The 72089-nt window shown below is 44.0% G+C and overlaps 1 protein-coding gene and 1 long non-coding RNA gene across 9 annotated transcripts; one reads left to right on the forward strand and one right to left on the reverse strand.

Moving 5' to 3' along the window:
• Nucleotides 1–29897: 29897 nt before the first annotated feature.
• Nucleotides 29898–36278, reverse strand: LOC143273456 (uncharacterized). 2 transcript variants are annotated; one of them, XR_013051557.1, is made up of 3 exons: nucleotides 36100–36278; nucleotides 32914–33046; nucleotides 29898–30595 (listed from the first exon to the last, which is right to left on the reverse strand). It is a non-coding gene; the product is annotated as an uncharacterized LOC143273456 (long non-coding RNA). The 2 variants fall into 2 exon arrangements; XR_013051556.1 differs by having other exon boundaries at nucleotides 36086–36278.
• Nucleotides 31550–45457, forward strand: Fam50b (family with sequence similarity 50 member B). 7 transcript variants are annotated; one of them, XM_076573162.1, is made up of 4 exons: nucleotides 31642–31698; nucleotides 32833–33025; nucleotides 43661–43776; nucleotides 44298–45457. In XM_076573162.1, the coding sequence occupies exon 4, from the start codon at nucleotides 44379–44381 to the stop codon at nucleotides 45384–45386; it is 1008 nt and encodes a 335-aa protein (XP_076429277.1). In that variant the 5' UTR covers nucleotides 31642–31698; nucleotides 32833–33025; nucleotides 43661–43776; nucleotides 44298–44378; the 3' UTR covers nucleotides 45387–45457. The 7 variants fall into 7 exon arrangements, with proteins under 7 accessions (XP_006983579.1, XP_042134265.1, XP_042134264.1 ...); XM_042278331.2 differs by lacking the exons at nucleotides 32833–33025; nucleotides 43661–43776 and adding an exon at nucleotides 33141–33269 and having other exon boundaries at nucleotides 31625–31698; XM_042278330.2 differs by lacking the exons at nucleotides 32833–33025; nucleotides 43661–43776 and adding an exon at nucleotides 33141–33218 and having other exon boundaries at nucleotides 31632–31698.
• Nucleotides 45458–72089: the final 26632 nt, after the last annotated feature.

Below are 72089 nucleotides of genomic sequence, written 5' to 3' on the forward strand. Positions count from 1 at the left end.
AGTGGGACTTTGGAGTCCTGAGTAAGAATGACAGATGGTGAGGTCACTGTACATGAATGAGTAAATTCGCAGCTACTGCAGGTCAGATCACAGTGACATCATCTTCCTGTGTTAAAAAAGCATGATCTGTAGCCTGGTATAGAAGAGTAATCCACCTGTAATCCCAGTACTTGGGAGCCTAAGGCAGGGATATTGCAAGTTCCAGGCCATCCAGGGCCGCATGGCAAGACCCTGCCTTAAAATAAACACACAAATGAAAGAGCATGGCTATTTATTCAAAGACATTATCAGAATGGGCCATCATTTTGTGTCCTTGGGACCTGGTGTTTGTGTATGGCAAGGAGGACTTAGACTCTGTGGGACCTTTCAAGCTAAGACTGGGAGTCAAAGGGGTTTGCCAATGAGCAGAGACCCAGAACAGTGCCACAGATGAATTTTAAAAGTGTTTGGAGAATGCATTATTTGTGTGTTATGGCTACAGAGTCAAAACATAGCTCTGGACGAAGAATGGAATGAACAAACAGCTGACTCACTTCGAGGCTGGCTGTGCTAAGGGCCATCTCTGGCAGGAAGAACAGCTCCTGGGCCAGGGAGGCAGGGCTGGTCAGCGTGGTGCTGAACGGGAGTGCATCTGGGTACATGTATACACACACATGATTCATGAGCGTGCTTGCTGCGAATATGTCCTTGGGTCCTGGGGACACTTGTGGAGCCAGAGTAGACAGCAGATGGGTTCTCCTGATCTGAGCTCCCAGGGGCTCCAGAAGCACCCAAGAGGACATAGCTGTGGGGACCAAGTTATCAAGTGGGACCTGCTTCTCCGGGTCACTGCAGAGAGAAATGCAGTCCATCCTCTGTGTGGACAATTTCTACATCTGTGGAGTTAACTGATGACAGATGGAAAATACAGGGAAGCCTGCGATGATCAAATCTATACTGGATGATAGAGCAGAGAGTTATTCATAGAGCACTTACATGGCATTATAAATGATCAAGACATGATTAATGTACTGGAAAGGATATGCATAGGTTAGATATAGACATTACACCATTCTCCACAGGAGACTTGAACATCTGTGGATTTGTATTTGGGGGTTCAAAGAACTATGTTTCCATGGATACCACAGGATGACTGTGGACATCATCAACCCATCAAAAGAAAGTAGGAACTATACATATAGAAAGGTGGCAAGAACACACGTTTGTATTTTCTTAGACTTAGATGGAAGGATGTGTAAGAAGCTGATAAGAATCTCTACCACTTGTGTTTTTTTTTTTTTTTTAAAGAACTAAGTTATACTAGATAAATGGGCAAGAGTCTGTTTCCCTCAGTATCCACAGCACCTGGGAGCAGAGCCCTGTGGACGGTTGAAGCATCTGGAGAATGCTGAAACAGCCCAGGGCGGCCAGGACTTCACTGATTTCACACCCAGCACTGCTGAATCCAGATCTGGATCCTCTCTACCTCACACCTTCCCGGAGGAGGAAATGCTCTTTACTGTGAGGCCCGCTTGGCTGAAGTGGTGACAAATGAGACCCAGATTCTCCCACAGCATTTAGTGATTTCCAGATACCAGGTGTTTTTATGAATGGAAAACAAAAACAAAATGAAACAAAACAAAATAACCTGGTCCTATTGAATAAACGCCATCAGTTTTATGGTGGTATCCACCCAGCTGGGGGGCAGAGAGACAGCTAAGTGGTTAAGAGCCCTTACTGCTCTCATAGAGGCCTGGGGTTCAGTGCCCTGTACCCGTGTCAGGCAGCTGATAACCACCTGTAACTCCAGTTCCAGGGGATCTGATGCCCTGTGTCCGGCTTCCTTGGACTCCTGCACACATGTGGTACACCCATTCAAGCAAATACACACATAGAGAAAGAAAGAGAGAGCAGCGCTAGGTGGTTGACTCCTCCCATTTGTTATCACCTGCCTGACTGCCTAATCTTCTGCAGGACTGCTCCCCCACCCCCACCCCCACCCCCACCCTCACTTCCTCTGATGACTCAGCACAAGCAGCTGTGGGAATGGAGAACCTTTGTCACAGTCCCAGAAAGAGCTTCGGGCCATTTGGGCTCAGCAGCTGAACCTGGGGTTTCAGAACGACAGGAAACCTCTTACAGACGTGTCAGAAACCATCTTGATGCTGTCTTTAAACCCTGCAGCTTGCTACACTGTTCTCCTGGGCTCGTCACAGTGAAGGCTGTGAGTCAGAGGGTCCCAGGGTCTGAGACTGCATCATGTCAAGCTCCAGGGTGAGATGGGACCTGCTGGTCTTCAATCAGGGATGAAGAAGAAGTCCCAAGTCACAGCAGCTCCACCTCCGTACTTGGAGTCTGAGTAATCTCTCAGAGGAAAAGGTGAATGGGAGTGTGCAGTATCCTCAGTGACTACAGACATGGACTATAATGCCCAGGGCCTTTTACTGTATTATCTTCAAATGCTGATTGTTAGTCCTAAGGAGAAGTTGTCTCTTCAAACCTAGAAAGTTATTTTTATTGTCATCGAACCAAAAGCAACAAATTTAAAATTATCACAGAATGATGTAGATACTTAGACACTAAAAACTTATCAAGATATGTGTGTATGTAAGTATATAAGTATATGTGTGTATGTATGTATGTAATTATATAAGCATGTGTGTGTATGTATACACTATGTATGTATGTATATGTGTATGTCTGTGTGTATGTATGCATTGGTTACTTTTCTCATTGTGGGACAAAATACCCAACAGAAGCAACTTAAGGACGGAAGGGGCAGTTTTGACTCACAGTCTGAGGACTCAGCCCATCATGGTGGCAAAGACTGAGGTGGTGAGCGCCACTCTAGTTGAGGCAGCAGTAGGACACAGCAGCGGCTCACACTGAATCCAGGCAGGAAGCGAGAGAACTGATGCTCAGCTGGCTCTCTCTCTCTCTCTCTCTCTCTCTCTCTCTCTCTCTCTCTCTCTCTCTCTCTCTTTCTCTTTTAAAATTCAGCCCAGGCCCCCAACCCATGAGATGGTCCTACCCATGTTTAAGGTAGGTGTCTCCTTCAGTTAGACCTCTCAGAACACATCCTCAAAACATGTCCAAAGGTGTGTCTCCTAGGTGATTCTAAATCCAGTCAAATAAAGATTATTTGTATTTGTAAAATACAAATTTATATATTTATATATATATAAATATATATATAATATATACAAATACAAATAATATATATTATTTGTATTTGTAAAATACAAATTTATATATATGTCTCTATATTATAATATAGAGACATATATAGACATATAGAGGTTCTCTCTCACACACACACACACACTCTCTCTCTCTCTCTCTGTCTCTCTCTCCTTTTTGTTTTCTCTTAAACAGGATAAGTCAAAAATTCAAACTCTGTTGTGTATGCAGACACGTGCTACATAATGATGCTGGGACAGAGATGGTCTACAGCACACAATGACAGTCCCATGAAAATATCATCTGGTGACATCATAGGCAGCCTGATTTGAGTAAGCACATGCTGTGACATTTGCCCAACAGCCAGGTCACTTAACTACACAGCCTTAGAACACACCTCTAACACATGATAAATGGGAGATTGTGTGAGGCTATGTGAGACTAAAGAGAAAAGAGAAAGCAGAGCTCATATAACTGGACCACAGTAGGTACTTTAAGAATGGAATTAGCAATGATTAGAAAGGGTTTTGGAAACATCCATAATATTTATAATTTTTATAATATATCCACAAATTACCTACTTAATTAAAAATGTAACTTTTTCTGAAACAGGGTTTTGCTATGTAGCCCAGGTTAGCCACACAATTATAATCCTCCTGCTTCAGTCTCCTGAGTGCTGGGGATTCCAGGCATGTCCCACCACACCCTGTTTAAAAATAAATCTTTAAAACAAAAGAATCATTTTTCATTCACTTTGTGTTCCTCCCGGAATAAACAATGCGTGCCAGCTGAAGAAACATTTCCATCCCTCTGAATCCCTACAACTCACCTCTCTCCTCTCCACTGCTCCATTGCCTTGTGGGATAAGGGAGCCAGACACACCTGTGCTCAAATCAAGTCTGTGTGACTTTGGACAAGTTACTAAACCTCTCTGAGCTCAACTGTTCCTTGGTCAAACGCAGAAGATACTGCAGTTCAAATACCAGTTTCTCAGTGGAATATCCTCTGAGCCTCCACCCCGCTTTGTTCCATGACAGTTTAGGTCAGTATTGTTCGTTTTAATTCTCAAGAGATACTTTGTTTCCCTGGGATCGTTATCTCAGATGCAGTCTTGCATAACTTAATGTAATCATTGGACCAAGGGCTTCTTCTTCCCCTAGAATTTAAGCTCCTGTTTGCAAGCATAATGCCAAGTAGCCAGAGCTGATTGGTTATCTAATGGGTGCTCAGTTAGATATTTAATACAAGAATGAATATGGAGCTTACTGGGTTACTAAGAAATAATTTTAATAGGCTCCTGAGACTGTCATTATGATAGATTAGAGATGTCTGCAAATTAGTTGTCATTTCCCCCATCAAAATTTCTCTTTTCTTGAATCTGGGCCCGTCCCAGCCTTCACTTTGATCAACAGAACAAGGCAGAAGTAACAGTATATAATTCCTGAGGTTGGAGCTCTATTGATCTTCAGGTTCTACTTTTGTGAAGTTGGTTGGAACAGGGCACACTAGCTATGCAAAGCCCACATGGAGCAGAACTAAGGCTGGTTATCACCCAGCGGAACTCTCAATCAGCAGTCAGTACCACTGAGGCAACATGAATGGGCAACCATGGACACCCATGCCCAGGGTAGCTTCCAGATGTCTGTAATCATAGCACCCCATGCAGAAGATCCACCCTGCTGAGCTTGGCTAATCCATAAGGCAGCTAGAGATAATAAATGGAATATTATTCTTTTTAGCCATTTCATTAGATGTGTAGCAATGTATTAACTACCAGATTTGTGTGTTTGGTGGGGGGTGGGACAAAAATCCACTCATGATAGATGTATCAATTGATAAGTTTTCTTTCCTGTCTGCCTATGATGTTCAATGTGAAACTACCTCCACCACCTTACCACCAGCACCACTCCTTGGTCAGATTCCCTGGCCCTCTCTCCCTCTCTCTGCTATCCTTTTTCTACTACGGCCTTCCCATAAGTCCTTTCCAACATGCATGACCCAGCTACAGTCCCAGCACTGACACCACAGAGCCTTCTTCTCTGTGCGGACTACTTGCTTCCTGCTCAGAGCTGCCCAGACCACAGTTAAACCTTTTGTCATAGAACTCTGCCTGGTGTGACACGACTGTCTGGAAATCAGCACTGCTGTGATTATACAGTCAAGACCCTCACATTATTGACTTATGAGCCTTCTCCCAGGCAAAGGGAGAGAGGGCTCATGAGGCATCAACTAAGGCCCAGCCCTCTCTGAAGACATGTAAGAAAGTGATGAAGGAGATTCTACAGTCGTGGAGGTGCTGGGAAGTTGTCCATCCTCCTGTAAGCAACCTCCACCCATACTCCTGGAAATAATTCCAATAACTCATCAGCTCACCAAGTTAGACATTGGTGGGAAATTTTCTTTGGCCTGCTGTTGGTGTCATATTTGGGGTGGCTATATAGTTGTCCATATCTCCCCAGGAAGTTACACTTTAGTACCTGAACGGGGAAACAACCGACTGAGGGGAAAGTTTTAGAACAGTTGCTTTGCCCCTGCTAGGGGTAATAAGACCCGTAACTAAAGCCGAGCCATCTGAGGGTGTAACATCTCCCAGGTAATCCTGATGTAGCCATCTTTCTCCATATGGTGCAGAATGGCATGCTTCCTCGTTGTTGTGTTCACCCTGCATTAGGTGATAAGACATGTAATCGAGACTACGTTTCTGTCCAGAGGGAAAAATCAGGGTGGAAAGTTTGTGGGAGAAACCCAGATGGGATTGTTTTCCTCTGTGTTATATGGGGATATGAACGTGGTCCATCCTGGAAGAAGAGGGATGCCTTGAGAATAGCTAACAGACCAGAGATGATGCTGTTATCCCTGAAAGTAACACGTATGCAACAGGGTTGAAAGGGAACAGCTGCAGATGCTGCATTGCTCCTGCTGTGAGTGATGACGGGAGCCAGGCTCAGCTATCTGCCCAGAAAGAACTCGCCTGCCTTGGGGAGGGAAGACAAGAAAACCATGAGACGTGTGAATGGCATCCTCCACAGCAGCCTCCAATTTGGTATGTAAATTGGATAAATGAGAGGATGAGATGGAGGTACCACTGGCTTGCTGTTTCTTATGGCTAGGGTGGAGCATAGAGGAAAGACAATTCAAATTAGGTTTGTGCCAAAAGGACCCCCTGGGAGCCAAACTGTTGGGGATAACCAAAGCATGAAGAGTGAGAGAATGAGGTCGGAAAGAAATGGGACTGTACTCACCAAGAGTTAAGAGAAGCAGTCTCCAAAGAGACCACAGGACAAGTATGAGGATGTTGTGGCTTTGCTGAACCTCCTCTTGAGTCATGATTTTACCAGGAAGGAGAGGCTTTGGAAGAGCTGAGTGATGTAGACGTAGATTGGCAATATGTGAGGTTCACAATGTGCTATACCAATCAAGAGGAGGTGAGGACGAGAAAATGCAGAAAGCAGAGCTTGTCTGGGTCACTCAAAGCAAGCGGAGCAAGCCAAAGACTCCAGGGAAGAAATGTAACAGAAATCCAAATGCTGTGCATGTGAGCTTCTGAAAAGCTGTAAAGCCTGAAGGGAAAATTAGCCAAGTGCTGCAGAGGACCCCAACTGTGCCAGCTGCCACGGACCAAGGAGATCTCGGCAGGGGCAACTGCTTTACTGATGGGGTAGCCAAGTTACCAGATGAAGGCCAAGATGAAGACCATACAGGGTGACTGAGAGTACCAGGTTGAATTGTGGACTTATTGATATTTTACTAATGGGCAGAGTAAGAGCTTGGCTGGATGCTGGACTAAGTAGATATGCCTTGGTTCCTGGAAGCCAACGGGAGCATCAGGGCTGATGGGGATCAGTAGGTGGATATGGAGACAGAGCAGTGAAGTAGAGATTTTTCAACAAGCCGTGGGCCATTTCAGCAGCCAGGTGTGACCAATGTAAAGTCAGGCGGCAGCTGCAACACTGGCCTAGAGCCTGTTAGCGACAGGCCCAGCCTAACTCCTGATTGTCCTCAGGCCAAGGACCAGCCAGCCAGGCTTAGGCCCTCTTGGGTGGAGAGATGTCTAAGAGCCCTGCTGCAGCATTCCAGGATGAGGAGGCAGGATGGCTCACAGGGAATGACTGTGAAGTGCAGAGAGCTAAATATGGTGATGCCTCCTGTCCATGCTGCTATGTTGAACAGTGCTCTGTTGCAGAAATGATTGGCCTAACTAATAGGATCTTTTCAGGCTGTATTAGACCTTGCTGACTCTCTTAAGTATATCCTTAGCTGAACTTAAGAACTTATAAACCCTAAAACAAGTTGGCACCTGCTTGGAATGGTTGGTGATGGGCCTTCAGAAATTGTCTTTGTAAAATGATAACATTGTATAGATGATATCATGCTAGCTTCGGAGTATTTTAGAGGTTTAGAAAAGCACCTGAAAGATGGGCAAGTATCCTTAAACAATCAAGGATGGGAAATTAAGCCACACAGTGCATGGGAGCCAGGCACAGCTCTGAAGTCTCACGAGTTTTATGTCTGGGTTAAGTGTAGATGATACCCAACAAAATAAGTGAAAAAAGTCTTACAGTAGCCTATGTCTGTGGACACTAAAAGGATGGTTAAAGAGTCTGAAGACAGTGGATGGAAAAAGACACTCCCAAAAGTCATGAATCCAATGAGCAAAAGTTTCTGTGCCAGCATGGGCTGTTGGCTGGGGGAGCCACTGAGGGCCCACACACAGTACTGCTGATGGTTATATCCTAGAGTCCGATGTAAGACACCACGTGCTTTGATGGTAGGACATAGAGAAGTCAATCTAGTATTGAGGTGAAAGGTGCCTCCCAACTGTCTATTATTCATGTTTCTTGAGAGTGCTATGCAGTATAGGGAGGATTATTACCAATTCTGGCCCCTTCCTAGATCCTATTTAGCTATAGAGACACATGTTAATATGATCAGCATGCTAAGCAAAATGTGTCCATAAATGAAATGGTAGCACTACTGTTATGGGTGCAACCAACTGCTTTCCAACTGAATTTAAGGATCTCCCCACATAAGGAACCCATGCTTGATAATGGAAGTAAAAAACATGTGCTGCAAAGATCACAGAACCTAGGGGAGAAGCCATTGCTATTGTTTCCTTAAATGACTGAGATGCCTGTCAAACTGCCTTCTAAAGTTCTTGTTTTACCCATAGACTGTTGCTACTGTCAGCCTTGTTCAGGAAAGCTCATTTTCGGAGTGAGTAGTATCGTTACTACAGATATTCATAACTAATTAAATTAATAATAAGTGATGGTTGCTTTAGCATGGCAGGCCACCTCTCAGTCCTAAATGGAAGAAAATCATCACACAACTATATTATCCACCTCCTATCCCCACCAAATGTCAGAGAACTTTGGAGGTAGAGAATCTGAGAGCCAAAGAAAGTGATAGAGTACTGTGGAAGGGCATGGCCATTGCTCTGAAACCAGAGCAGCTGTGATTAGCTATATGAGTCCCTCAAAATATTGAACCCACCAATATTCCCCTGTGAATGGGAAGAAGAGAGGCTTGCTCACTAGGCCTCTCCCACCCTAAGGATATATAAACAGTTGGGTTAACAATTGCTGGAAGGGAGGGGAGCTCTTCAGCAGTGTAGCTACCCATAAGTTGCCTATGCCCTTGTAAGTAACCCCTCCTCACCGATGCTCCTGTAAATAGCTCCATTTAAATTCATTGGTTTACCAAGATAGGCTGATGCACTTGTTTCTTTGATCTGTCACTGGTGCCTTATCTGGAGCAAATAGATGTTTATTCATGTCACACTTGAGATCCCAAGGGATACTGCTTGGAGATCTATTACCTCTAAAATATGACTGTCTCACCTCCAAGATGACCTGTTCATCTTCCTAGAATGGGAGCAGAGCAGCAAACATCTTACTCTCTTCATAGTCTCTGCCCCTGACTTTTCCTTGTCAGTCTCCCCAGCAGAGCTTTCTGCACTCATGTCTTCCTGCAGTGGCTATGAACGCTATGAATCTCTTGTTCTCAGCATCTCCTTGTAGTTTCTTTGCTCGCTGTCTGTGAAGGACAAATATAAAGCACATAGTGAGAATTATATGGATGATGCATGTAGGGTAAAGGCGCTTGGTGTTGTGTCTGGGTAAGCATTAGAAGCTGTTATTGTTATGGAACTGGCGTGCCGCTTCTCACCATTGCATGGACTAAGCCTTCCCACAGGTGTCCTGCTCTCTCCCTAACACCTTCTCTCTCAGGGGACATTCCAGGTCCCACTCTGAATCATGGTGGCTCAATATTTATTTCCTAATATTATTGGCTCTAGTAGACTCCGACTTGAAAGTTTTTGGGTTTTTGTTGTTGTTGTACCAATTTATATTTATTTAAAAAAAATAGCTCTACTTCCTAATTCTGATGGAATAAAAATGACCAAAAATTCTTTCTCCATTCCCAGAGCTTCTGACATGGTTCATTAGTGGAATATAACGGCAGTGATACTGCACAGCTCCCAGGCGAGACTTCGGAAGACCTCATGACTAACACTGGTGCTCTCTTGGAACAATGTGAGAGGCCTGAACTGTCCTCCTGATGGACAGACTGACAGCTAATTATCAGCCACGGGAGTGACACCAACTTACACCAGCCTGGGTGCACACTGCCAATGACTGAAGCCACCAGAGTGACGCAGATAGACTGACTAGCTGAACTCAGACTGAATAAAATCTTCAGCAGGTGAAGAATAGATGGCCGATGCAAGATTGTGGTATAAATATACAATAATATAGGGATAAAATTTGGCTTATTCAGCAAGAATACACGAGAGAGAAACTGCTTCCAGAACTAAGGAAATGACATAAGAGAAATCTGTACTTATATGACATCATCTTTGGGAAGTTAGTGTCTAGAAGAGTGAGAAGGCTGTTTATAACAGTAGAAAGACTGGGAAACTGGGCACTTGTGAAGGTTACAACTCCAGGGAGGAGATTCTAAGGTTGGCAAGGGGATAACACAAGTCAGGTGGGAAAAGAGAACCTGGAGAAAATGTCACCTGAGATAGGTTAGAAACAACAGCAAGTATTTAATGACCAAGATGGTTAAGAACATCTCTGAGTAGACTACTGAGGTCCTGGCCTTAGCTGCCTGTGATCAGATGCTGCAGGAGAGGTGAGTGAGGACGAAACAGGTTTGTAAGAAGAACATAGACGATTCCGGACTTAAAGAGTCAGAGGGTATCTGGGCGTGGTAGCACATGCTTTTAATCCCAGCAGGATCTCTGTGAGTTCAAGGCCAGCCTGGTCTACAGAGCTAGTTTTAGGACAGCCAAGGCTACACAAAGAAACCCTGTCTTCAAACACACACACACACACACACACACACACACACACACACACACACACACACACACAAGGTGTCAGAGGGTAAAACTTAACTAAACACAGAGGTGCCTGCCCATCTCAAATCAAATGTATACTGTGACTTTTGGAGCATGGAGCCAACTCTGTCTCTCAAAGAGTCCCAGTCCCAGCAGCAGCTTAGACTACAAGGGGCCATGGCAGGTCACATTGTAAAGAGACACCCAGATGCTAGACTGTCGATGAGCACTCAGCAGACTGGGGAAGACTCTAAGTTCCAACAGACCTCTCCTGTGGACAAGGAAGATCTCTCAGAAGGTATGCTAGAGATTTGCTCTTGAGGTGTGTGTGCTGCACCTCCATGCCAGCTGGAAGTCAGAATTGCTGTGTGCTGGCAACTGCCATCAATCACTCCCCGGGTCCCTAACATGAACGCCGTTTGTTTCCCCATTATACATTGTGCGCATGCTCAGGATTGGGGGCGGGGAAGGGGGGACAGAAAACTTGTCTTTTCAGTTCACAAGTGTCTGGATGAAGAAAGCGTACATGTTTCCAGGAGCTTTACCTGTGTCTGCACCTGCCCCAGAGCATGGAATGAAGGGTTCTGCACCTGAGCGTAAAGCTCAAGGGGGCCCAGGATGGGTGCATGTTTGCATGGGGGAGAATGATGGAGATCACTGAGGGCAACAGGTAAAACATACAGATTGAAAAGACCACAGACACTTTGCAGCCTTTCCCAACTAGAGATATATTTACCACCACCACTCATGGCCTTACACACGATAGACAAGCTATGTACTGATGGGCTGTATCTGTAGCTCATTGTTTTAATGACTAGAACATGCTAGAAATGACTACAGTTTCTGAGTAAGGCTGCGAGAAGTTTCACAGTATACAGTCCTGGTACTACCACCACCATACAAAAACCCAAGCTCTAGAGGCCTCACAGGGAAACAAATCATCCTGGCCAGCCCTGTGGCTGATTGCCTGAAGTGTAACTGAGGCCATTGTGGGATATCCTGGCCTCATAGACTCACCAGGTGGCTGCAGCTGCAGCAATGACCCCAGGCAAGGACATCAAAAGACATCCAAATGTTCTCTGTCCATCACTGAATCATAGGATTTGGAGCAAAGGGGAGACTATTTTAAGCTATTATGTTGCAGGATGCCTTGCTACCTGGAAATAGGTAGAAGAATCTGGATATGGTGGTACACAGAGACCTGTAATATCAGCAGTCTGGAGACAGAAGGAAGAGATTTTCAAGTTTGAGGCCAGTAAGGCAAAAAAAAAAAAAAAAAAAAAAAAGAAAGGAAGGAAGGGAGGGAGGGGGAGAGAGAGAGAGAGGGAGAGAGAAAGAAAGAAAGAAAGAAAGAAAGAAAGAAAGAAAGAAAGAAAGAAAGAAAGAAAGAAAGAAAGAAAGAAAGAAAAGAAAGAAAGGAAACAGAAAATTGTCTCCTGTCCCAGTGATCTGTTCTCGAGTGTGGGGACAGGTGACACAGCCATGTGTGATTTCACTTCCTCTCCTCCTTTCCTGGCTCTGGGGTGCTGTAGACTTAGGGGCCCTCGGAAGCAGTTTTCACCTGCATTGTCACCTCACTTTCCCAGTTTTTCCCAAAGAGGGTCAAAGTGTGCGCACAGACAGAGATCTCAAAGCTTGGGGCTCTGATTTCTCACAAAAGTGTGAGTCTCAGGTTTGCCACCTGTCACGACTCTAAAATCTGCAATAGTAGTGTGCAAGCAAATCTTGAAACACAGATTCTGACTGAGTGTCCTAGGCCAGCTGAGATTCCGCCCTTCTAATGGATGCCCAAGCAAGCCCATGCTGAGTGCCCAAACTCATCACCTGGACTAGGGATGTCTGAAGAGAGACTGTCTGAAGCCTGATCCAGCTTGGTCAGCCTCAGCTGGCCTGACTGTTAGAACTGCCTGTAGAGCATCACAGAGTGCTGATGACTTGGTGACATTCCCCGGGGTGCACCCTGTGATAATACTACATGTTTCCTTGGTAATTCCTGCTCTTGACCCCAATTCAGACTCTATATTGACATCATTGAGAGCAGTTGGAACCATGTAGACGTCTGCAGGGGATGGAAGAGGCTGTAGTGACCGAGCATCCCCTGCAGAGGAGCACAGGGGTCCAGGCATAGAAGAGTGACCACTCTTCCAGGTCTCTGAACAGTACAGAACCTCTCTCTGCCTCACCTCTTCATGTATAAATAGAACCTTCCAGCTACCTCTGATGGAGGGACACAGTTCTGGCTAAGGGGTCAGTAAATGGAGCAATTATTCATACACAGAACTTGGACCAAATGACCTTAGGGCAGGTTGAGAGCTTCGAGAACTAGGATTCATGCTTTCCACATAAAAACCACAGAATGACAGATGTCCCTTCTTGAGAGACCCTTGTACCATATAAAATGGTTCAATATAAGTATCATTTCCTTCTGTTCCTACTGTAAGGTCAGGACCAAGTGGCTTCATTTTTAAAGATCCCAACTGTAAAAATCTAAATATTTTTAGAATTTAATATCCTTCTCAGAAAACACTTTGTGGTCTGAAGTGAAAGACCTTTATTTGAAACAAATATTTTTTAAACCTCTTTTATTCTGTAGCAGGGTATGTGGAATCACATCATATCAACAAATCTAGTGGGTTTATTTATTTGTTCATATTAAAACGACAACTTTGTAAACAATCCCTGTACAGGCTTGGCTTTGTTCTACTGTTCATGAAATATGCAATAGAGGCAGAACAAACAATTTCAGCACTAGGGAGTTATGGACACTGGTCTGGGTGTTTGGGGTTTTGTTTTCGTTTTGTGGAGGGCCAGGGCAGGAGAGGACACTGTGGCTGAGGTCTGCTGGGTGGCAGGGACATTGTGAGTAAGAGACTGAGTTAAGCAATTTTCTACCATTGCAACAAACACCTGAGATGACCAGTCTAAAAAGAAAGGTCTATATTTCAGCTAGCACACTATGGTGGGCTGGCCCATTGTTTGGGATCTTGGGTGAGGCAGCAGGTCATGGAGGTTAGCACGCAGGGAAACAAAGTCATTTACATCATGGCCAAGAAACGAGAAAGAGCAAGAAAGGGCTCAGGTGTTATATCTCCTTCAAGGGCACGGCCCCAGTGACCGGAAGACCTGAAAAGTGAAACGTGAACCCCAGGTCTGTCTCCTCCCCATCCCTCTGACTTTGGTTCTTAGAACTGCCAGAGGAACTCACAAGCAAGCAGATGCTCCTGGTCTGCTGTGCCCTGGGCACGGGATCTGAGACTTCATCTTCAGCCAGCATCCAGCCTGCCCTAGGATTCTGTCAGGGCACTAGTTCTGTTCTAAGTTGCACTGCATTGAGCTGGCCCGCACTGGCTGCTGTCCTGGGGCTCGTGTGTATCCTCTCATGACATGTACGTGTGTTCTGTGGCATAGAGCACAAACATGTTCAGACACACTTGCATCCATGTGTAAAGCTCACTCTCTGCCCACAGAGACATCAGCCAGTGAAAACCAGCATCTTACTCTCAGACTGAGAGGAGTAAATAGAGCTTCCTGTGAACAAATTTATGTAGTACCAGCCTGTGCTCACTTCCGCTGGCCAACACCTGCCCAGACACGGTCACACAAAGCCACCCCTCATTGTCATGACCACGCTAAGATTGCTGTCAGGTCTCCATCTACAGTTGGAAATTACACCTCCCACTGCCCTGTAAACAGCCCTGAACCTGCTCTCTATGGTAATTAATATTTTGTGAATACTTCAGTGGTTACTCTCTGCACCTGAGCAGTCAGAATGCCAGGGTTGGTTCCCTAATGGCACCAACTCCATGGCTCTCTGGCCTATGGTCTTTGGGTCAAATTGGCCTGGTTGAACTCCAAGTTTTCTCTGTATTTGAATGAGTTGGTTAACCTCAGAACTTACCCTCTGAAGAGATATAACAGCACTTCACTCATGGATGTTATGACAATTAAATAAAGTGGGTGGCAGAGGGACAATCTAGCCTTTAGCAAGCTTTCAGCAAATTCACTCACTCACAGGTGTTAACTGAGCACCTGTTTGTTGCCTCCCAATAAATTGCTAACTAGTAGTTTGTAGCTTGTAGCATGAATCTTAAAAGTTCTTATTAATAAAATCAAACCCGAGGCGAGTTATTGGGGTCCATGCTGGTAGATCAGAGAGACAGAACAAGCCACAGCTAATCTCACCTGGTCAACTTCTCAGCTGGTCTTGTTTCCTCAGACTGGAAGCTTCTGTGTCCTCATCCCAATGGCTCTCAGCTGAACTGCTGCTGGAAAGCCTGAAGCTTAACCAGCCACATGCTTAACCAGCCAAATGCTGCTAGTTTCTGGTCCTCACGCCTTATATATCTTTCTGCTTTCTACCACTACTCTCTGGGATTAAAGGCTGGCTTTCTGGGATTAAAGGCGTGTGTCACCATGCTTGGCTGTTTCCAATGTGGCCTTGAACTCACAGAGATCCAGAGGGATTTCTGTCTCTGGAATGCTAGGATTAAAGGCATGTGCTATCACTGCCTAACTAGTGGCTTTTCTGTTCTCTGACCCCAGATAAGTTTATTAAGGTACACGATATTTTGGGGAACACAATACCACCACAGTAGCTGGAAGTTTTCCTGTGTCTCTCCCAGCCCTGTAGTCAGGATGAATCTCTCCCACCTTGTGTCCCACAACCGCTTGGTCCCAAATAAACACAGAGAGGCTTATATTATTTTCCAACTATTTGGCCTAATGGCTCAGACTTCTCACTAGCTAGCTCTTACATCTTAAATTAACCCATTTCTATAAATCTATACTTTGCCACATGGCTTGTGGCTTTACCTGTATGCCATTACATACTGCATGGTGGCGTCTCCTCTGCCTCTTTTCTTCCTGTCTCTCTCCTGGATTTCCCACCTGCCTCTAAGCTGCCTTGCCATAGGCCAAACAGCTTTATTTATCAACCAATCAGAGCAACACATATTCACAGCACACAGAAAGACATCCCACAGCAGTAGTTCCTTGGGAGGCACAGTGCAACAGTGAGTGAACAAGATGTAGACACCCCTCTCTATTTGGTACAGCCTTTCTGTGATGGTAGATATCATTATGATCATTATTATTTCCAGGCCTTCTATCCCCAAGGGCTGTATTGATGCTAGCTACATGAGGGAAGTAGGTAATGATACTAAGCTACATACAGAGACCCAGGCCCCTTGTTTAGGCAACAGCTCACAGCTACGCTTAAGTTTATTGCAACTGATCATAATTCAGGTGTCTGTTAATTCAACTTTGTGTGTATGACTCTTTGAATAAATGGTAAAATATAAGTCCATCATATATGCACCAGAGTTGTTGATGTTCTCAGGTGGGAAAGGAGGCCAGGCTCCTTGAAGATGCTCATCTTTCACAGGAGAGGGACATGGAAATCTCCCACACCAAACTGGGATCCCACCCACTGCAGACCTTGTGGCCAGTGAGTACACAGTAAATGAGGCTCTCAGAGCTGCATGGCTCCTTTTACTGTACAGACTTCCAAGTATTCCATTTAGATTCAAGTTGTTGTGTCTGAAGAATTGCAAAAGAAAATATCAGAGATACCGAGGACTCCAAAAAAGTAGGAAACATTTTGGAGGTGGTGAAAGCCAAGAAAAAATAGTTTTGCTGTCTATTTTGAATAAGCACTGATTTGTTATATGATATTTTGTTTGTATTCTGACAAATAAAGCTTGCCCGGAGATCAGAGGGTAGAGCTAGCCAATAGTTAATTATAGAGCCAGGTGGTGGTGGTGCACACCTTTAATCCCAGTACTTGGGAGGCTCATGCCTTTGATTCACACTTCACTGGTTACTTAAATTCTTTGTGTGTGTAGATTTTCCTTTGCAGTGAGGAACTTACCCGACTCCATTTTGAAGACAGGAGCCATTATGTGAGAGTTGAGTTGCTCTCTGTTTCCTGGAACCTGACCTTCCTCAACCTGTGACCTTGATTTGTTTTTTGAGAATATCTTACCCTCCCTAAACCCTCCCTAATCACATGGTGGGTGACCACATGATGTTTTGTTTTTAAGATTTTTTTGTATTTCCATATTGCCCCCATTGTCTCCCTTCTGTAAAACTACTCATGACTTTACTCCTCAAAAGGGGCCCAAAGAGATGGATTCAGGGCTGCTTTCTTTAACCTGACTTAGGAGGCAGTCCTCCGCCAGCTCTTGGGTGCACCCCAATTAAAAAAATTTAAAAAAAATCAAGCTTGCTTCAAATTTGGCTGAAATTGTAGTAGTGGTCTTATCATTTGGATTAACAGTAGCCTAGTCACAGATCCTGGAAAAGTTGTATGAGACAATCAACTCCAAACATAGTATGTTTAAACGCTGTGCTGTATTCAAGGCGGGCTGGAAAGCAAGGTATGTGCACATTTTCCCACAATCAAATCTGATTCTTCACACTTAATAAATGTGGAATAAATGTTAGAAGTATATTGGCTTGAAGTGGGGCCAAGCTGCTCAGGAGCCCTCATGTGTGGTCTTGCCCAGTTGGGCTGCAGTTCTGGGTGATCTGTATCAGTCACAGGTGAGGCTGACGTGCTCAATGGCTTAGCAATCCAGAAAACATAACCCTTGGTAATTAAAATTGCATTCATAAAGCACCCGAACTGTGGTTAAGGAGGCATGCAGTAATGAGCTAGCCTCACCTTGCACAGCAACAGAGCTGGTGGATAAGGGAAGAGCTAGCCCCGGGCCAGTGCAGTGCTGGAGGACCTTTAAAATACAGCCCAGCTGTGAGACCCGTCAGGAAGCCAAGGACAGAGGCAGTGGCTCCTGCATTATTCAGCTTGACCTTCACCCATCAGTCCTCATGCACATGCAGGGGAGGGGGCAGAAAGATGGTTGCATTATGAGTGCATTGAAGGCCCTGTGAATGGGGAGGGATGACACAACTTCCTCTTGCACATTTCTGGCTTTCAACCAGGGGACAGGAAACTTTTTTTTTTTTTAAGACAGACAACAAACACATTTTGACCTCTGGACTCAGAGGTCTTAACTTCTCAACTCTGCTCTCGTAGCACCAACGATGTGTTCCAATAGAACAGGCTTCATAAAAACCGGCAGCAGCTGGTTGACATGTTACTGTCAAGTTCGGACCTCAGCTCGAGCTGAGAGTTAGCAAGCACTGTCACTGTCCCTGCCTCAGGCCTGTTCATTTGTGATGCTGATGCTGCTGGGTGACATCGGTTATGTGCATGGTGTGTAGTCCCCTGGCCTCTGGCCTTCCATTCTGACTTCTGCAGACCTTTGCTGAATGACTTTGGGTAAGACATGAGTATCCTGTCATCTGGAAAACATCCCCACCAAAGCTGGTTGTGGTGGTGTATGCCTGTGATCCCAGTACTTGGTAAACTGAGGCAGAAAGATCCTAAGTTCAGATCAGGTTGGGTTATACAGCAAGACTGTCTAAATAAAAACAAACAAAAAGCAAAACAAAAATACCCAACTCTGGGTCATGGAGCAGAGCCTCAGAGTCAGCCTGCTTCTTCTCCATCATCATCTTTCCCAACATCAGCCTCCTGCTTCCCTGTCACTCTCTTCCCTATCCAAGCATACTTTGCCCTCCCACTCACGAAGAAGCGGTCTGAAAGGCTGGGTAAGGGGGTGCTCACCTTTAACTCTAGTACCTATGAGATGGAAGCCAAGGACCAGGAGTTAAAGGCCAGTCCAGGCACAGGAGCTCCTACCCGAGGGCAGGGACAAGACCAAGACAGTCCAGGAGTGTTTGTGTCCACAAAGCCAAATTCTCCAGTGTCCTCCAGTCAGGAAGACCTTTATAGCCATTAGGAGGCTGATTTCCAACTCATTTAAAAGCTGCCTTAATAAAAACACATTGTGTGTCTTGGTATTTGTCCTGAGTGTTTTTCCACTGGCATTTAAAATGAAGGGTTTTGTTCCGTCTTTCATTTCTCCTTGCGTCCTTGGCAACAGTGGATCCATACCGACGCTTCACCCTTTCCTGGCCCTCAGTGAAGACTTGAGAGTCAGCCAAGCAGCCAAATAACTTCTGTCTCTTGTCTTTCTCCAGGACCAGGACAGCATGCCAAAGGGATGACCTCACCGCACAGCAGCCAGCCCTCTGCTTCCTGTTTCTTTCCTCCTGAGGAGCCCTGAATCATATCAGCAGTATCTCTGGACTCCGGGCTCATTTCCCCATTCTGAAAAATGTCTGGAGTTAGAGGAGATGGGAGCCAAGTGTAATCAAAATAAGTCCCACGCTGCTTTCTCCCTGCAGAGTTGGACCACATGCTGCAATGGTCCTGAAGGAAAGCGCACCATCTGGTTTGATTCAGCCACACATCCAGCTCCCAGGTCACACCCTAGTGATCTCATGTGACATGTTGGACACTCACTGTGCTCCAGGCAGGCTCTGTAAGTGCTGACTCTTGGCACACATGGACTATGTGCTCTAGGGATAAGTTTTCTTAGATATAAATCCAGATGAATGTTTCAGGCTATTATGAATTAGAGAGCACACCATGATCAAGGTTAAGTTTTGCTGTGTTTGTCCCCCCACACAGTTTGAAGTCTCTGACCTCAGGCAAAGCATTTATAGGAACTCTAACAAAGAACCTGGACACAGGGATTTGAAACTAAAATATCCAATGACTTAGGGCTAGAGAGATGGCTCAGTGGTCAAGAACACTGGCTGCTCTTCCAGAGGATCTGGGTCTGGTTTCCCAACATTCACATGGTGGCTCACAACCATCTGTAATTCCAGTTCCAGGGGATCTGATGCTCTCTTATAGCCTCTGTAGGCACCACACATGTATGCTACACAGATATGCATTCGGGAAAAACACCCGTACACATAAAGTAATAAAATAATTTTTAAAAAAGATCAATGTCTTATAGTGATAAGGATGGTAAAGGATAGACCAGAGGCAGGAGCTAACCACATACTCACTTCTCCGGAAGAAACTCTTACCTGTTCACAAACACATATTGCCAGATGTATTGAGCACTTACTATGTGAAAGGCTCAGCTCTAAAGACATTTGTACATACTAACTCATTTCACCTTCATCATAACCCTATAAGGTAGACACAGTGGTTGGCTCCATTTTATAGATGAGAAAATGGAGGCAACAAGCAGCATGTGTCTTAATATCAGACAGATGGCAGACCATGGAAGCTGCTGGCATGCATTCACACATACTTTTAGTAACTAATGAATGCTTTCCTAGGATATTATAGTCTTTGTCATATTTTGAATATGAAACAATCCCATGGATTAATATGTGTCAGGTGATAGAATGCTACATTAGTTACCTTTGTCACTGTGGCAAAACATTCAAGAGAGTGACTTAAGATAAGAAAGACTTGTTTTGGCTTCAGAAAGCTCAGTCAACGGTTGCTTGGCCCACAGACTTGAGTGGAAGATCGTGGTAGCAGGAGCATGTGTCAGAGGCAGAGCAACCTCTTCACCTCATGATGGAAAGAAAGCAAGAAAGAGGAGGAGAGGCTGGAGAGATGGCCTAGCAGTTAAGAACATAGTCTTCTCTTGCAGAAGACCCTAGCTCAGCTTTCAGCACTCACCTCTGGTGGCTCACAACTGCCAGCTCCACAGGCTCTGGTGCCCCCTTCTGGCCCCCACTAGCACTTGTACTTGCATGCACATACCCCCACACACAAACACACATAATTACAGGTTTCTTTTCTTTCCTTTTCTTTTTTCTTTTCTTCTCTTTTCTTTCCTCTTCTTTCCTTTTTAAGAAGGGAGAAGGGATCAGGGAATATAAATAGCCTTCAAAAGTATTCCCTCAGTGACATACTTCCTCCCACTAGGAGTTTTTATCTCCTCCCCAGGAACTCCACCAGCCAGATACCAGGTATTCAAAACACAAGCAATGGAGGAGGATCATTTCATATTCAAATAAAGAGTACAGTATTATAAGCATACATGTAAATTACTAAAAGCTATGTAATCTCAGAAATATCATGGGTGTTTTAGTATAATGATACAAGGTTAGGTTTGAGTTTGACATATTTATTAAAAGCACATTAATGTGATGAAAAATGCACAACTCGACACATAACCAATCTAAGCACACACGTGGGCATGTGATGCCACAACTGGGCATTTATGAGGTTAGGATCCACATCTGTAGCTGCTTTCAGAACAGACCTCTGTAATTCCATAGAATATTGGCCAGGTCAGGCCTGTCTATATCTAACTGGCTTTTCTCTCTACCTCTTCTGTAGATAGTAGTTATTTATAGTTAGGTATTAAAGGTCATCATTGAATTCTGCTATTTCCAGCATCAGTATATGTAAGCATGGAAGTGCTCATCAGCCCAGAGGCCTATCCAAGCCAGACAGTAAATCACTTTAATAAAGAACTGTAGGTCCCTCTTCAAGTGACCAGTGAGCCTTATAAGCTTTGAGTTTCATCTGTTCATGTCATCTGCCTCTCAGGAAGCTATGCCATATTCTCTCAGGGAAGCAAGCTATGTTTGTTTGTTTTTTTATTGAGACAGACTCTATGAGTCCAGGATGGGCTCAAATGCACTATATAACTGAATGTGACTTTGAATGTCTGTTTCTCTTGCCTCTGTCTTCTGAGTGCCAGGATTGAAAGTGTGTGCCCCTCTACCCAACTTTATGTGTTGCTGGTGGTTGAACTCAAGGCTAGACATGCATTCTACGAACTGAGCTACATCCCCAGGCCCAGCTATGTTCAGTTTTAAATGAGAAGTTGCAGATTGCAAGTACGTCTTTTGTATTTATTTGTAGTTGAGGCAACTATGCATGGTACCTACCATCCAAGCCTTTCCCCTCTATTTGCAACTTGTTTTGCTGCACATGGGTGGTCAAGCCTACTGCAGTCACCTGAGTGCTGTGCATGGGTGGTCAAGCCTACTGCAGTCAACCTGAGTGCTGTGCATGGGTGGTCAAGCCTACTGCAGTCAACCTGAGTGCTGTACATGGATGGTCAAGCCTACTGCAGTCACCTGAGTACTGTGCATGGATGGTCAAGCCTATTGCAGATGCTTGAGTGCTGTGCATGGGTGGTCAAGCCTACTGCAGTCGCCTGAGTGCTGTGCATGGGTGGTCAAGCCTACTGCATCACCTGAGTGCTGTGCATGGGTGGCCAAGCCTACTGGAGCTGCTTGAGTGCTGTGCATGGGTGGCCAAGCCTACTGGAGTTGCTTGAGTGCTGTGCACACAGTGGCTGCTCCTGACAGCGCCTGACGTGTGTTAAGCAGAATCTCCTTCCAGACAAAATCATTTGCTTTTGTTCTTCAACCCCTTTTGTTTTCAATTTTACTTCCTTTCTAAGATTTAATTTTTTTTTTTCGGCCAGATGTGGTGGTGCACAACTGTAATCCAGGACTTGGAAAGTGGAAGCAGGAGGAGCAGGAGTTCAAGGTCATTCTTGGTGAAGTGACAAGTTTGAGGCCAACCTGAGATAAGAGTCTCATGAATAGAGAAATTATTTTTCATTGATACATATGTCCAACCTTTGGACACTGTGATACAATGTCTTCTACTTGAACACTTCACACTTGAACACCACATTATCAAGTTACAAAGGAAACAACTGCAAAAAAAAAAATCTCCTTTTAAACAAGCATATAATTTTGTGCTGTGTCACATTCAAAGCTGTCCTAGGCTAAAGGTGGTATACACAAGCTACAGACTGTAATGATCAGTTCAAAGTAGCTGACGTATTCATCACCTCATACACCTACCAATTCTGTGAGCTGGGGAAATTTGAAATGTTCTTTACTGGTGAAGACATTCCATTAAATCATGTCCACTTGGTCACTGTATGCTACAGCACAGTGGACATTGTTTTTCCTACCCAACTGAATTTCTGTATTGTATACATTAACCATCCTTTCTCCATGGCTCCTTCCTGCCCCTCTCAGATTCTGCTTTCCTGTGATCACCTTTTTTGGTTTATATGTGTGAGTGAGAGCATGAAATGACTGTATTTCTATTCCTGGCTTATCTCACTCAGCTTAATGTCCTCTAAGCTCATCTACACTATCTGAGAGGGTTGTCTTCTTTCACTGCTGTGTACATAGGTCTCATTTCCTGTATCCATCCATCAGGTGACATCTAAGACATAGTTACCATTTTTTAAAGTAAATAATTTGGTAACACTGAGCACAACCACACAATTATACAACTGTCAGCCATCCATCTCTACAGGCTTTTCATCTTCCCAAATCAAACCTCAGTATCTAACAAATGCTCTCACCTCATTCCTTCCCTGCCCAGGCCCTAGACACCACAGCTGGACTGTCTATCTCTATAAATCTGATTACTTGAGGTGCCTTGCATAAGAGTCATTTATTCAGTATGTCATTTTGAGATGGGCATATTTCACTGGTACCACACCTACATAGTTCATTGTCTTAGTCAATGTTCTATTGCTGTCAAATTACACCATGACCATGGCATCTCTTGTTTTTTAAAATAAAGCATTTAATTGGGGTTTGATTATAGGTTCAGAGATGGAGTCCATTATCCTCATGGCAGGAGCATGGTAGCATGCAGGTAGACATGGTAGCTGAGAGTTCTACCTCTTGATTCAAAGGCAGCAGGAAGAGAGAACCACTGGGCTGGCTTGAGATTCTGAAACCTCAAAGCCTGCCCTCAGTGACACACTTCCTCCAACAAGGCCACTCTTCCTAATGCTTTCAAATAGTACCACTCCCTGGTGACTACGCATTTCAAATACGTGAGCCTATGGAGCACATTCTTGTTCAAACTACCACATTCATCAAGTCACAACACGGATCAGAGAGTCCCTCCTTCTCAAGAGCCGTTACATGCACTTAGTGCATTTCATTTGTCTGTTCATCCAACAACAAACACCTGAGCATGACTTACTTCCACTTCTTAGCTATTGAGGATAACACTTTCTGAAACAGATGTACAAATGCCCCAGTCCTGGTTTTCAACTCTTTGCAGGTAAATGCCCAGAAGTGAAACTTCTGGAGCACACAGGAATTCTATTTTTGTTTTTTGAGGACCCCCTACACACACACACACACACACACACACACACACACACACACACACACACACACTGTTGTGCTTATTTTTGTAAAGATGTTTGTGGGTACTGTTACCAGTTCTTCTGATCACAGTAAGTCTAGATTTCCTGACCAATCTGCAGTCAGGGGAGACCTAGGGAGCTATAGTTTTACATTGCCTTTTTCATTTGTCTACTTAGCAAAGAAACTCGAAAGGAACCCACTTCTCCTAAAGCTCTGATCAGAGGAGAGTCTATTATGAATACCAAATAGTCAGCATTATAATAGTTGGACAGGACATGCTGTTTTAACATTTTAAACACTTATGATCATGGCTTTGGCTGCCCCCTGGTATTTTTATTTTGTCTGAGACAATTTCTTGCTAGGTAGCTCTGATGGGCCTTGAACTTACGTTGTCCTTCCTCTCTGCCTCTCAAATGCTAGGAAGCCTGCTCCACCATGCCCAAAGCCTCTCCTCTGGTTTGTTTAATAAAATCCATCTCTAGCCCTTCACTTCCACAGCCGTTCACTTATTTGGTCACCATGAAGCCCTTGGCATTTATTTGCATCAGGGCCACGCAGCATCTTTGAGTCTGGACTCATTGTCTTATTCCACGTGTATCTATGTCCCTACCTCACAGCTGTAACCTCCACAGTTCAGGTTCCCCAGGAACTAGACAGTGGGAGCCATCAGTGTGAGAGCTGGCAGGAGCTGGTGAAGCCAAGAAAACCTTGAGAGCCCGAGCCACACATCTTTCCCGGCCTCTTTCACTGTGGTGATACAGATCTCTGGTTCCCTAGCGCTTTCAGATTACTGAGAAAAAGAAGAAATTTGGATTTTTAGCATGAAACTATTAAGTTTAACATGAAACTTGCAGTTTTTGAATGATAGTCGTTTACTCAGACACATGAGTTGGGGACACCACGGCCCACATACACACACTGGCAGGTAGTGAGGCCTGGGGCACATGCTCCAGTAGAACGGAAGTATGCTGGCCAGCAGCTTTTCTTTCCAGCTTGTCTGTCAGCGATGAGTGAACAGAGAAATGGAAATGAAGGCTCAGGAAGCTCATGAGGCTGAGCGTCATGGATCCAGCTTGCCCAGACCCATTGTCTGGGGCCATGTATTTTGTAATATTTTCCAAAGAAACCAATCATAATTGATTAGGGCTCCTGTCTTTCCCCTGTGACTGTCCATTGTCTTGGGTGTCACTAATCTGAGTAAGGACGTCCTTCAAAAGAGTAGGTTGAAGATACTTTCAGTTTGAGAGGAGAGAGACATATTTTTGTGGTTAGCACAAGTGGGGCGCCCTGGGTCATTGCAGGATTGCTCCACTCAGATAAGTGTCTGATACCGCATGTGAAGGTCTTGAGCCTAGAAAATTGGCCCCACCCAGAGCCCTGCCCTATATTCTATGCCACATGTACAGTCCTAGAATTCCGTGCCTGATGCTGGCAGCCTGTGTCAGACTTGTTTGGACTTCTCATCTGCCTTCCTCAGGATGACAAACTCCACTGCTGGTTCTTTTCCTCCAAACATCAGTTTCCAAGACATGATTACTCATGGGAGGTGTGTGTGGTGATATTCTATTTGTGCTCTAACAAATAAAACTTATCTGGGGATCAGAGGACAGAGCCAGTCACTAGATTAGACATAGAGGCCAGACAATGCTGGCACACACCCTTAGTCTTATCACGCAGGAGGCAGAGATCCGTCTGGATCTCTGTGAGTTCAAGGCTACACTGGAAACAGAGCCAGGCAGTGGTGGCACACACTCCCAGGACTTGAGATCTCACATCTTTGCTTGGGAAGGACACATGCCTTTAATCCCACGAAGTGATGGCAGGAAGCAGAAAGGTATATAAGGTGCCAGGAACTAGAAGCTTTTTAGCAGCAGTTCAACTGAGACCCTCAGGGGTGAGGACTCAGAGGCTTTCAGTCTGAGAAAACAGGATCAGCTGAGGAGTTGTCAAGGTGAGGTTGGCTTGGCTTGCTCTATTCCTTTGATCTCTCAGTCTTCACCCCAATATCTGATTCCGGATTTTTTTCTATTAATAAGACCACTTAGCAATTTGTGTTATAGGTGTGCAGGTAATGTGGGCATGCTTATGGTAAGGCACACGAGCTTGGAGTATGTAAAGAAGTCAGGGGCCAGTCTTCAGTGGGGATGCTATATCCAAAATCTACCTGCCAGGACGTTATGAAGGCATGGTTTTTAAGGAAAGAAATGAGAACATAGTTAACAGACATATTCATTATGAAACTTGGCGAATGGCTTAGGCTTGTTTCTAACTAGCTCTTACAACTTAACCATTTCTATTAATTTACTTTCTGCCTCATGGCTTTATCACCTCATCTCCATAGTCCCCATCCTGTTTGTTCTCTGCCTCCTGCTGTCTCTGCCTTATTCTTCCCAGGGTCCTCTTTGCCCGGAAACATCTTCACAGTGTACAAAAATACCATTCCACAACTGAGTCCCAGTGTGGCTGATGGCTTCTCCACAGCTTTATAGATGGAGGTTCCCCCCCCTTTAGGTAACCTTTCACCTCTATGTACTCTAGCACCTCCAGAGACCTCACACGGCTGTGACAGAATTATGCGTAGCTCAGAAGGGATTGCAAGAGGGAAGTGTGGCTGGAATCTCAGGTTAGGGTCTAATGACCCTGCCCACCCTCTCTCTCAGGCAATGGCAGCAGACCCTGTCTTTGACAACATTCCCTCCCTCTGGCTCTTACAATCTTCCTTCCTTTCCTTCTGCGCTATTCCCTGTGCCTGGAGTGGGTTATATAGAAGTCGGCTTGTTTCCTTCTATTTGTGGCGAAGCTGTGGACAGCGGCAGCTGCTTATTCTTCAGCAGTTTGACTAAATAGAAGTCTCTGTAGTAACTTTCCCCCCACTGTAAAGCAAACAAAAACTCCCCTCCACATGGCTGGCTGTCAATGGACATACTTTATGATCAAAAGCACGAATGTTTGGAAGGAGATTTGGCAAGCATGTTGTCCCTGTTTAATAACAGCAGTAGCTTCCCCGCTATGACCTATGACCTCCCCAGTCACAGTCTTTTATCCAGGCTAACAATGCCAGAAGTGAATTCCCTGATGAAACATAGACCTTAAACCGAACGAGAAAATAGTTGGTTGCTCCCGTAAAAGTCGTGCCATTATTAAGCTAGCAGACACTTATTGCCGGGCGTACTGATAGTACAGCAGGCTGGGTCTGCAGCCCAGTGGGACTGTTGGTGACAGTTTCCCCCAGCAGCCTGCAGAGTACCTCTGTCGCTGTAAAAGCCAGATAGCAAGAAGGGAGCTTCCAACTCTGCTCAAACTTTATTTCTCTGTATCGTACAACAAAAACACAAGGTGTCTTCATCAGCAGGGTCTTCTCATTTAGTTCCGGTAAGTAGCTAAAAAGCAGCAGCAGTAGCCTGTATTGTTTAGGAGGAGCCTTTGGGAGACCCCTGACTAAGAATTTGTAGGGAGGTGTATCCTTAATGGTGGATTTTTTTTTCTTCCCCCCCCCACCCCAAACAGGGTTTCTCTGTGTAGCTCTGGCGCCTTTCCTGGAACTCAGTCTATAGCCCAGGCTGGCCTTGAACTCACAGAGATCTGCCTGTCTGCCTCCCAAGTGCTAGGATTAAAGGTGTGTGCCACCACCACCTGGCCTGGAATTTTTATTTAAACAGTATTCTGTCTCTGGGTGTATCTTTTTCCTTTCTTGCAGGGTATCTTTTGCTCAAATTCTTTCCAGTCCTGACAGGTAGGTGGCAGTACACTGGAGCTGGCTGTGCTCAGCCTGGCCTGGTCATATTTTCTTCCATATCTGCTATCCCCACTGTGGCCAATCCATGACCTGCAAGTTTTCTCTTTCCATTAGGAAGCCATCCACAAAGTCAGACCTCTGAGTATTGCTGGGGGATGTCTTTCTGTATGCTGTGAATATGTGTTGTTCCCATTGGTTTAAAAATGGACTGCTTTGGCCTATGACAAGGCAGCTTATAGGCATGTGGGAAATCCAGGACAGAGACAGGAAAAAGAGAGGCACAGACAGAGAAGAATCACCAGCTAGACATAGAGGAAGCAAGATGACAAGGCAGGACTGAGTAAAGGTACCAAGCTACGTGGCTAAACATAGATAAGAATTATGGGTTAATTTAAGTGTAAGAGCTAGTCAGTAATAAGCCTGAGCTAATGGCTGAGCAGTTATAAATAATTAATTTTATAGCTATTTATAAATATTAAGCCCCCGTGTGTTTATTTGGGTCTGAGTGGCTGCGGGACTGGGTGGGACACAGAAAAACTTCCAACTACAGAGTATAGCCCATTTGTCAGCACAGATTGTTGCAGACCGAGACTCATGACTTCCACTGTCCATACTGCCCTTAACCGCCCTCCAGCTGCTCTTTCTTTCTCCTGTCTCTTTCCACATGGCATCTGTGCTCATTTGCATTATGATAGCTATGCCCCTGTCTGGTGGTCTTCCTTGTGGTACCGGTAGGGATGGATATAGTATCCCTCCCAGTACCTTGTCTTGTTTGGCCGTTGGTTAATTAATAGGGGAGGCTCAGTGACTTGAAAGCATGTGGCACTGGAGATAGAACTGCAGACACCATATTGTATTGTAAATACGCATAACTTAACACCTGTGTGGAATTCAGTTCTATACCACCCTCCAAAGGAGGCTTGGCCAAAATACCTTCACTCTAACTCTTAACTGGATAAGTTGTTTTTGCTGTTGCTGAGTGGAAACAGAGGTAGAGTCTGCCTATTGCACTCTGTGTGCAGCTAGCATTGCTATTCTGATACCCTTTCCACCACTGGATGCTGTTCTAATGCCCTCTCCACCAATGGATGCTGTTCTAATGCCCTCTCCACCACTGGATGCTGTTCTAATGCCCTCTCCACCACTGGATGCTGTTCTAATGCCCTCTCCACCAATGGATGCTGTTCTAATGCCCTCTTCACCACTGGACGCTGTTCTAATGCCCTCTCCATCACTGGACGCTGTTCTAATGCCCTCTCCACCACTGGATGCTGTTCTAATGCCCTCTCCACCACTGGATGCTGTTCTGATGCCCTCTCCACCACTGGATGCTGTTCTGATGCCCTCTCCACCACTGGATGCTGTTCTAATGCCCTCTCCACCACTGGATGCTGTTCTAATGCCCTTTCCACCACTGGACGCTGTTCTAATGCCCTCTCCACCACTGGATGCTGTTCTAATGCCCTTTCCACCACTGGATGCTGTTCTGATGCCCTCTCCACCACTGGATGCTGTTCTGATACCCTTTCCACCACTGTGTCATTGGTTGTTCCTGCCATAGCCCTCAGCTGTAGCCCCCTGGGTTTCTGCCAGCTTCCTACACAACAGAGCTGTTTAGCCTATCATGTACTTATTGTAGCTCAAAACCTCTTGAGCCTTTCTGTCCCAATCTTACTTTTTTAATCAAGTTGTACAAAGAAGCAACTTGAGGAGGGAGGAGTCTGAAAATGCACTGATACCTTGGGGGCACCCAAAACACCAGCAGCCATTTAACATTCACAGGCACGAAATATTGTAGCATTTTCTCCATAACCTCACTTGGACAGATTGTTGGAATTCAGGCATCTGTACTGACCTGCCCTTAGGGTCCTGACAGGATATATATACCTCAGCTGCAGTCACTAAGAGCACCTCCTGTGCCTATTCGCTATGTTTCCTTACTTTCTCCTTTCTCTTTCCCTTCCTCATCCCCAGGGACGGGTCCCTGCCCCCTTCTCTGACCCCTCTCTCCCCTCCCCTCAATAAACCTCCTACGTGGGCCCTGTTGCATAGTGTGACTCCTTCCCGCCATTTTAAAAATACAACACAGATGTTAACACTCCCTAAGGATTTCATTGTGGTGCCTGACACCTGCACCCCGGGTAAACCAATAACCCATCCCCGTCCTTTAGGGTGCGCACATATATTTCAGATGCTTTTCTAATTGTAAGGCTCAGAAGTTAGCACGATTTAAATGAAAGCTTTTCACAGAGAGTGGGCCACAGTGCCCCAAAAGCCCCTGCCCTGAGGTCCCTGCTGAATTTGCTTCCATCTTCTCGAGTCTCTGGAGAAACCAGTCCTATCCTGCTCAGTGGACTGATGTATCACACACTGCCTCACCCATGCTCGGCTTCCTCACCATCATTTCTACCTCGTTTTCTCCCCTCACTGCCTGATTCTTCCTGTGTGGTCCAAGTTTTAGTACAGACCTAATTTGTTCTCTCTTCCTTGTGCCCTCCCCAAGCAATAAGAAACAGCAAGCCAATGCTTATGTCTCATTTTTCCTCTCTCTCTTTTCTAAGTCAGTTCAGCATCCCCCCCCACCCCCGCCTTTCTCCACTTTGCCTGCCAATTTGGAGGCTGGGGTGAAGGTGGGCACCTACATTTTATTTTCTTTCCAATGTGGGCAAGTTCTTTCTGAGCAGAGAGCTGAGCCTCAATTGTATGCCCTGTCACCCCCTGCAGTAGCAGTGAAATCTGCCAGACTTCCTGAGAATCTTGTTCCACACACAGCGCTTTCAGGGACTTCGGTATGTCCTTTGGTCCATCAGCCATTAGGGCAGTCCCTGTGTATTCTCTCTTAATGGACCACATTCATCAAGGAAGCATACCACCTCCTAAGACATCAAGGAAGACAGCTCCACCAGGATTTCTCCCATGGACTTCCCTGACTTTTCCCAAGAGCAGGTAGCCCAGCCTCAGTAGCATGTCTCATCACCAATAGCAGAGACTACTACAGCCAAGAGGCACCCATTCCATACCACACGGATTCCATTCCACCACACCAGGATCACCCTCACAGATGCTCCATCACCCTTAGACAGCTTGGTTTCAATTACATGTCTCATCACCCAGAACAAAAAATACAACTCTTCCTCCCAAAATATTGCCTTAACAGGCCAATGCCTAACAGCCGTCAGAGGCTTGATCGAATGGAGACAAGCATGCTCATGTCTGGGGTGCTGGGCTCTTTGTCAAGGCATTGTCATTCTGATTGCAGTGCAGGACATAGATGCTGGAGCTGGCCTTTGTACAGGGGACATCGGACTCCAAAGGGAAATAGCCTGGGAAAGAAAGAAAGAGGCAATTAGTAAGCTTTCTCTGTAGATACAGCCAGCTCACTGGACTGTGAAGATTCAAGGGGCAGAGATGAAGGCTCCTCAGCGGGAGTGTCAAGAAATTAGGGACCGTGTTTTTAAATCGCCACACAGATTAAAAGGTTGTTAACCATTCTATCCAACAGCTATTTGAAGAGCACTTCAAAGAGTTGGGGCATAGTATGACATATCCAATACCAGCACTTTGGAGGCCGAGGCAGGAAGATTGCAAGTTAGAGGAGGCTAGCCTGAGCCGCATAGGATGACTCTATCTAAAAAAATAAATAAATAAATAAATAAAATCATAAAATAAACAAAAAACCATTTTATAGAAATTAGAAATCCTTTGAACTTTTATAGCACATACATGAAAGAAATTACTAGGTCCCCCCACCCAGTGGAGGGTGTATGTAGGGTTTCCCATATTTGACAGTTCTAAGACATCAAACAAAGAACCATCCACTTTGAGGGTCGAAACTCTGAAGTAAATATTTTCTCTTGCTTTCTATTTATTTATTTAGAAATAAAATTCTATAAATGTATATCCTTACCAGTAATAAAATCTTGAAATTAAAAAAAAAACTTTTCCAAAATATCAAAGTTATTCTGATCAGCCTTACTACAGGCTAGATGGAATAATAGCTTTCTGTTTGCTCTGTAGATTAGATCACAACTGTTATCATATGAAAAGGCAATAAAATCATTCTGTCAAGAGAGTGCCAGTATTTTAGACTGGTGCATCACATAAGCTCCTTAGTAACAACCTACACACAATGAGTAATTAATTTATAAGAGTAAGTAAGCCCAAGTGAGCAAGAGCAATCCAGGAAATCTTTATGGAAGGATTAGATTTCAGTTGGCTGGAGAGGAGAGGCAGCAGGGCTAAGTCAACCAGTCAACCCAAGTCGGCAGTTACACATGACCACCACCTGACTGGCCCAGCCTCTCTCCTGATTGGTTAGAACCTGCCATAGCAGTTGGCCAATGTTTTGCATATTTTCTGTGTCAGTTAGAACAAACAATATCTACAAAAGCACCAGAAGGAATAATCTTGGCTCATTTATCAAAAGGTGAGGATTGGCTTAAATCCAGCTGGGGCAGATGTGAGAAGTACAGCTGTTTAAACTCTAGTAACCAATTGTGAAGGAAGTTGAATGTTAAGCAAAGGAATTTGTCCATTATCTTGCAAGCAAAGGAGACTAATGAACCTTATCAGTAACATAATATCAACATTTTTATTGTCATTTAGGAATGCTTCCCAGAGTAATTAAACTAGAAGAAATGAGGAAGATATTTTATGGGCATTGTTGTAATAATCCAGGCACGGGCTATCAACTATGGACTAGAAAAATAGAAATTGGGGCTTGTGCATGGTATTGATTACTTTTCACTTCTGTGACAAAATACCAGGCGAAAGCCACTTAAGAAAGAGGGAAGGGTTTATTGTAGCTGATTGTTAGACTCACATTTTATCAGGATGAGGAGGTGTGGTAGTGGGAACACAAGGCAGTCGGTCAGAAAGAGAGGTAAGTGCTTGTGTTCATCTGGCTTTCTGTATTTCTCCTTTCTTCTCAATCTGGGACTCAAGCCCACGGCATGGTAATGCCACATTAAGGATAATTAGCTCTTCCTTGGTTATGCCTTTCTGAAAATACCTCAGAGCTGTGTCTCCTATAATTCCAAATCCTGTTGGTTGACAAGATTAACTATTCCATGAAAGCCTCACCTTTTTAAGTCTGTTACTGTGAGCTTATAATAGGTCACATACTGAATACCTCATGTGCGTCTGTTAAATTGTTCTTTTCTGCCACGGCATCAGTAGGCAGTTCTAGCCAAGCAGCCTCGTGCTGAGGACCTGAGACTGTCTGCACTCTCTCTCTCTGACTTCTCCAATGCAGAGGCAATGAGCTTGACACACAGGACTGTCGATATCCACACAATAACTATCAGCCACTGAGAACAGGAGGCCTGAGATAAGTGCTTTCTCCATCCCATGGTGCTGAGATTTATTTGAGAGCTTCCCAAAGTCCCTCTGGGATCTAGCAGTTCAGTCCTTTGGATCTGGAGTGGAATGTGTTAAAAGCTCGGTCCCAGATTGACACTACTAGGTTGTGGAATGCTTAAATAATGTGACCTAATGGAGACTGTGAAGCATTGATTTCTTTCTCTTCTTCTCTACTTTCTGGCTGTCCTGGAGTCGCCAGCTTCCTCTGCTGTGTGCTCCCACAGCGAGATCAATTTGCCAGGAGGTGAAACTCTTAGAAGTATAAGCCAAAGCCACCTACCTCTCTTGCCTTACAAGCTGATCATCTCAGGCATGTTGTTCTAATAACGGAAAGCTGACTGAAATGCAGTTTCTTTGAGGCATGGGACATGGTATTATAGTCTCCTTATAAGGTAACAGTTCTGTGATCTTACCTTCAGAGAAAATAGAAGGCTGTGATTCCTTCTTGCCCGTAATATGGTTGATCAAAATGATTTTCTCTTATATGTGCCATGCTCTTTATTCTAGCTGCCCCAGCTCCAGGGCAGACCCTGATTGACTTCCTGAAGAGACTGTTTGTCACTTTTAACCATTGCCCTGGCCACAGTAAGTAGGCAGAATAAGAAGAAATCAGTCAGGAGATCTGGGTCCAAACTCGTAAGTAATCAAATAAGACAGCATGTGGCCCCTGGAAATGGCTAGAATCATCTTAGGGCCCTAAGGAGTGCCAGCCTAAGGAAGCAGAGAGGAGGGGAATCACTAAACTTCTGAATCAAACCTCATGCATAGTTTCTGATAAGTGCATTATTAAGCATTTTTTTTTGAAGCCAGTTTGAGGCAGGTTTCTCCTGCCTGCTTAAAGAATGGTTCTCAACTGCTAGTGTGCAAACAAATTTTATAAGTTACAGGTCTATAAATCATTCCTGCTTGGTAATTTTACTACTACTCATTGGTAGCAAAAATAGTGAAAGGACATAGAACAGGTTGAGCTAATATTCTAAATGCTTGTTCTGATTTAGTGTCTTCTTTTAGAAAAACAAACAAACAAGAAACTAGATCATTTACTTACAGTATGTTCAGAAACAGATTCTCAACTAGAATATATATGCAAAGAAACAAATGACTGAAAATAAAAAACCTAGTTTTTTTTATATATAAAATTCACAATTCATCAAAGCAAAGACTGTCAGATATATAAAAATGAAAACATAAGAAATTGTTATATTGGAAAAATTCCAAACGTAAGTAAAGTTAAGACAAACAAGTGGGGAGAAACAGTTGAAGCTTATATAACAGATTAAGGATTGGTGCTCTCTATGTACAGAGTTCTTGTAAATCAATAAGAAAAGAACAAATCTCAGTAGAAAAGGATCTGGGGTGTCACTCAGCAGTAGCATGCTTGCCTAGCACTCATGAGGCCAGGGTTCCATCCCCAACACTGCAAAAAAAAAAATGGAGGGTGGTGGTAAAATACATGATCACAAATTTTAAGCAACATATGACAAGAGGCTAAATTTAAGGTCAAAGCCAGGGCCATCGAGTTAATAATGGTTACCTATAATCATTATTATCCATACTACAAGTAAATAATACATATAAACTAGTGTATATTAAGCACCAGAAGATTATCTCAGAGGTGTATAATAATGATTAGTATAGGGTTTAAAATGTCAACACTAAGATGGTGACAAAATCCATTGAGTCCATTTTCAAAGATCAGAACCTTCAGTTTTATGGCAAAAACAAGTATCTATTGCTGGAAGTTATCAACCCATAGAATGACTCCATTCACATTAAAATGCATGCTAACATATAAATCAAAGTCCATGAAGAAAGTCCTATATATTAACAGTTATTTCTCACATTTAAGAGATCATTCTACAAAACTGCCAAAATATTCTACGAAGTGCCAAAATAGTTTCATTTTATAATAAAGAGTTAAATGAGAACAAATCAGGCAGAAATTCAGGCTAGGAAATCTGTACTGGGTGCAATCATGTTTGGGAGAGGAAGACATGAATATGTGAAGGGAAGGAAGGAAAAAATTTCCCTTTCCTGGAAAGTTAGAGAAAAGCAAATATCTTCCTCAACCAAGAAAAGAGGCATGCAGAGGCTTCAAAGGGACTTCCTGGTGAATGGAGATGTGTTTGGCTGTCTTCCAGCATAAGTTCCTGCCAAAGTTGTTGACTGGCTTCTTGGAAAGTCTGAGCCGTGGTCCCCAGTGCTTTACCAGGCTCTGTCTGCTCGGGTCAGTGACCTCCTCCTCCTCCTCCTCGATTGCCAAACCCTGGGTCCTTGCATTCTCAGCCCTGTGGATCCACCTTTGGACTGAGTTGATAACGGGTTAGCACTGTTGTGAATGGACAAAGTCTAATTGGACCCTATAAGCTAATGTTTTAGTGGACTTGCATCTCTCGCTCCACAAACTGGAGTTTGGAGTCTCTGGATAATAAGCTCCACTCCCCGGGATAGAGGTGTAACACTAACAAACAGGCCACGGGCTCTCTTTATCCATGTCTTGTGGTAAACTTAGTATGTGAGTTAGGAAGCCATGCTCTTGGCTGAATCCTAGCCCTATCCAAATCAAAAGGGCCAGAAAGTCTCAGATTGCAAGAGTTCAGAAGTAAAACCAACCAGCCAATCAACCAACCCTGAACCTTAAAATAGACAAGTGACCTCCCCAAATATCAAGTTTGCTTTACAGTCGGTATGAGAGCCTAGTGTGGACACCAGGAGCCTCAGACCTCAGGCAGCATGACTTCCCCCCTGCCGCACTCCATTCACTGCCAAGTGCAGAAGTCCGGGGGCCTTAGGGGTTTGTAAAGAGTGAACTTTGGCCCTTTGATTCTAAATAGGGAACTGAAAACAAAGACGTGGCAGGGAATATCTTTACAGCGACACCTAGAGTCGCTGATGTCAATAGCATTTCAGAATCACCACTCAAATGGCACATTTCTTAGTCAGTTGTCAAATGCTCACTGAAGCTGTAAAACAGTCAGGTCCGAGAGCACGAAAAACAGCGCTGCCGCAGCAAGGGGCCGGGCGACCTAGCACCCCATCTGTGATGAATCATCTCAGTTGCCAACTTGATTGAATTGAGAAGCACACTCTCTCTCTCTCTCTCTCTCTCTCTCTCTCTCTCTCTCTCTCTCTCTCTCTCTCTCTCTCTGTGTGTGTGTGTGTGTGTGTGTGTGTGTGTGTGTGTGTGTGTGTGTGTGTACAACTAATGTCGGAGGGACACCTGTCCTGACCCACGAGCTGGAGAACCTGGAGGGAATGAAAGGGAGTGGCGTGGGGAGACTGGTCACGGTGCAGGGGTTCCCTCTTCTGTCTCCTCACCATCCTGATGGGAGCTGCTTCAGCTCACTTCTCCCTGCCGTAACAGATGGTCCTCTGGATCTGAGGGCTCATTAAATCTTTCCTCCTCTGATGTAACCCATGTCAATCATTCTGTCATCAGTGTGAGAACTTACCTCACTGTTCTTACCTAGTCATCTGCAGTCCTGCCAAATAGATCCTTGGTCCAGTCTTGGGAAGTATTGTACAGATAAGTTGTTGCATCCTGGCAAAATATGCACTTTGCTAAAGGCCTTTTGGCAGCATATAAAATACAGTCAATTCTTAGGTGCAAACCCTGGGAACATGATGGCTGCAGTTGGTGGTCACCATGGTAATCTCAGAATTATAAGATGTAAGCAACAATCTCCATTTGCTAGCTTCTCACCCAACTACAACCCAACAGAAGCAACTTAATGGAGAAAGAATTTCTTTTGGTTCACAGTTTCAAAGGGTTCAGTCCATGGTCACTGGGTCCCACTTGCTTGGAAAGGACATCACGGCAATGGGAGTGTGTGGCAGAAGAGAACTCTTCACTTCCTGGCAGGCCAGGAAGGAGAGCAGGACAAGAGAGGGACAGATATAACATGCCCCCTACCCACTAAGGACCCAAGCCCAGTGACCCACTCCCTCCAGGTAGGCCCTATCTCCTCATGTTCCGATCACAATGTGGAGACCAAACTTTGAAAACACATGTCTGTGAGAGCATTCCTATTAAACCCATAGCATTTCCACCATCTGCATGTCATCTACTTGGAATTTCACGATCCTGCAATCCTGTATGTCAGAGTTCTGCCAGGGAGGACAAGGTGTGTAATCACTTAAGGCACAAAGACCCAATCCTACCCCATGGGTGATTATAGATAATCCCTTGACTTGGCAGAAATTCAGGGAGTTAATTCTTGTTACATTTCTTGTTACAATTCTTGTTTATTTCAATAAACTCTGAAACTCCTACATCTTAGGAGTAGTATGTTGAAGAATGGACTTCCTGTGTCAGAATGGGCACCTTAACTTGTCTTATGGAAGCATTTGGAGAGAAGGGTGTCATGCCCATTGACATCAATGTTATAAGTACAGCTCATCATGTGCCATGGACAGGGGCAAGCATCCTGGCTGAATGTCTTAATTAGGGTTTATATTGCTGTGAAGAGACACCGTGACCATGACAACTCTTATAAAGGAAAACATTTAATTGGTACTGGCTTAGTTCAAAGGTTTAGTCCATTATTGTCATAGAAGGAAACAGGGCAGCATGCAAGGAGGCATAGTGCTGGAGAAAGAACTTAGGTCTTTTTTTTTTTTTTTTTTTTTCAAGACAAGGTTTCTCTATGTAGCTTTGGAGCCTGTCCTGAAACTCACTCTGTAGCCCAGGCTGGCCTCGAACTCACAGAGATCCACCTGCCTCTGCCTCCCAAGTGCTGGGATTAAAGGTGTGCACTACCACCGCCCTACGAGTTCTAGGTCTTGATCTGCTGGCAGCAGAGAGTAAATTGACTTGACTTTCTGAGGCCTCAAAGCCCACCCACAGTGACATAATTCCTTCAACAAGGCCACATCTACTCCAACAAGGCCACACTTCCTAATAGTGCCATTCCCTATGGGCCAAGCATTCAAACACATGGAGTCTATGTGGGCCATAACTTATTCAAACCACCACACTAATGTTGCCCATTTGTCTTCTGAGATCACCGTCAATATTCTATTGGGCAAAATTTCTTCTGTTGACACTATAAAGTCACAGCCCACAGAGAAGGCACTGTTTCTAGAAATTATAACAACGGGCCTGGAGTGGTAGATCAGTGGCACAGAGATGGCACACCTTGGGTGACAACCTGGGTTTGATCTCTAGCACCTAAAGAGAGAGAAAGGAGTAAGGAGAGGGAGGGAAAGATAGGCAAGGAAAGAAGAACTGACTGTGGTGGCAGACCAGTTACTTAAAATCGCCCGTGTTGAAGGAAGTTCAGCATTTAGATGGGAATTTCAAAATAACTCAGAATGCATCATAAATCTAAATGGAAAACTATAAAACTTTTAGAAGCGCTCATAAGAAGCCAATTTTATAACCTTGGTTTAAATACCAAAAGCATGACCCATGGACAACTGATAAATGGACTTTATCAAAATTAAAACTATTTTTTCTACAAAGGACACCTACAGGCCTGAAAGAAAAGCTAGAAATCCTTGTAGATCACATGTCACATGAAGGAATTATTCACAGAATACAACAGGAACATTCAAAACTATCAAGTAGAATGGCAAAACACCACACAGTTAAAAAATTAGGAATTGTTAATTTCTAGAAATTTCCATTTCATGTTTTCTGGGCTATTGTTGAGTTCATGTAATTAATTTTTTAATTAAGAAAATTCATGTAGATGAGTGATTTGCCTACATGTATGTCTATGTACAATATATACATAAATGCCTACAGGGGCCAGAAGAGGGCGTTGGACCCCCTGGAACTGGAGTTACAGATAGTTATGAGCTGCTTTGTGGGTGCTAGGAATGTAACCCAGGTCCTCTGCAAAAACATTAAATGATTTTAACTGCTGAATTACCTGTCCAGCCCCTTGAAGCTGAAAAGCAAAATCAAGGATAAGAGAAAACTGTTGTGCATGATTGTGCACAAGCTAAAATCCATAGCACTGGACATGGAAAGAGGTGTAATCACTGTAAGTAAAATTTTAAAAAGTGTGTGTGTGTGTGTGTGTGTGTGTGTGTGTGTGTGTGTGTGTGTGTGTGTGTGTTTAGGGGTGGTCTCAAGTGGAGGTTAGAGGAAAATGTCAAGGGCTGATCCTTGCTTTCCATCTTAAAGTTTGAGTCAGAATCTTTGTCTTGTTTCTGCTGCTGAGCTGGCTGCAAACTTCCTGTGAACTTTACCCAGTGGGGAATATTGTGGTGATATTGTGTCCTCCAATATATTGTGCTCCTTAATAAACTTGTCTGGGGTTAGAGAACAAAACAGCCACTAGATAGACACAGAGGCCAGAAAATGGTGGCACACACACACACCTTTAATCCTAGCATTCTGGAGGCAGAGATACATCCATACCTCTGTGAGTTCAAAGCCACACTGGAAACAGCCAGGCATGGTGACACATGTCTTTAATCCCAGGAAGTGATGGCAGAAAGCAGAATGGTATATAAGGCGTAAAACCAAGAACTAGAACTCTGTTAAGCTTTTAGGCTTTTGAGCAGCAGTTCAGCTGAGATCCATTCGGATCAGGAAACAGAGGTTTGTTCTGCTTCTCTGATCTTCCAGCATTCACCCCAATAACTGGTACTGGGTTTTTTTGTTTGTTTGTCCCCCGTCTCCCCATCCCGCCCCCCCCTTGCCTCCAGCCCCCAGCTGAGGACCGAACTCAGGGCATTGAGCTAAATAAATCCGTGTTAAGATTCCTGCTACAGAATACTGCTGTCTTTGCATCCCTTCTCACTGCAGGAATGCTGGGTTGGAGACCTGTATCATTCCATCTGGCTCTACAAATGTGGGTCGTCAGGGTTCCACCTGCTGAGTCATCTCCACTGCTTTCACTTTCCTTAACTTTTTGTTAAAGATGTTGCCAAGAGCTTTTTACAACAGAGCTTCAGCAAGATCTCCCCTAGATCAAGAGTCAATCAATCCCTCCTTCCTTCGTCTGGAAGACTGAACTTTCGACCACAACACTGAGGAATAACTGATAGTAACACAGCAGAACGTGGCACTGCAGCTAGGGTGTGGAGGTCGGGGTGGTACAGAATGGCAGAGCTCAGGATTTTATCAGCTCCAGCTGTGTGTCTGCCTGGACCCCAGCACAGAGCTAGAGTGCCTCCCCAAGGCTGGAGCAAGCTCCTTGCCCTCAGGCAGATGGGAAAGGGGGATCTCAGGGCCACCACAGGTGTTTCTGAAATGAGAATGACTACAGTCTGCCAAAATTCACAGGCACCTGGGCATTTGTGAAAACTTCGATAACTAAACGCCAAAAAGAATGGCCTGTGTTTTATGCATGTATAAAAATTAATGGGGGATAAAAAGCCTTAGCTAAAACCATATCTCCAATTATAACCCAAATAAATTGTAAGCAGCTAGTTATATATTTTCTCTTATATAGTCCCATATCAAAGTGATGAGTAGCAAGAATGAAGGCCAGCAAGTTTTTTGTTTGTTTTCTTTTCTTTTAATGGTTTTCAGTTTGCTACCACAAACAGTGAAGTTTCTGATGGAAAAGACCAGTCTATATAAAGGTCAAAGTGGTCAAAATGGAGGCAGTAAGAAGCTGGTCCAAGCCCGGCAGTGGTAGTGCACTTGGGAGGCAGAGGCAGACAGATCTCTGTGAGTTCGAGGCCAGCCTGGGCTACAGAGTGAGTTCCAGGAAAGGCACAAAGCTACACAGAGAAACCCTGTCTAGAAAAACAAAACAAAACAAACAAACAGAAACTCAAGAAGCTGGTCCAAGGAAAAGTTTGTGGATTTCTTGTTCTATGTACATATTGCAAAATGGTCCCATCTCTGGGCACTGTCCTCCATGTTCATAGCCAGTTCATAAACCCTAGAGCAATGAGCCAAGTGAAATACACACAGGAAACTGCAGATGATATCAAAACTCCTCTGAGGCTGGTAGGTCCCTGGAGGGTCCTGATAGCTGGGAAAAGAATTAATCAGTCTTGTTTTCCATGAAGTGTGGAGTAGAAATGTGTGTTTGCAAAAGCTCTAGGGTATTCCAGAGTAGTAGTTCTCTGAGCAGACAGAGGTAGACATTCAGAATGCTCTGAATGGTTGAGGGAATTCTCTGTCAAATAAATGACTGAAAGTAAAAGGAACGAATTCACATGGGGTCAAATAGCACATTTGTCCCTATTGACAAGAACAAAGACACCATAGTAACCCTGTGAAAACACTGATGATGTAAATTCTGCTTTTCTTTACAGTCATGGTTCCCAGGAGTATTTAGCCCTCTTGCCCACCAGGTCAATGCTAGGTTCTAAAGCACCTTGATATCTTGGAATTTCATTTCCTAAGTGGATTGGGCTATCATTCCCCACCCACTTCCAGCCAAGACCTTGGTATTTCAGGGTAATCTCCCATCTTATTGTGAACCCCACAGCTGCCGTCCTAGAGAATAGCCCCAGAAACAGGATTTCCCACACCCAACTCTGCAGTTCCTAGGTGCATCAACCCCTCTGACACTCACAATGTTCTACTGGGTCTTGGCATTGACTATGTGGAGTGTGGCCTTTGCTGAGCCCAGGACAAAGGACTCAGGGAAGCAGCTGCCACTGCTCCAAGGTAGGAGAAGATACAAGTTTGTAAGCAATCTTTCATTCTTATCTTGTCCCTTGCCAAGGACAGAAGCCATCTGCTTTGAGTTTGTCAAAGCAAGACCACAGTGGTGTTAGATCACCAGTAAGCCTCATGGGGGGGGGGGGGTCTGGCAAAGGGCCAAGTTACTTCACAGGCTTGTTTTAGAACTGCCTACCGGAGCAGAGAGTGGGCTCATCCTTCCTCTGATTTGGACCAGTTTTAAGGGTCATGGGAAAAGCTGGAAAGAGGATGCAGAGTTGGAAGAAGATGCTGAATGGCTGGCAGTGTCTACCCTTTCCTTCATAAAATAACATGACCGTACTCTGCTTCAAGTAAACAGTTAAAGGAGCCATTCCTGACCTGTGTAAAACATTTTCTTTTCTAAGAAAACTATGATTTGGATGTGAAACAATGCTCCAAGGGGCTTTGATACTCAACCTATGGCTTGGACCTTGGGAGGCACTGAATAGAAGCAGGTAGAGGTCAGCAGGTGCAGGTCCTCAAGGTATTTTAAGTTTCTGGTCTTTTGGTCTCTACTACACATACCCTGATGTAAACAGGTGCCTAACCTCTTCCCTTGTTTTCTGTTATGTCTTGGTGTCCTGTCTGGTGAAACTGACAAGCTGTGTTTTGGTGATACATTGTGATACTGAAGCCAAAGATGCAGTACCTTAGAGACAGGATGGAGTTGTCTCCCTCTGTCCTTTACACATATGTCCTGACCTTGCTTCCTAGAAGCAAGCAGATTAAAGGTTTCCTACAGTTAAGCTATGATATGTTGCAAGATATTTGATGACACTGTGTAAAGATATGTCACTATGATTGGCTTAATAAAAAGCTAAACAGCCAATAGCTAGGCAGGAGGTATAGGCGGGACTTCCAGACAGATCTCTGGAATGAAGAAAGGGGGAGTCACCGGGTGCAGAGGAAGCAGGACAGGCAGGAGGAGAGATAAAAGCCACGAGCCAAGTGGCAGCAGGTCGAGTAATAGCAATGGGTTAATTTAAGTTACAAGAGCTACTGGGACAAGACTAAGCCATAGGCAGAGCCTTCATAGCAAGTCTCCGTGTCATTTTTTTGTGAGCTAGCAGCCTAAAGAAAAATCCGCCTACAATGATACCTGTTTTCCACAGTTAATTTGAGTTTAGAAACCTCTTTCCCAGATAATATATTTAGAGAAAGTGCTGTGTTAAATCGATCTAACAAAGCAAGTGCAATCTATATGTCATGACATTTGTGAGAGGTTAAGATTCTGGTATCAAATAATAGCTACAAGAACTAAGAGGTGTAGGACAAAAGGATCCCCAGCCACTGGGCCACATCAGGGGTTAAGTGGAGATGGCGGAGGAATGAGATCTGTCTTGAAGAGTGGGACAGCAGACACACTGCGGCAGTATGGCAGAGTTTCTAGGTGGTATTGAGTCCTCATAGAGGCCTGAAGTCATGGATTTAAAGTGAGGCTGGCCAGCAGCTTGTTCATTTTCTTGGTCAATCAACTACCTGGATGTAAGGGCTGAGAGAGACTCCAGGTTTAAACAGGATTAGGGTTTCTTAGAATTTCAGCAGGCAGGAGGTGTGAAGGCATTAGGAAGAAGTTTGATCCTTGGTGGGTGGAAAGCACAGAAGTATAGGAGGGTGTGATGATGGACAGGTGCAGGGGGCCTTTGGATGTGGAGGTCTGGGCTAACAGAGGGCAGTTGGAATCCAGAGAACTGAGAACATGAATGCAAAGGGACTATGTGGGGAACTTAAGAAGAATCTGTTGGTTGTCGTAAGAGCTAAGATATCACCATGTGGATAGGAGAATGAGTGGACAAGGAAGAGGTTACTGTAAGTGAGGGTGCTGGGTGGGCTGTGCTCCTACCACCCAGGATAGCAATGGGCTGGAATGGAAAAAGGCAGCAACTGAGCATGTGCTAATGATTTCCAAGGACTTAGCAGGACAAGGAATTCAAGCAGTGACCGCATTAGCAGGCCAGGGTGCAGCATTAGCTACAGAGCGTCTTGCAATATCAAAGAAAGTAAAAGTGTTATTGAAATGGTGACGAAACACATCTCACATTTAGATTTTTTTTTTTTTTGGTATGATGTAGAAAGTCAGAGAAAATACTGCTATGGAGCTATGTGGAGAAATGGTGTCCTCAGAGGAGATCTGGCTCCCATCTACTCCCAGAAAGTAAAAGGGGATGTCCTATGAGTTTGCCAATGCACTGTGTTCCAGAGAGCATGGGTGACTAGCTTGGGGTATGGGAAGAGTTGAATAAGGGGATGTTAGTTGTCATGGGGTGCATGGGTGTGAGTGAGAATCCATTGAGTAATGGTGGAGTTCTAGAAGGGTAAGGAAGGTTGAACTGGGACTAGTAGAAAGTGGTCAGTTCAAGTTGAGTCCATTAAATGAGGAGGTCTCTTTTTTTTGCTTTGGCTGAAGTGAAGAGAAGGCATTTTTTACTTAGCCTGCCTCTGCTGCATGCAGTTCCTCTGATGTCTTGTTTCTCACAGCAAGGGAGGGAGAGACCAGCGTTCATTTGCTTCTGTGTACTTTAGGTGAGTTCAACTAAGACTCCATGCAGAAATCATTCCTAAGACTGTGGTAGGGATGGAAGCTGGTCAGGACCTGCCAGGACCATAACATTAATGGGAATTTAAGCTAGCTGATTCCAATTTTTCTATGGTCAGCACTCACAAGCCCAGGCCTAGGCTCTCTTGTGCCCTGCTCTGGCATGGCTATGCTTGAGCAGACACACCTAGGCAGCATGTGGAATAAAAGCTTGCTCCGTAGGGCTTGCTCCGTAGGTCAACCTCCACATGCTGCTCCTCAAAACTCACACTGTACAGTAGTGACACAAGGCTATCTCAATTTGAAGTAAAATTGCTCCCTTGGTGATAGCAGTTGCTTTTCACGTGCTCAAGGGCCTTATGTGGCCTTATGTAGTTACCACACTGGGTCACCTCAGAGACAGAATCATCCGACAGAGAGGAAGTTCTATCAAAAGGTGCTGGTGTAGACCACTAAGGAAGCTGCCGTGCTGGTTTGATTCCCAACCGTTTTGTTTGTTTGTTCCTAGCTGCAGAATCTGACGTCAGACCCAGAAGGCTACCAGAGACAGAGACTGGGCAGGACGTAGGGACTGTGCTGAGCTGCAGGCATGGCGCAGTACAAGGGCACCATGCGGGAGGCCGGCCGGGCCATGCACCTGATCAAGAAGCGGGAGAAGCAGAAGGAGCAGATGGAGGTGCTTAAGCAGCGCATCGCGGAGGAGACCATCATGAAGTCAAAGGTGGACAAGAAGTTCTCAGCACACTACGACGCTGTGGAGGCCGAGCTGAAGTCCAGTACGGTGGGCCTGGTGACCCTGAATGACATGAAGGCCAAGCAGGAAGCCCTGCTGAGGGAACGGGAGATGCAACTGGCCAAGAGGGAGCAGCTGGAGCAGCGCCGGCTACAGCTGGAGATGCTGCGGGAGAAGGAGCGAAGGCGCGAACGCAAGCGGAAGATCTCCAACCTGTCCTTCACTCTGGAAGAGGAAGATGACGGCGACCAAGAGGATGGCCGCAGGGCCGAGGGCAATGAGGCCCACAGTGGTGGGGCCAAGAAGAACTTGGGCAAGAACCCCGATGTGGATACCAGCTTCCTGCCCGACCGCGAGCGCGAGGAAGAGGAGAACCGGCTACGCGAGGAGCTGAGGCAGGAGTGGGAGGCGAAGCGCGAGAAGGTGAAGGGCGAGGAGGTGGAGATCACTTTCAGCTACTGGGATGGTTCTGGCCACCGGCGCACGGTACGCATGCGCAAGGGCAGCACCGTGCAGCAGTTCCTGAAGAGGGCGCTACAGGGGCTGCGCAGGGATTTCCGGGAGCTGCGCGCGGCAGGCGTGGAGCAGCTCATGTATGTCAAGGAGGACCTCATCCTGCCGCACTACCACACCTTCTACGATTTCATTGTGGCCAAGGCGCGGGGCAAGAGTGGGCCACTCTTCAGCTTCGACGTGCACGACGATGTGCGGCTGCTGAGCGATGCCACGATGGAGAAAGACGAGTCGCACGCGGGCAAGGTGGTGCTGCGCAGCTGGTACGAGAAGAACAAACACATCTTCCCCGCCAGCCGCTGGGAGCCCTACGACCCCGAGAAGAAGTGGGACAGGTACACCATCCGGTGATACTGAACCCCTCTTGGGCAGCCTTACTCTCATATTACCGAAATTCAATAAATACAGAGGGTCCCCGTGAATCGCATGTGATGGTTCTGTTGCTGGTGTTGTTCTTTGTATTTTTAATGTTTCTGTTGTGCTCCCTGTGATAAGGGACACGTTTTTTTGTCTAAGTGGTTGTGCCCAGTGATTCGGCGGGCTGACAGACAGGGTCTGATTTTCTTTCTCAATGCTTTACTTGCTGCGGAGTTGTGAGCAAATCACTGTGCTCCGTAACTCAGTTTTCCCACCAATACTAGGAATTAAACACCTCACAAGGCCAAAGTGAGGAGAGAGTATTTGTGAACACTTAGAGCTCAGTAAATGCCTGCTGTTGTTTTTGTGGACCCAGTTGCTTTACATAAAAGAATTTCTGTGATCCAGCTCTGAAATGCCAGGACTAGGGTAGACCTACACATCACTGGTGTCAGGGTCAGTGGATGGTGGGGGGAGCCTCACAAAGCCCAGCAAATGGCCCCACCTCTGAGATTCCTTAACTAAATGGTTTAGCCAAAGGCTTAGGAGACCAGAAAGCTGGTATACAGCTTAGAAGACCAGTATCACCAATTTCCCTTCATCCAAAAGCTCCAGTAATGACTCCACATGACACTACTACGAACCCCACTCTTGGAGTTTTTATATTTTATTCGTTGTTGAGTGTTGTGTTCATTTTCATTTAAAAACATCTAAAGCCAGGCGGTGGCCGCGCACGCCTTTAATCCCAGCACTCAGAGGCAGCCAACCTGGTCTACAGAGTGAGTTCCAGGACAGCGGGGACTACAAAAAGAAACCTATCTCAAAAACAAACAAACAAACAAAAATTTAACATACTATGAATCACTTTTACAAAGCGTTTAGGTCACCCCTTTGACGTTAAAAGACCAAGGCACTTTGGGCCTCTTACTCTGTTTCTGGCACCAAGTTCTTGTGCCAGTCCAAGAACAAGCATTCTCACAACGTTGGTTGGCTTGGGTGCTGCTTGACTTTAGGATCACATACACACACTTCTCAATAGCCAGGTTGCGTCCAGAGTTTTCCTCAGGGCCAGATAGAGGCATCAGTCTGTTTTGAAGCCCAGCAAGCCTGAAGAGTTTAGGGCTTATGAAGTGCTCCTGATTCAGGTCAACACATCAGTCCTCCTGAAATAGAGAGAGACCTAATCTTCGGCCCCACCCCAAACCTGCACTTCAGAATGTGAGTGCCAGCAAGATCCCTGTATGCCTCAAGCTTGCTGAGACTGAAGGAGCCTCTGGCTGGTCAGATGTCTGCTCTCTAGTCAACACTACTTGGCTCAAGCCCTAGATTCAACAGCTGCTAATGGTCTACAGGTCGAAAGCCCTGTTCTGCAGTCCAGCTCTCATTTAAAAACTAGCACCGAACACATTCTAACTCCTGCATCTATTTCCTTGTTTTAATTATGCGTTGAAAAGTTATGTATATTTATGGGGTTCAAGGTTGTATTGTAATTTTTGAATTACAATGAAAATACAGTGGGTGATGAAATTAAGCTCTTTAACCTAGGCATCTCAGCTATTTTAACTTTTTGTATTGAGGACATGAAAATGTTGTTTTTAGTCAACGAAATGTGTAATATCTAAAACTATTAGACATATTCAACATGCTGTGCAATTGTCTTTACAGTTCAGACTCACCCCTCCTTCTGAGACTTTGACCCTCTGACCATTCTCCCATCGACTATCCTGCTCTATTTTTCCTGAATAAAACTGTGAGAACATGGGGTATTTTATCTTCTTGTGTTTGGTTTATTGCATAATATTTTCACTTCTATTCATGCTACTGAAAATAAAGTTTCCTTCTCAGAACTGAGTGTATTCCTTTGAGAGTAGACCACATTTTCTCCCCATCCCACATTCAGGTCCCCAGAAGTAACTGCTTTTTAGCAGAAATGGGAAATACACTTCTTTCTACATCCCTTAGGAATATCTGTATCCCATGCCTTTTGTGCTGTCGGTTTTCAGGTACCAATCCTACCTTACCACATGCAGTAACCTCCCCACCCCAATCCTTCCAAAAGTAAAGAAGATCTCAATCAGATCAATATTCATGTGTTCACAATAGGATCATTACAAATGCCCAATCATAATATATTATGAAGAAACTTTTTCTGGAATCAATATTTCTTGTTTTCTATTTTGACTCCTGTCTTGTCACTGAACATGCCTCATACTTTGTGTCAGTTGTGTCCTCTCTCAGTATTAGGGTCTTAGTGCCGCATTGTCAACCTAAAATTACATTCTCCAATGTAAATGTGTTTAGTTGAGAGTGACAGCAAAAGCCTTCGGTAGGCGGTGCCGTTCAAACCATGGAGGCTGCTGGTGTACCCTGGGAGGTCCAAAAGAGCAAGGGGTTTCAGAGACAGGAATGAGGAGAGTGCATACATCGTTTTGAGATAAAGAGAGTCTCGCTTATGAGGGAGCTGCAGCCATATGTTAGTGGACCCTGGGCCAGGCAAATGTTCTTTCTTCATGCATCAAACCCAGACTTTCCCATCTTGAGACTGAATCAGCAGCTAATTGGAATCTGATCTGTGGCTTTCCCACCCACTCCCATCCGGGGTGGGCGTTCTCCATGATGAGAACTGGTATTCTGGAACCATCCTTCTGCTCAAGCCTGAGGATTCCCACCTCTCTTTTCTGTGTCTTGATTTGCTTCCTCTGCTCAATGACTGAGGATGTTTAAGAAGTGTTGACATTGTGTTTGGCATGGCGGTGCACTCCTATAATCTTAGGTCTTCCAGAAGCTGAGACAGGAGGATGGCAAGCTCAAGGCCAGCCTAAGCAACTTGGGAAGAATTTGTGTCATAGAGAGCAAAAATATTAAAAAAGAGTCTGGGAATATAGCCCAGTGGTAGAGTGTTCCCTTAGTATTCTCAGGGTTCAATCCCTAGTCAAAACAAGCAAACAGTTGCTTCTAGAGCTTAAATTGCTAAACTGGACTCCACTGTAGCCTGTTATATAAATGGAAATGTGGCAGGTTGTACACCATCCTCTCTCAAGATGTGAAAGGCAAGGCCCACAGTCTTACCACTTCTGCATCAATTCCATAAAACACACTCAGCAGAAATATAGAAGTCACATCAGGCCTGGGAAAACCAAGACCCCCACCCCCCACCCCCCCCACTCACCCACACACACACATAGCTCTCCCTAGAGGAAGGCCAGACTGGCAACCTCTTTTTTGTTGCCTCCTCCTCAGAATATTCCCATTGCTCTGCTGACCTGTGCAGGCCCACTACATGGGCTTCTCCTCAAAGGCAGACACCCTTTGCTCTGCTGAACCCACACCCCATGAAGTCTTAACCCACAAGTGAGTTCTCACACCCTCTGTTTCCCACCATTAGTAGGCATCACATAATCTGTTGGGCAAGGTCTCTTCTCTCTTTCTGTGTGTTCCCCTGTCAACCCTGGAAGCCAAGACTTCATGATGTCTGCCTCCCCATGACCTCAGAAGCCAACTGGACTTCATGAGCCATTTGGATGAAGGCACCTCTCTTTAGAATGCCCTAACATAATAAGAACCTCATGCACCAAGACCCACACCTTTCCAGTGGAATTCAAGACAGATAGACAGACTAACAGGCTCCCTTAGATTGAATCTATAGGAAAGCTGTAACTTTTTCACAGAGGTACTAATGTGCCATAAGAATCTCCAAAGACACACACCACCCCTCCCACCCTGCTCCTGTCAGCAAGCTTACCCTGTGAAGTCATATTCCTCACTCCACCACCTCTAAGATGAACTCTGTGTTCTGACTGAGACATTACATTCCAAATCCACTCTCCAGGCTCGTGGATGATCAGCCAGCTCCATTCATTCACTCTCAGAGGTTTACAAATGGCTAGTCACGGTAGGAACCAGTATTCAGTAGATTGCAGCAGCTATTTTCATACCTCGACTCTTTTCATTACTTCCACTCCTATGCAGATCTTTTGAAACAGACTCGATGATTCCCATTCTACAAGTGGGGACCTGAAAGGCTCTAGTGATTTCTTGAAAGGTTTTCAGCTGGTATTGGCAGAATTGTGGTCCAACACTTTACTGCCTTGGTTTTTGTGCAGAGCCCTGACTTTGGTAGTGGCTCAACCATTTTGGTAATCATGGGTCACTCTCTAGAGCAGATGTGCTGTGCATACATCTCCCCAGCTTCCTTTTAGGGGCTCACCATTGTTGGATATGGGTCTGCCCCTTTATGACACTGATCATTCTAAATTGCCAGATCTCATAGCCTGAAGAAACAAGGCCACACCCACCCCTCCCTGCAACAACACTCCCCCTAAACTGTCCCTCTTAATGAAACTCCTTCCCAGAAGGAAGCCTCTCCTTCCCCTTTAATGCCACATTCATATTTCTCTGCTATCATGCACTACCTTTTTCTGACGCCTTCCACCTCAAGGTCCCATCATGGCTCCCATTGTCATGAGGTCCATTCTTGAAGGGTGATTTTGTGTTTTCAAACCAACCCACCTATTGCCTCTTCTTCTCTAACAACCACATTACCCCTGCTACACTGTATGGCAAGAGAATGGTGAACCACCCCTCAGGCTTGCCAATGCACTTTGTCACTGTCCTGGCTGCTACCTCTTGGTGTGTGTGTGTGTGTGTGTGTGTGTGTGTGTGTGTGTGTGTGTGTGTGTGTATTTTGCCAGGAAAGGGAAAAGAAGAGGGAGGGAGGAACAAGGCAGAGGAAGCTCTCCATTGTCTATCCCTACAAGGTGACTAATCCCATCATGAGGCCCTACCCTCATGAAGGCATCTAACCCTAAATTACCTCTCACCTCTGAATGTAAATTTATTGGGATTTAAGGTTTTAACATATACATTGGGGTATGGGGCATGATTATACTGCACTGGCTGCTAATCATGGCGATTGGGACCAGGAAGCTATGGAATAGTCCTTTTTGTACACTGTGAAAATACATGTTACTTTCATTGGTTTAATAAAGAGCCGACTGGCCAATAGCTAGGCAAGAAGAGGTTAGGCAGGAAAGCCAAACTGAGAGGATGCTGGGAAGAAGAAGGGCAGATGGAGAGGAAGCAGAAGATGAAAAGATGCTGAAAAAAGGTATTACCATGTGGTAGAGTGTGGATAAAAAATATGGGTTAATTTAAGATGTAAGAGCTAGTTAGTAACAAACCTAAGAGTTAGTAACAAGCCTAAGCTATAGGCCAATCATTTTAATAAGTCTCTGTGTGGTTATTTGGGAATGGGCTAGTGGGACAGAGAAATGCTGCCAGTCTATGGGTTTGATTTTAAGGGGAGGAATAGTAAATTCCCACCCTTCCCTCCAAGGGAGTCAGCTCTGTGTCACACTGAGTTGGGTGTGATGCTGGTGAGCAATAGACGACAGTGGAAGCATTTCTGCCATTTGGAGAAGTAATGCTTAGAACAATTAGCTGCTCCCAACACATCTAGGGGAGATGACAGTTGAGGTTAAGAGGTCTGGTGGCTGGTACCCCAGGACAGGGGAGGACAAAGCTAGACTTTCCTGCCAGGCCTCCCCCAACCTTGTTCTTCATAGCCTTTGGGAAGCATTGGGGCCCTAGGTGTGCCATACACACTGTTGAAGAATGTTTTGGATGCCGAGTGGAGGAGGCCCTGCACAGACGGTGCCTGAGATCCCAAATGATGACCAGTGGCATTTTCAAAGATGTAAGGGGGTGAGGGCAAGAAGGACATTGAGTATTTTGTAAAACTGTTTTTCCACTAAAATGAATATGTTTGTATGGAGATTGTGATTTTTTTTTTCTTTTTGGGAGATCTAGAAAATCTTTAAAATGAAAGCATAATCATTGTAAATACTGAGCTTGTGTGTGTAGGGGGAGGGGGAATGGATCTTAATTTGGCCACAGGGGGAGATGACCATGCTGTGAATATCCCTGCTGCCATTGGGATCTGAAGGTCTGGGAACCTTGGAGCTAGTCTAGTAGTCTCATGCTACAGAGTAGAAATGAGGCGTATGACAGGGAAGTGGCTAGCCTGGGGTGGCAGGCCTGGTTAGCAAAGCAGCAGCAAATCAGATAGCTCTGATGCCAGGTTCCTTCTTCCCTTCACCCTGCCTCAGGTACCCTGGGGTGGTATGAAGACCTCAGAATTTCCCAGAACTGTGACTGGATGAGATCTCTTTATTGAAAATAAAATGAAGGTCTCCTGTTGATGTATCCAGGAGAGGCCATTAACTAATTGGAAGATCAGCATTTGCAGAGCCCTGCCTCCACTCTCCAGGCTTCAAATTTCCTAGTTGGGTAAAGCTGTGTTCCCTCACTTTGACAATAGGAAGGTGCCTTTGATTTCTTTTCAGCTGCCTTGGCGGAATGAATATGACAGTCCTGTGCAATCAGGGCAAAACAATCCTCTCACCCAGAGGCAACAGAGGAACCAAGCTTCAATGTCTCCCAGTAAAACCATTGGCACAAAACCTGCAATGGGTGCAAACTGAGTTTGTGCTTTTCATGATTCCTGAGCAAGAGGATTGGAGTTTCCCACTCCAATGGGGATGGCAACAGGAAAAGATATTTCCTGTAGTACACGCATATTTTTGCCAAGGAAATGTTATAGTTTATTATAGTGTATGGTAGTAAGAAAACAGCCTCTCTCATGTTTAACTCATCTTGGACATTTATTTCTAAAGAATCCATTACCTTCAGACCAAGTCTGACTTTACAAAAAAGACTATATATATTCATACACACACACACACACACATGGATATGGATATTGGCTGTGTACACAGAAGGGTATTACCTAGTAGGCACGTTATAACTAATTAGCTGGGCAAGAGGAGGCAGGTAGACTTAGTCATCACTTAGAGCCAACTTCCCAGCAGGCCTCCAGTCAGTCCCATCTAGCTTTTGTACCCTTATAGAAGCAATAGGATTTTGATGAAATAACTTCCTGACACAGAAGATGAGGGTCATAAAAGGTACAAGCTTTGCTCTCTCCTTCACTTGTGACCAGAAAAGCCAGCTGCTATACTCTAAGAGCAATGAGAAAGCCTCATGGAAAGAGTCACTTGGTAAGGAACAATGAATTAAATTCATCTGCCAGCAGTCAACACAAACTGGGCCGCAGTGCGGGAATCATATCCTCCCATCCCACGAGGCTTTCAGACAACTTCAGGCCAGCCAACAACACAACTGTCTCACGGGAGGCCACAGCCATATGCAACTAATGCATCTGTATTTACAGACATGCGTTTCTCATCATATGTACATGCCCACATAAAGTGCACGGCTCAGTGATCTTTAGCCTGTTCCCAGAGCTCTGCAAACATTATTAGCACAATATAATTCCAGAACATTTTTATCACTCCCAAAACAAACTCAGTGCTGGCTGCCAGACACTCTCATCCCACCTTCCTTCCCAGCTTTAGAAAGTTGCTTTTATCTGTTTCTGTAGATTTTCCTATTCTGGACATTTCAGATTCATGGAATTATGCAATTTATGGTCTTTCTGTCTCACTTCTATCCTTTATCACACTTTTTCCCCCCAGGCTCATCCGTGTCATACTGTGCACTAATATTTCATTCCTTTCTATGACCAAATAATGTTCATCACATAGATTTACCATATTTTTGTTTGTGCATCTGTACTTTGGTTTTGGGTGTGGTGGTTTGAAAGAGAAATGTCCCCCCCCTATACTTAGATATTTGAATATTTGGTCCCCAGTTGGTGGTGGTTTGGGAGGTTGTGGGACCTTCAGGAGTTGGATCCTTGCTAACAGAAATATGTCACACTGGCAGATGGACTTTGAGAATTCATGGTCTCACCCACTTCCCACTTGGTCTAAGTTTCATGATTGGATTTGAAGATGTGAGTTCTCAGCTTCTTGTTCCTGCTGCTTACTGCTGGACTCTAACGATGGACAGTAATCCGTTTAGAACTGATGCTGGTTAATTTTATGTCAGCTTGCCATAAACAAGAGTCATCTTAGAGGAGTGAATCCTACCTGAGAAAATGCCTCCATATGATTGGGCTGTAGGCACACCTGTAGAACATTTTCTTAATTAGTGATGGATGTGGGAGGGTCCATCCCATTGTGGGTGGGGCCACCCCAGGCTAGTGGTCCTCGGTTCTATAAGAAAGCAATTTGAGCAAGCCATAGTGAGCAAACCAGTAAGCAGAACCCCTCTATGGCCTCTGTATCAGTTCCTGCCTCTAGGTTCCTGCCCTGATTGAGTTCCTGCCCTGACTTCCTTTGGTGATGAATTATGAAGTGGAAGTGTATGCCTGATAAACCCTGTCTTGGTCAGCTTGCTTTTGGTCAGAGTTTCATCACAGCAACAGTAACCTTAACTAGGACAGACCATTAAGCCAAAGTAAATTGCTTTTAGTCCTGCTGTTTCATTGCAACAACAACAAAAAAGTAACTAATACGAAGCCCTTTGAGTTGTGTCCTCTCTGAGGATTTTGTCAATAATGCTACTAAGGAACATTTGTGTAGAAGCTTTTGTGAGTGTGTGATTCTGCAGTTCCTTGGGGGTTATACCTCAAAGTGGAATGGTGAGTCACACAGTAACTGATGTTACTTTGAGGATGTTTCCCCAGCAATTGCACTATTTCACATTTTCAGTAACAATTACAAAGGTTTTCAGATTCTCCACCTCCTCATCATTATAATCCATCTTTCTTACTAAAGCTGTCTTTGTGGCGATGAAGTGGTGTTTCAATGTGGATTTTGATTTGTATCTCCATAGTTATTAATATTAAGCATCCTTTTGTGTTTATTTACAATGTGTGTATTGTCCCTGAAGAAATGCCCATTTCTTTCACCCACTTTAGAAACCTTTTATTATTATAAAACAGGGAGCTCTAATTAGGGAGGTGTGAGTGAGGAAATACAAAAGATGAGGGTAAAATAACAGTGAGGATATCTGAGAAGTCATAAGGAATCATACTATTGAGTATCTACCTAAAAATACCTATAATATACATATGTAATTTAAATGAAAATTTCCTATCTGAACTAACAATGCTCCCTCCAAGAGACAAAGACCATCTAACAAACCCCCAATACCAGCCATGAGAAGTTCTCTTTTGAGCTGTTGGTCAAGATTGTGCAAGAGACTCCCAAAACAAAGCATTTTCCATTGCCCTTGGTGTCTCCCAGAGGTGGAAGTTAAGTCCCCATTCCTGGAGCTGTCATACACTTTAGTCACAGGGCCCAGAGTCCTCTGAGATGGAACTGACCTGAAAACCTCCTCCCTGAGGACATGCAAGCTTCCGAAGGAGGGAGGCAACCAACAGTCCTACCCAGCTATGACACCTCTGACCCACAAGAACATCAGCATGGCACAAGAACCCACGGGTGCAGCAGTGGCATGCATTGGTGGTAACCAACAGCTCTTTAACTGGACTTAAGACCTGCTCAATATGAAGGTAACAGTGCCTGGGGTACTGGTAACCTAACCAACTACCTAAGACTAGTTAAGTCATGGATCTTGGAAAAGAACCTACAAACACCACTTTACTAAATCAGCATAATCCCTAACTGCATTCTAAATATTTGAAGAGGATTCCAAAGCTTGGAAACTACCTTCCTCTGACAGATGTGCTGGACTGAGCAGCCTGCTTACAGTCTTCCTTCTCTGGGAGTCTGACTGGCCTGCCTCAGGATGACTTAGGACAGTCTTCTTGGAAACTTCTCAACCTCTCTTTTAGGGATGACTCAGGTTTTACAAGAAACAATTTTAAATATATTCTTTGGTTTCCCCCACAAGGGCAGAAGCAATTCACACTACTATATCTGATGAATTGTTTTTCTTTTTAAGCTTTCAAAATTTGTCCATTTCTTGCCTGATCTCACATCACTACTCTATACTCATTTGTGGCCCTGTTTTAATCCTACTTAGAATTAATTGAGCTCTCCAGATATGTAGATTAGTTCTTCTCAGTAAGATAGAAATGTTTAGCCTTTACTTAAAAACATGTTTATGTAATTTAAAAAAAACTTTCTAGAAATTATATCATATTCATTTGGTATATATATGCATGTATAGCCATGTACCACAGCACATGGTGGGAATCAGAGAGCACCTTGTGAGAGTTGGTTCTCTCCTTCCTCCAGGGTGGTCTGGAGATCAAACTCAGGTTGTCAGTCTCATTTTTGAAGTTAGATATGAAGTAATGGGTTTTGTTATGATACATCATCATCTTTCTTTGTCCTTTGCCCCCCCCTTCTACTGTTCTCCCCTCTCCCTGTGGCCTCCTTGTGACTCCCTCCCTACTCTCCAAATGGCAACCCTTTCTTCAGCTGTCACTTTTCTTGATTTATCTTATTTAACCATTTTTTTTTTGTGTGTGTGGACGTTTTCCTTGCATGCAAGTCTGTGCTCCAAAAGTGTGCGGCACTTTTGAAAGCCAAAAGAGGACATCAGATCCCCTGGGACTGGAGTTACAGCAAGTTCTGAGCCACCTTGTAGGTGCTGGGGACCAACCCGTCCTGTGGAAGAGCAACCAGCGCTCTTAACCCCTGATCCATCCTCAGATTACACTCCACCTTGTTTTGTTTATTTGCTTGGTTTAGTGGGTTTCGTTTTACTTTGCTTTGTTCTGTCTTCTTTAGACAAGCTCTCACTAAAGAACCTTGACTGACCTAGAACTCACTATGTAGACCAGGCTAGCCTCAACTCATAAAGATCCACCTGCCTGTGTCTCCCAAGTGCTGGGGCTAAAGGTTTATGCTACAGTGCCAGCCAGGCATTACTTCTTTGAACACTTTTTAAAAATTAAGACATTTTTATTTACTTATTTGGGGAGTAGGGGCACAGGTGACTTAGTGGACCCATGGAGGCCAGAAGACAACCTGTGGGAATCCATTCTTTTTCCTTGGGTTCCAGGAAAGGATCAAGCACAGTTTGTCAGACATGGAGCAGGTACCCAGCCCTAGACACTTCCTTCTGCCCTGTTCTCTCCTCTCTTTCTGGTACACTCAGCATGCTTGTGTTGGTATATTTAACACTGTTCATAATCCCATGAGGCTCAGTTTATTATTATTCCTCTTTGCATGGTCTCTACTACTCTATCTTTACCCCTGCCTGCCTTTTCTTTTTCTTTTTGATTTTTTCCCCTGCCTGCTCAGATCTACTGTCAAGATCAGTTAATTTTTCACTTCAGTCCTTGTATTTTCATTTGGTTCCATGTTCTAGGCACTATTGACATTTTCCCTTTCATACGACATTATCACCTCCTTCCTTTGGTTCTTCAGAAGTGGTCTCCTGTGGTTCTTTGAACATGGTTGTGGTAGCTGCTTTGAAGTCTGTTCTCCGTTACACCCAACATCTGCATACTTTAGAGGTTCTTTCTGCTGCTGAGTGTTTGCCTATACCTGGGTTGCTCTTTCTGTTTCTCAGTGTGACTCCTAACTGCTGTTGAAAGCTGCATATTTCAGTCTTAAGGAGGCATCAGCTCTGGACCCTGATTCCTGCCCTGAAGACTGTTGTTAGCCCATTGACAGTACTGTCCTTGCATTTTTGAAGCTTTTTCTGCCTCTGCTCAAACCCCTAGATTTTATCTTCAAGTCTGATTTCTTCTTATTATAACAACTAAGTGTGAGCCTCCACTAGTCACTAGTTAGTTATTTTACCATTTTCAATCATGACCCAGGGGCATAAATCAATTCACCGTCTTATACAGTTAAAGCAGAGCCTGGCACAGGGTGGTGTATGGCCACTGTTGAAGCCAGCACAAATGTGTTCCTCAACGCAGATTACACTGTGGGAAAGGGTGGGGATGACTCTTCCACAGCTGTGCCACCTGTGACCTCCAAACTGAGCCGGAACTAGGTCTGTATGACTGAAGGGAACTAATGCCACTGCTGATCTGTGTGGTTGGGTCCCCAGAGTCGAGGAAGGGACTGGTTGCCAAATCTACCTGGAGTAATGCTTCCACCTCAGGAATCTGTCAGAGATGGTCATATCTGCACAAAGTCGAGCTGTTCCTCCACATACTTCTGTGAGGGAGTGAGGGGCTGTGCTTGACGTCAACCTCGCCACATCCCGTCTGTGTTGGGGTGCTAACAAGAGCTCTGGTCACCAACATTCATGTGCCAACCGTGTTGCATACACCCTATGTCCTGTAAGACTTCCACAGTTGGGAGCCTGGGGAGGTGAGACCTATCCATTCCCACTCAATCAACTGGCAATGGCGCTTCTTTCCAGGGGGCTGGAGGAGGTGAAGGCAGAGCCTCTACTCAGCTCCAGCAGTTCTCTGGCACAGCGCTGAGTTCCGCAGCCTCCCTCCGCCTCACTGTTTCCACAGATGTGCACTGTGCACGTGCTTGCTCTTGTCTGCTATGAGCACTTTGATCAGTCTCTAGAGAGTTCTACTGATTCGATTTTGCTAAATTTGATCAATTTACAGATGTCTCTCTGAGGAGAGGATTTTTCCTAATCTCTTCACCCTGCCTTGTGCTTCAAGACACGTTTTTTAAGTAGGAAAAAAAGTGCTGTGTGTATGTGTGTTTGTGTGTGTGTGTGTGTGTATACACATATGTGCCTATATAAATTCTCAGAAAGCATTATATGACACTGTGTAAAAGAGGGCAGAGGCAAACTGATACAGAATTCTTTCTCATACCTATTTCACTTAAAATATCTCTAGAAAAGATATACAAGCTTCTAGAAACTATTGTTTTACTCTGGGTGAAATAATAATGCAGCTAGGAGACAAGAGTGTGAAAGACACTTTCCACAGTAGATCAGGCTCTACCTTTGGAATTGAGCTATACAAATGTGCTATCAACATACATGTTCATGAAAACTAAATCTGATTTTTTTTGAGACTGATTATTTTAAAATAGAGAAAAATGGCTAAAATCAAACAGAACCAGACTGGTTGTACTTAAATGAAAAAAAAAAAAAAAACCTTTCTGGATATCAGGTCAGGGTCACTGTCCTCACTCTGCAAGGGGTCCTCCTTGAGGTCCTCCAAGAGACCTGTGTGTGCCCCAGCCACTCCCAAGGGCTGCACGATGGATACTTGACTGTGGTTTGCTCAGGTGACAGGGGCAGTACTTTAACCCCTTCCCTCCAGAGCTCTAACCCAGGTAGATTTGCCCCACAGCTTCCCAGCAAATGTCAATATCCACTTGTTAAAAAAAATTGGGTATAGTAACCTAGGCTAAAGTCTCCCTCCAAAAGACAAAAATGTTGTTCATCCCTGAAGTACTCTTTCTCTAAAATATGAGTGCTGTGTGCTTTATCCCAAGTGCTGTTTTTATAGTAGGACTTCCACACCATAATAGAACGTACTATCACTAATCAATTTCTAATTTGAAGCTACTAAAAACAAAATTGAAATGCCTGCTGTGATGGGGTTTTGTTACTTAGCAAGAGATAACTGAAGCTGAAAAGCCTTTCAAAAGATTGCAGCAATTTAAGTTCTCGCCATTTATAAAAAAACATTTCTTTCTACAACACTTTTTTAAAAGGTGTTACAGTGAAGATTTTATTTCATTACTGAAATTCTATCTATCTATCTATCTATCTATCTATCTATCTATCTATCTATCTATCTATCATCTATCAATCGATCTATATCTCTCTTTGTTTTGAAACAGGCCCTTACTGTGTAGCCCTGGCTAGCCTACAACTCACTATGTAGAACACCCTGGACTCGAACTCACAGAGCTCTGCCTTCTCAGTGCTGGGATAAAAGGTAAGTACTGACTTCCCTGGGATTTCAAAGAGGGTAAAGTATCTCTTCATCTCTTCTTGTATCTTGGCCCTTATAGTTTTTCAGTGGGTTGCCTATTCACTCTCTGTCTTTTCTGTTGTTTTGTTTATTATTTTCTTGAGTGCTTTATAAATTATTTGTTAATCTTTGTTCTTTCATATTGCAACATTTCGTCTGGTATTTCATTTCTATTAAACATCATAGGAAGGTATGGTGGCACACACCTGTAACCCAAGCACTTTGGAGGTACAGGAAGGGAGATCTGGAATACGATGCCAGCTTTGAGTACATATTGAGCTTGAAGCCAGCCTGGGCTGCTGTTGTTTTTGTTTTATGGTTTTTTGTTTTGTTTTGTTTTGTTTTGTTTACTCTTTATTCTTTGGAGACCAGCCACCCAGCTCCCAAATAAATACAGGAAGACTTATTCTTACTTATGAATACCCAGCCTTAGCTTGGCTTGTTTCTAGCCAGCTTTTCTTAAATTATACCACCTACCTTTTGCCTCTGGGCTTTTGTCTTTCTCTAGTCTATGTACCTTTCTTTCCTTCTTACTCTGTGGCTTGCTGAGTAGCTGGGTGGCTGGCCCTTGTTGCCTTCCTCTCCCTCTCCTTCTTTTCACTCCTTGATCCCTCTTCCCAAATTTTTCCTCCTATTTATTCTCTCTGTCGGGCAGCCCCACCTCTCTTCTGCCCAGCTATTAGCTGTTCAGCTCTTTATTAGAGCAATCAGGTGTTTTAGACAGGCAAAGTAACACAGCTTCACAGAGTTAAACAAATGCAACATAAAAGAATGCAACACGGACATTCAGGCCCAGCGGCGGTCCACAGAGGTAGACAGGCCCGGCGGTGGAGACAAGCAGACGCAGGTAGGCCTGTGGCGGCGGCCCGCGGAGGTAGACGGGCCCAGCGGCAGCCCGCTGAGGTAGACGTGCCCAGCGGCAGCGGCCAACAGGGACATTCAGGCCCGGAGGCAGCCGGCAGAGACATTCAGGCCCGGTGGCGGCCCCCAGAGGCAGACAGACCCAGCGGCAGCTGACAGGGACATACAGGCCCGGCGGCGGTCCGCAGAGGTAAACAGGCCCAGGGACGGAGACAAGCAGACGCAGCTTGGAACAGGGACGCCCCTAACCCCAACATCTGGGGAAGAAGCTATCTCCGTGGGTCAGAACCAGAACAAATCTGAACACTCCGTCTGAGGACAACCCAGGGCCCAGCTGCCCTGTGAAACCCAACAACTTGGAGGTGTTGGTGAGACTACCCCGCTCAGCCGAAACCCATCTGGGAGAGGATTCAGATGCCTACAGTTTAAAGTCTGAAGAAAAAAGATCAGCTGAGGAGTTGACAAATGAACAAAAAGTGACCTGAGAACACAGAAGAAGGCGCTACCCAGACACCAAACCAGATCACCAGAATCATAAGTATATAATTCACTGATCGAAATCAGCTGCCCCTGAAGAAATAGCCCAATAGCACCAATTTAACCCAGAACCACTACTAAACCAAGACTAAAAATTAGAACAAGAGAGGCACTCTCAGACACAGACACCACCTGCACCTCACAGAGGAAGAGATGAGTAGACGCCAGTGCAAAAATACAGGCAACAACATAAAGACCTATATGGCAACATCAGAACCTAGTGATTCTACACCTGCAAGACCTAAACATACCATGACAGAAGAAACAGAAGAAATCAACCCTAAAAATGACATTAAGAAGATGATAGAGGCCCTTAAAGAAGAAATAAAACATTCCCTCAATGAGGAAATAAAAACTTTCCTTAAAGAGGAATTGAAAAACTACCTTAAAGAGGAAATAAAAACTTTCCTTAAAGAGGAAATAAAAAACTCCCTTAAAGAGGAAATAAAAACTTCCCTTAAAGAGGAAATGAAAAACTCCATTAAAGAGGAAATAAAAAACTCCCTTAAAGAAATGGAAGAAAAAACGAACAAAAATGGGAAGAAATCAAAGAAAGCCAAGAAAAAGCAATTAAACAGATGAAAGAAACATTCCAAGATCTGAAAAATGAATTTGAGACAATAAAGAAAACACATGCTGAAGGAATGCTGGAAATAGAAATCCTGACAAAACAAACAGGAACTACAGAAACAAGCATAACCAACCAATTGCAAGAGATGGAACAGAGAATCTCTGACACTGAAGACACGATAGAGAAAATAGATTCGTCAGTCAAAGAAAACAATAAAGACAAAAAAGTCCTAACACAAAACGTCCAGGAAATTTGGGACACCATGAAAAGACCAAACCTAAGAATAATAGGGATAGAAGAAGGAGAAGAATACCAACTCAAAGGCACAGAAAATATATTCAACAAAATCATAGAAGAAAACTTTCCTAACCTAAAGAAAGAAATACCTATGAAGATACAAGAAGCTTACAGAACACCGAATAGGCTGGATCCAAAAAAAAAGTCCCCTCGCCACATAATAATCAAAACACTAAACACACAGAATAAAGAAAAAATATTAAGAGCTGCAAAGGAAAAGGACCAAGTAACATATAAAGGCAAACCCATCAGAATAACACCAGACTACTCAATAGAGACTATGAAAGATAGAAGATCATGGACAAACCTCATGCAGACACTAAGAGACCTTGGATGCCAACCCAGACTATTATACCCAGCAAAACTCTTAATCACCATAGGCGGAGTAAACAAAATATTCCAGGATAAAACCAGATTTAATCAATACCTGTCCACAAACCCAGCCCTACAGAAAGCACTAGAAGGGAAAATTCAACCCGAAGAAGCTAAACACATCCATGAAAAATCAAGCAATAGATAATCCTACACCAACATACACCACAGAAGGACAACACAACACAACCAAAAAAATAACAGGAATTAACAATCACTGGTCATTAATATCCATCAATATCAATGGTCTCAACTCACCTATAAAAAGACACAGGCTAACAGAATGGATTAGAAAACAGGACCCATCCATCTGCTGCATACAAGAAACACACCTTAACTCCAAAGACAGACACTACCTCCGAGTAAAGGGCTGGGAAAAGGTTTTCCAAGCAAATGGACCTAAGAAACAAGCTGGTGTAGCTATCCTAATATCTAATAAAATAGACTTCAAACTAAAATCAATCAAAAGAGACCAGGATGGACATTACATATTCATCACAGGAAAAATCCACCACGATGAAGTCTCGATTCTAAACATTTATGCTCCAAATACAAAAGCACCCACATTCATAAAAGAAACACTACTAAAGTTTAAAATGCACATCAAACCCCACACATTAGTAGTGGGAGATTTTAACACACCACTCTCACCAAAAGATAGATCTACCAGACTGAAACTTAACAAAGAAATAAAGGACCTAACAGATGTTATGACTCAAATGGACCTAACAGATATCTACAGAATATTCCATCCTAACACAAAAGAATATACCTTCTTCTCAGCACCCCATGGAACCTTCTCAAAAATTGACCACATGCTTGGACACAAAACAAATCTCAACAGATACAAAAAAATTGGAATAACCTCCTGTATTTTATCAGACCACCATGCCTTAAAGTTAGAACTCAATAACAACAAAAATTATAGAAAACCCACAAACTCATGGAAACTGAATAATACCCACCTGAAACATCAATGGGTCAAGGAAGAAATAAAGACAGAAATTAAAGAGTTCCTAGAATTCAATGAAAATGAAAGTACAACATACCCAAACTTATGGGACACTATGAAAGCAGTGCTAAGAGGAAAATTCATAGCTCTAAATGCACACATAAAGAAGATGGAGCAATCCCATACCAATGAATTAACAGCACAACTGAAAGCTCTAGAACAAAAAGAAACAAACTCACCCAGGAGAAATAGACGCCAGGAAATAATCAAATTGAGGGCTGAAATCAACGAAATAGAAAACAAGAGAACAATACAAAAAATCAATGAAACAAAGAGTTGGTTCTTTGAAAAAATCAACAAGATAGACAAACCACTAGCCAAATTAACCAAAAGGCAAAGAGAGAACACCCAAATTCACAAAATCAGAAATGAAAAGGGAGACATAACAACAGACAATGAGGAAATCCAGAGAATCATCAGATCATACTTCAAAAACCTGTACTCCACAAAAATGGAAAACCAGGAAGAAATGGACAATTTTCTGGATAAATACCAAATACCAAAATTAAATCAAGACCAGATAAACCATTTAAATAGACCAATAACCCCTAAAGAAATAGAAACAGTCATCAAAAGTCTCCCAACTAAAAAAAGCCCAGGACCAGATGGTTTCAGTGCAGAATTCTACCAGACTTTCAAAGAAGAACTAATACCAATCCTCTTCAAAGTGTTCCACACAATAGAAACAGAAGGAACACTACCAAACTCTTTTTATGAAGCTACAATTACCCTGATACCCAAACCACACAAAGATGCAACAAAGAAAGAGAACTACAGACCAATCTCCCTCATGAACATTGATGCAAAAATACTCAACAAAATATTGGCAAACCGAATCCAAGAATACATCAAAACAATCATCCATCACGACCAAGTAGGATTCATCCCAGGGATGCAAGGATGGTTCAACATACGGAAATCAGTCAATGTAATACACCATATAAACAAACTGAAAGAAAAAAACCACATGATCATCTCCCTAGATGCTGAAAAAGCCTTTGACAAAATCCAACACCCCTTCATGATAAAGGTCTTAGAAAGAATAGGAATACAAGGAACATTTCTAAACATAATAAAAGCAATTTATAGCAAGCCAACAACAAACATCAAATTAAATGGAGAGAAACTCAAAGCGATACCACTAAATTCAGGAACAAGACAAGGCTGTCCACTCTCCCCATATTTATTCAATATAGTACTAGAAGTTCTAGCTAGAGCAATAAGACAACAAAAGGAGATCAAATGGATACAAATTGGCAAGGAAGAAGTCAAACTTTCACTATTTGCAGATGATATGATAGTATACATAAGTGACCCCAAAAACTCTACCAGGGAACTTCTACAGCTGATAAACTCCTTCAGTAAAGTGGCAGGATACAAGATCAACTCAAAAAAATCAGTAGCCCTCCTATACACAAATGATAAAAGGGCTGAGAAAGAAGTCAGAGAAACATCACCCTTTACAATAGCCACAAATAATATAAAATACCTTGGGATAACACTAACTAAACAAGTGAAAGACCTTTTTGATAAGAACTTTAAATCTCTAAAGAAAGAAATTGAAGAAGATATCAGAAAATGGAAGGATCTCCCATGCTCATGGATAGGCAGGATTAACATAGTAAAAATGGCAATCTTACCAAAAGCAATCTACAAATTCAATGCAATCCCCATCAAAATCCCAACACAATTCTTCACAGACTTGGAAAGAAAAATACTCAACTTTATATGGAAAAACAAAAGACCCAGGATAGCTAAAAGAATCCTATACGATAAAGCAACCCTTGGAGGCATCACCATCCCGGACCTCAAACTCTACTATAGAGCTATAGTAATAAAAACAGCTTGGTACTGGTATAAAAACCGACATACGGACCAATGGAATCGAATTGAAGACCCTGACATTAATCCATGCACATATGAACACCTGGTTTTTGACAAAGGAGCCAAAACTATACAATGGAACAAAGAAAGTATCTTCAACAAATGGTGCTGGCATAACTGGATGTCAATATGTAAAAGATTACAAATAGATCCATATCTGTCACCATGCACAAAACTCAAGTCCAAGTGGATCAAAGACCTAAACATAAATCCAGTTACACTAAACTTAATAGAAAAGAAGATAGGAAGCACTCTTGAACGCATTGGCACTGGAGACCATTTCCTAAATAAAACACCGACAGCACAGACCCTGAGCACAACCATTAATAAATGGGACCTCTCAAAACTGAGAAGCTTTTGCAGGGCAAAAGACACAGTCAATAAGACAAAAAGACACCCAACAGATTGGGAAAAGATCTTCACCAACCCCACATCTGACAGAGGATTGATCTCCACAATATATAAAGGACTCAAGAAACTAGACATCAAAGCACTGAACAGTCCAATTAAAAAATGGGCTAAAGAGCTAAACAGAGAATTCACAAAACAAGAACTACAAATGGCTGAAAGACATTTAAAGAAATGCTCAACATCCTTAATCATCAGAGAAATGCAAATCAAAACGACTCTGAGATACCACCTTACACCTTTCAGAATGGCTATGATCAAAAACACCAATGACAACCAATGTTGGAGAGGATGTGGAGCAAAGGGAACACTCCTCCACTGTTGGTGGGAATGTAAACTTGTACAACCACTGTGGAAATCAGTATGGCGGTTTCTCAGAAAATTAGGAATCGAACTACCTCAAGACCCAGCCATCCCACTCTTGGGCATATACCCAAAGAATGCTGATACATACCATAAAGATACATGCTCAGCTATGTTCATAGCAGCACTATTTGTAATAGCCAGAACCTGGAAACAACCTAGATGCCCATCAACGGAAGAATGGATGAAAAAAATGTGGTACATATACACAATGGAGTACTACTCAGCAGAGAAAAACAATGAAAGCATGAAATTTGCAGGCAAATGGATGGAACTAGAAAAAATCATCCTGAGTGAGGTAACCCAAACCGAGAAAGACAGTTATGGTATGTACTCACTCATTGGTGGATTCTAGATATAAAATAAACAATCAGACCACAACCCATAGAACCATAGAGGCTATATATATAGCATGGAGGTCCCTAGGACGACGGTGGCATATAATAAATTTCAGTTTTACTCAATTATTGAAAAAAAATAGCCAAATGAATGGAAACACATGAACTATGAACCAAAGGCTGAGGGGCTCCCAGCTGGATCAGGCCCTCTGAATAGGTGAGACAGTTGATTGGCTTGATCAGTTTGGGAGGCATCTAGGCAGTGGGACCAAGTCCTGTGCTCATTCCATGAGTTGGCTGTTTGAAACCAGGAACTTATGCAGGGACACTTGGCTTAGTCTGGGAGGAAGGGACTGGACCTCCCTGGACTGAGTCTACCAAGTTGATCACAGTCCTCGGGGGAGGACTTGTCCTGGAGGAAGTGGGAATGGAGGGTGGGCTGGGGGTAAGGGGAGGGCGTGGGAGGGGGAAGAATAGGGGAACCCATGGCTGATATGTAGAACTGAATGGTATTGTAAAATAAAAAATATATATCACACACACACACACAAAAAAAAGTAAAAAACAAAAAAAAAGGAAAAAAAAAAAGAATGCAACACATCTTTCCATCATTAAACAAATGTTCCACAGCATAAACAAATGTAATACATCTTCAACTAATATTTCACAACATTGACCCACATAAGAGTCTATCTGAAAATAAAGATTAAAAAAGAGTGAGGCATTGTTTATAATTTTTTTTGCACTGAAGTTTTTTCATCTCTACAATCTGTTCATCATTCCATGCTTCATTCATGCTTCCTGTAGCATCTAGGAGCATCCTAACAATGTTTGTCACTATAATATGTCATTGTCATTGATGGTTCCTTGTTCCAAGTTTACGAGCTATTTTCAAGTATACATCTCTCTGCCGTAAGCTTCAGGGAAGGGCCTTAGTACCTGCCTCACATATTTTCTTTCCATCTGAATTCCTGCCTGTATCTCTGGCTGCCAGAAGTCTTCCATCTTGTACTCAAAGCTCCTTGACCTGCTAGCACCGATGACCTTGGTTTCCTCTTCACTTTACTTACACAATAGACCATCTGTAGCTTAGAGAACAGCACCATTTGCCTCGCTGTACCTTTAAGATGTCCAATTCCGAATCTACTCTGCCTTCTTAAGCTTCACTCTCTTTACTCCCTATAACCTTCGATTCCCACTCAGCAAAGTCTCATCTGCTGGCCCCTCCCTACTGCTGTTTCTGGTTCGATGCATCCTGGGTCCTGACAGGCCTTTCCACTGCTCTCCCTGGGAGCCTTCCCTTTACCTTGGAAACTCCCTAGTCCAGAGAAGCACCACAACTTTGGTGTCATACAGCAAAGTGACCAAGAACATGGGTTCAAGGCATGGCTATCTATCTGAACATTTTGGTTCTTCCATGGACCAGCTAAGTAGCCTTGAGGAAGGGTGCTTATTCTCCCTGAATCTGAACAACTGTAGGGTGTACCAGTATGATAACCTCTAACACTACGTTGCAATGAGAAGTGTGGTTTCCATTAGTTCACTAAGAGTCTCCACGTTAACATAAACTCAGATACACAAACATGGTTAAAGGTGATCCTTATGCATAAGAACAGGTATTCCCATCACTTAAGAAATGCCAAGGGTTTTGCAAGCTCTGCATCATGCGCTGGGGACAAAAACCAAACAGAGATGGTCCTGAAATACAATGGCTCAACTTCAGATGTTTCATCTGCTATGCATTCAGTAGATACATGGTCAATACACACCCTGCTTGGACATTCTTTCCATGCTAGCAGAATGAGCTCCACTTCTTTCTGTGTGTCTCAAACAAGCCATGCCTGGACTGGGGTGGACAGAGATTAGCTGGATTTTCTACTGATGATATTTTCCCTTTGCAGTTTGTTTATTGGGGCTTAATGCCATCCTAAGTGCAGGCACTTTTGTATATCTCCCCACCACCTAGACCAGTAGTTTTCAAACTTCTTTAGCCATGATCTTCTTTAGGTGGGAGGAAAATGCATTTCAACTCCTGAGTGCACAGATCCTACCCACAGATACACATGTATTTTCATACATACAACTGGACTAAAAGCTGTAGAGAATGGTACTCCACATCTCTATATGCAATGACTGATGTTTTTGGCTCATTCTTATTGTGAGAAACTCTCTTTTCTATCCAAGGTAGCTGGACAAAGGCCCTCCCCTTTTTCCTTTGTACCAATTAGCCATCCATGTCATATTGTGAAGTTGAGTTCCCATCGATGAGATGAGACATAGTCAATACCTACATCAGAGATAAAAGACAGACGCCAATTTGGTGAAAGTGTGTGCCAGCAGAGTTTGGGTCCTGGTGCACCCTTTCTGCAGAAAGAGAAACCACCTTGCCGAATTACTTTGGCTTTGTTCTTTAAGAGCAAAAGTTAATCTGTAAACCCCACTTGCCTACTTGCCCAAGGACAGATAACTTCCTGAAATGCTGAGAGCTATGGTTCTTGGGAAATAACAAGTCATATGCTTTCGCTCCCCTAGAGAAGTTTATTTGCACCAAATGAGCTTGATTGGATGTACATGGAGGTGCATACGCAGGAAATATGTCAGGATGTATGCTTGCCCCTGATTGGACCTGATGGGAAACATGGTGGCCTTTGAAACCTCTGCAAAATGTGACTCACGGCCATTTCCTGGGAACTCTGAAATGGACCTGGCCCGAGTCCATCATCCTGGCCAGTATTAAATTAATGCTTGCTTCGAATTTGGCTCAGAATTGTGGAGCTGGTTTTTCTCTTGTGATTCTCAGGTTAAACAGTTCCTGTGTTCCTTTGTGCTGTACCAAGACAATTCATTACAAATACATTCATTCCCATTCCATTTCTAGACATTCGAAATGCTAGTTTTAGCCCACGACACAGATTTCCTGGTCCATTAATGTGTCCTAGCCACAGTTCAGAAAATGCTGTTTTCAGTAGCCAAGATCCGTTTTGTTTTGCCTTTTTGTTGAGAGATACAAAAAGACACTTTTGCATAGGAAAGTTGATTGCAGATATCCCATGATTCTGGCCATCTCCAACATCTTGGGGTCTCCAAGGTAATCCAGGCTTCGACTTCACAGCTTCACACAATGCCCTCTCTAGGCCTCCATGTAGGGACACCCCAACACATGTCAGGAGCCGTTGTCCTTGGGCACAGGGGCAAATTCCATAACCCAGTTCTTCCATCCTTAACGCTAAAGCCAGAACCACGTGGCCTAAGCTGCCAAGTTCTGCTGCTTGCTGGGGCTGGAACATGGGCCTCTCTTTCAATTATATCTGAACCAGGTTTCTGCCTTCCAGTGCCTAAGCTTGACTCTCCTTGAACTCGCTCTATAGACCAGGCTGGCCTCAAAATCAAGAGATCCACCAGCCTCTGCCTTCCTAGGGCTGGGATTAAAGGTGTGCGCCATCACACCCAGCTCTAAGCTTTTCTTTAATTCCTTTTCACAAGTTGGAAACTTGGCTGGGTGGGGTCTTGCCCTGAGGTCACCACTCCCTTTATTCCATTTCTTATTCTGTTTATCTCTTTGAACAGAGGACTTAGCTCCATTCCACTTCCTGGTGCTTCTTTTTCTCCTCAAAATTTACATTTTATAATTTACCGTGCTCAGCTTGCTCTATTCATTATAAATCTTCATTAGTTACCATTGATAACCACACAACAGAGTCTCTACTAGTCTGTTTTGAGATTTCCTCTGCCAACAGAATTAATCCAAAACTCTTCACTTTAGCCTCAGGCAGACTCTTTGGACAAGAGCAAAAGGCAAATATTCTTTTTGGAGGGGGGCGGGGTCTCAAGACAGGGTTTCTCTGTATTTTTTTGTTGCCTGTCCTGGATCTTGCTCTGTAGACCAGGCTGTCCTCGAACTCACAGAGATCCACCTAGTTCTGCCTCCAGAGTGCTGGGATTAAAGGCATGTGCCACCACCACCTGGCAAAGGCAAATATTCTCAAACAAAATATCACAAAAATGATCTCTAGGCTACACACTAAAATGTTTCTCCTCTGAAACCCTTTGAGTGAGCCCCCCAGAGTTCAAATCATTCTTAGCCTCACTGTCTTCCATGCTTCTACTAGTATGGCCCATGTCTTAGTTAGGGTTTCTATTGCTGTGAAAGAGACACCATGACCATGGCAACTCTTATAAAGGAAAACATTTAATGGAGGTGTTGGCTTATAGTTCAGAGGTTCAGTCCATTATCATCATGATGGGAGCATGACGGCATGCAAGCAGACATGGTGCTGGCTACATCTTGATCAGAAAGCAACAGGAAGTGGACTGTAACATTAAATGAAGCTTAAACATAGGAAACCTCAAAGCCCACCCCCACAATGACACACTTCCTCCAACAAGGTCATACCTACTCCAACAAGGCCACACCTCCTAATAGTTTACAGGGGCCAATTACATTCAATTACATATAATTACATATAATCACAACTAGTATTGTTTGTCTCACACTGAGACACTCCAGTGGACTTCTCTCTGCTAACTGAGGTGCCACTACACAATCAACAAATGTCAGTGTATTCAGTGTCTACACTCGACACAGCATGATTCATATCCCATGGGGACACAGCAGATGGTGAGGGATTTCTTGACCCTACTCACAATAGTGCGCCATTTAAAACTTACAGACTGTTTACTCTTGAACTCTTCCGTTTAATGTTTTCAGGCCACAGTTAACAAGAGCGATTAAAACCTTGGGAAGTGACATTGTAGACAAGGGTGACTGCTATGTGTCCCTTTCAAACAACCCTTACAAAACTACAAAGCCATGTTTTCTAGGTCATCTCTTATTTGAGGGGACCCTAAAATGATACCCAGAGACACTCTTAGGCTCCCACCTACTCTCATATTTGTTTTGGCCCTCAACCCCCAGAGAGAGAAGAGAGCTCTGAGTCCAGGACTAGTTTTGAGAGGGCCAAGTCCATGGAATTTGGTTGTCTCACCAAGTGATTGATGTTCAGAAACTGATGAGTTGGCCACTCATCGGCTGACCAGAAGGTTACTGACCAGAAGACGGGCCACAAAGAAAAGGGTCCTGTGCTACACCGAAAAGGAAATCCTGCAGCCTCATTCTGCTGTTCCTGGGAGGATGATGAGGGCTTTGTTCTTAAGAGATGCAGCGGCTGGCCCTGTGAATATGACAGATGTTCTTTGTTATTCTGCAGCACATGAGTCTTCCATTTCCTCCTTCTTCCCTGGGTGAGACTGCTGTGGCATCATCGCACTTGTCCTAATGGTGCATGTCTAACATCTGTGTGGTTACAAATGGGGCATGCTCATTTGTAGGCTGATGGAGCTTGAATAACGTCAGGACAGGACTTGCTGCCCACGCAGGAAGAAGAGAAGCTGGGCACAGCTGGGGTGCAAAGTAGGTCAGTTCACAGAGCACAGGAAGTTATCAAAGCAATGGGAAACTAGAGGCAAAGTTCTAACCAGCTGTCCCAGAAAATGGTCTAACCTGTTCCCTTTTGCCTTCTCTAGAGTTTTTACATACTTTAAACTAGGTATTTACAGAGTCTTATTTTGCACTTTGTAAATGTAACACTTCTTACAGAGAATTTTTCAAATCTAGAGATGGAAACGTCCCTCATGGACTACTAATCAGGAAGCATGCCTTATCATTTTGACAGTCTTTCCTTCTAGCCATTTTGATCATGGATACCTGCGTATGTGATATATATTTTTGTCATTAAACTATATATGCAACTTTGTAATTAAAAAAAAATGTATCACTCTTCTGATATACTCATCTGTAAATCCCTCCCCACCTTTCTATCACTCCAGCATGTTGGAATACCTGAACATGCCTAAATGATAGTTCCACGTAAAGACGGCTTTGCCCACGCCTCCCCACCTTGAGGCAACCTTCCAATAGAAAGAAATCAAGGTGCTAAGATCATCCAGCACCTTTTCATGGCTCAGGTTTTCTGGTCCAGACAAGGTAGTCCAATGAAAAGTCTTCCCATATTCCCATGGAAGCAGTCCAACTGAGGGCCTGAAGCGATCTCAAAGGCCTGTGCAGTGGCCTCCCCTTGTGCTCTTACAATTGGGGGGCTACTAGATGGAAACTGAGAAAATGATGGAGACATCCTGGATTGTGGTGATATTATGTTCCTCCAAATATTGTGCACCCTAGTAAACTTATCTGGGGTCAGAGAACAGAACAGCCACTAGATATAGAGGCCAGAAAATGGTGGCACACACACCTTTAATCCTAGTATTCCAGAGGCAGAACTCCATCTGGATCTCTGTGAGTTCAAAGCCACTCTGGAAACAG

Source organism: Peromyscus maniculatus, chromosome 5 (genome assembly GCF_049852395.1).
Source record: "Peromyscus maniculatus bairdii isolate BWxNUB_F1_BW_parent chromosome 5, HU_Pman_BW_mat_3.1, whole genome shotgun sequence".
NCBI lineage: Eukaryota > Metazoa > Chordata > Mammalia > Rodentia > Cricetidae > Peromyscus > Peromyscus maniculatus.

Coding starts and splice junctions, on each gene's coding strand:
- Fam50b (XM_006983517.4), top strand. CDS start 44,379: ATGGCGCAGTACAAGGGCACCATGCGGGAGGCCGGCCGGGCCATGCAC.